The sequence below is a fragment of the Oreochromis niloticus genome, linkage group LG14 (assembly GCF_001858045.2).
Source record: "Oreochromis niloticus isolate F11D_XX linkage group LG14, O_niloticus_UMD_NMBU, whole genome shotgun sequence".
NCBI classification, from domain to species: domain Eukaryota; kingdom Metazoa; phylum Chordata; class Actinopteri; order Cichliformes; family Cichlidae; genus Oreochromis; species Oreochromis niloticus.
Window position 1 is genome coordinate 1,880,519 of NC_031979.2, and position 72,089 is coordinate 1,952,607.

The window sequence follows — 72,089 nt, forward strand, 5'->3', positions numbered from 1 at the left end:
CTTAATTTTGTGCTAAGTTTATGTTAATTTTGTTATTTTGGGGGTTTTTTTTGTTTGATTTAATTAAAATCTGATTTTATTTGATCTTGAAGGAGAGGTCAGAGGTTCAGTGCAATGGGATATCTAGAATCCCGATATATCATTCACTGAGTACCTATATGTTGTCAGTACAAACAATGACAGTAGGAAACATAGATTTAAATAGCTCTATATAGCATTAATATCACGTTGAACTTCAGATCTATCTATTGACCTTGTAGGAGAGGTGAGATGTCAAATGTGACATGATATTTTAAATCTTTATGTTGTACTTCATATGGTTGACAATACACACAATACCTTTAAGAACCATAATTTTACAAATTGAAAAGGTGTTTTTTCAGTTTTCATCCAATAAATAATTTAGTTGACCTAAATATCCTGATGGATGCAAGGCAAATTTTGATGGATTGTTAACGTGTCCCCTCTTTAAGACCCAACAAAGTTTTGTCAGAATTAATTCAAAACTTTTCCCGCTATCGTGTTCACAGACTGAATGACATGAAGTTAGCAGTCAAGTAGCATTAAAAGAATGTGGAGACATTGGTTGGAGAGGTAGGAGCAACAATCAACAAGCCTGCCGTTAGCTCTTGAAGAAAAAAATCCATTTTGCCTCTGTACATCATCAAAGTGGATTTTAAATCAAAACAAAGATGCGACTGAAGTGCAGACTTTCAGCCATTCAAGTCTTTTAAGAGTAAGGCCTTAAGTGTTGGAAGTGCACCCATTTTAATTGTTTAAATAGTCTCCCAAAATTTAAGAACTAAAACATCTAAGATAAACATAAATCTAAGGATTTTTAAAATACTTGAATAAGATCCTTTGCAGTCGAGACTGACAGTCTGAAGTCTAGAACGCATGGATGTGGTGAGATGCTGTTTATACAAACTTGCTATGCTTTGCCAGGCAGGTTTCTTTGCCTTGAGATATGTTTTGGTTTCATTTGCAGGATGCTTTTAATCCCTATCCATTTGTACTTCATCTAATCAGGGAGTATACCCCTGTACAATCTTGACACATACCCAATAATCCAGGTAAGACATACTCAGAAAGTTGAATCTGTTTATTTGGACATTTTCAGTGGAAGAAGCATTTCAACATTTTTGTCTCTGATACATGAGTGTGTGGAGATTCAAACATTTATTTAATGATTTTTTTCTCCTCCCATTTGAGGACAGCTGGAGTCTCAGCCTGAACAGTTCTCCTTTGCAGTCAGTGCTCAGATACCTTGTCACCATCGCCCTCTGCAACATAAGAATATATAAATAGGGTCCAGTCTCCTCAAAAACCACATCAGACCTCTGCTGTTATTAATATATGCAGAATACCAGCTCGTTATGTTGCAATTTCAATAACGTATTTTTTCCTCATTTCTATAAGACCTATCAAGACCTAATATTTGCATAATATGGATTTTCAGTGTGATTAATAAGCACAGACATAGAGAAACATAACAAAAGAAACAAACTAATTTGCTAAGCAGCTCAATGGTGAAAATGTTCAGTGCTCTACGTAGCTTACACTGACCTTCATTCATTATGGTGCCAATGGTTTGGGAATGTTTATGAAAAACCATTAAAGGATCATTATATTAACCAATCATTAGATTATGTAGTTTTTTACTACCATTTCCATAATAAAAAAAATGACACTATCAACATGTACTACACATTGTTTTACTACCTCACCAACCATTATTGCTGCCTTGGATAGATGTGTCTGTAACACATCCACATCAGATTACGTTAGATGCCTTATGGGTAGACAATTGGGTGGGTGGGAGACAGTCTGTGTTGGGTCCATGGGGTTTGGAGGACAGCAGGGTGAACAGATGGATGGTGAAGAATATCAGACCTGCAGAGGGTCAGCTGGTCAAATGCCCTACTGTTCCGCTATGCCACGTCCCCACAATCCTGCTAAATCACACCACAAAACATTAACTTCACATGCCACATTCATCCTTCCTTCACACTGTGCTACCTTGAAGGACACATCCTCTTAACGAGTGGCTCGGGTGGTAGAGTGGGTCACATGCACAACTTGAGTAGAAAGGTGCTTCATAAGTATATTTATCAGAAATGTGTATTTTTTTGCAACTTTTATTTTTTGGTAATACTCAATTAATACTATGTTTTGATGAAGTTACCAAACATTCTTTGTTGGTCAAAATACTTCCAGAAAATCTTCTTGATGTGAGTTTTTGACATTAATCTCTTAACAGCACATATCTTTTACAAGCTTTGAATTTTAGGATAATTCAGAATTAAAGTTTAAATGTCAAAGAAAATGTGCCAGTCAGTATTTTGATGTGCTTCAGTGTGTATTGTATGTCTGAGAGCATGTTGTAATACTCAAGGGTACAGAGAGGCCCAACACACAGAGACACTGTTTTAGTTGTTCAGACAGACTTTAATCTTTTCTCTTTGTTGGTTGCACACACACTGCTTCTGCAGATCTAAACAATCTTATGCTGTTGAAACTTGGTTACTGCTTCCCCTCTGTCAGCTGCAGCTCTGCTCCTCTCCACTCACGCCTGGCCCAGTCTAACCCTACTTACATTTTATTAATAAGAATAACAAAAATCTCACTAGGCCAATATCAGAGGATCTAAGATCGGCAGGAACCCAAGGTATAAACATGAATAATGAAGAACCACACCAGAGGAACAGTTCACAAAATGGTATATTTGACAATATATTAATTGTTTGTCCTACCACACTCCAGTGAAGAAGGAAACTTCGAAGTCTTGCAGGTATCTGTTTCAACGATGCGATGGAAATGGAGCTCTGGCTTCAATAAAGCCTCAGCAATCTTACAGACTCTTGGGTTGGCTCGCCATCCAGTTAACTGGAACTGTGGAATCGCTACTCCTCTTGCTTCAGACTGGGTTCATCCCTCAAGTCATCATTTTACCAGATGAAAAATACCACACCTATGAACAGGTCACAGGAGCCATATAGTCACATACACAGTTGTGAAACAGCCACACTTATTCAGAATGAACAATAAGGAACAGTGTAACTTTTATCTCAATTCAACTAGCTCTGTTGTACAACAAAATAAATCACTGCAGCATCATACACTGTAAGAAGTCATCTATAGAATTTACCCAATAAATCTGAGGTGACAATTTGCATTGACTTTTTTGGGGTAGATTTAGTTCAATATATTGTGTATAAAATAGCTTCAATAAAAAGCTATGAAATACTTAATTAAATTGGGTAAAATTTACCCCATATTTATGTATACATTCAACAGCTACTTACTCATTGAAATTAGGTAAAATTATCTCTTGTTTGCTAGTTGGTAATATCTGATAATGAGTAATAAAATTTAATTATTATCAGTTGATAAACATTACCTATTCATATAAGGTAAAATGTACCCCCCCCCAAAAAAAGATATTCAAATGGTTCCTCATCTCAATGTTTTTATTCCATAAAAATACAGAATAAAGTGCAACACAACGGCTAATGCAGACAACACTTTCAAAGGCTCATTTTAAAAGCTAACAGCACATACAGAAACTCTACAAGGTTGTTTCTGTGCATGTATGTTATCAAACATATGGATAGATAGAACAGAACACTAACACCAACATTCAATAGTTTCTGTGCTTGTTGTCAGAAGAAAAATTACAGCTCCATCAAGCTATGTCCTCTGGGAACAAGAGGGGGAAAGTGTGTGCATTGCATAAGCTTATTTTTGAGGCCGTGGACCCTTTTCAGTAGTTTGGCCCCGTCAAGTTCCAAAAACAGTTTTTGAAAAGTGTCAAATGTGTTCTTCAGCTCCTTCGGATATTCGAGGTTGAGGGCATATATCAGTCCCATCAGCAGTACACATGCCTTTGTTTGGCTTCCACATCCCTCCATCACTTGGTTTCCCTCAATCACAATGGACACATCTGATGGATCCTCCTCAGCCATGATGTTGTGGATCACGATCACCTTCATCATATTGTCTGTGTAATCCTCACATTCCTACGTGTTAAAAAGAAAGAAAGAAAAAGCATGCACATGTTTTATTTTATTTAAGATGCTTTTTCAATACATTTCAGTTGATCTAAAGAGGGGAGTGGACAGAAGATGAATGGAGAAGGGGAGAACAGGGGATAGGAGAGGACAGGAGAGAAGAACATTAGGATCCCTTGAGTTAATAAGTAAACTGTTATCAATATGACATACCTGGCAGTCATGAAAAAGATCTTCTTGTCTTTCCCCGAGGTAGCTAATGAGGCAGCAGATAATGACATCCCTTTTCTTCTCAATGCTCTGTGCCTGTAGGGAGATACAATTTAGTGAAAAGACTAAGTCGAGTGATTTACTTACATTAAGACTGAATTACTTAAAAACAAAAACATGGCTGATGCCTATCTCCAGCTTTCAACAGGTGAGAGCCTGGGTACACCCTGGACAGTCAATCACAAGGAAACATAGAGACAGACAGGATAAACAACCATGCACGCACACACTCAAACCTAAGGACAATTTGGAGAGACCAATTAACCTAACAGCCATGCTTTCTGACTGTGGGAGGAAGCTGGAGTACCCGGGGGGAACCCACACATGCACAGGGAGAACATGCAAACTCCATGCATAAAGACCCTGGGCCGGGATTTGAACCCAGGACCTTCTTGCTACCCACTGCAGCCCTCCATAATTACATATTTGTGAAAAAAGTCAAATAACATACGTCATTCAAAGTGTCCAGCAGAGGTCTCATCTTGGAACCAGCAGCTCCTCCTTTGGCACGCATAAGCTGCAAAAGACCTGGTGTGTACTCATCAAGTTTCAGCATGAATGTCTCCACCAAAGAAACTGTGGTGATGCGTCTGAACTCTTCGATGAGCTAAGAAGTAAGGGGACAAAAAAAATGACATTTCAAATGACAGACCAGATCTCATAGTTATAACATGAATGTTTTTTGGTGGATAGGAATAGTTATCACACATACTCACCTGAGCCTCAGTGAATAATGGTGGCCACCTTTCTTTTAACTCACCCACAGAGGGGCAGAGGCTGACCACTTCAACTCTTCGGCTAGAGAACGTTTTATTCATTTTTTCTGCAATTATCTTTGCATTGTTTTTCTTTGTTATTTCATAAATTAATTCAAGCCTCTCTTTCTCCAGTGTCTCTTGGGTTTCTCCAGTAGGATGCGGAGGGAGATAATTAACCTCTGCTTTTTTTTGGCTTTTTTACATTCTTTGATGGCACTGGATCAGCTGGATGCTTCCTTTTTAAGGCATTAATTTCAATTTCCGGGTAAGAAAATTTTCGAGATCTTAGCTTGGCACGGTAATTGTGCATCTTGTTTTTTATGCGCTGCTGCCAGCCATATAAGCCGGCAAATGATCCTGGCTCCTTAAGACACGGAAACTTTGAAACCAAGGCTTCAGCCACTGAGAGGATCTGCCGATTGGTTGGGTAAGCAGTGTACGAAAAAATTACTTTTGCAAGGTCTTGCATTATTGCTGATTTAACACTGGCATCCATGAAAGGTCTTCCAGTGTTGTGATATGAGTTGTTTGCCTCAGCGAGTATTAGTTGTATGTCTCGGGAAAACTCTGGTACTTGAGACGGCACTGGCCATGCAGCAGGGCGACATGAATCAGGGAGAATAATGGTGTCACTGGAACTTGACGATGCGCAGTCGGACACCTGTGAGGGTGCATCATGATTGGCAGGGCAGATGTCCATTTCAGTAGTACTTGCAGGATGGGTGCTCACTGAAGTCGAAGAGTTCAATGTAGACGATGATCCTGATTCACATACTGGTTGTAAGTCAAGGGTGATTACTGGCTCTTTAAGGATCACTTTAACAGTGGCCTTGTCATACAAGTCAGCAGTTGAGATGACACTGAAAAACTGATTGTCAAAGTCTTTGTCTTGGTATAGCAGTCCAAATTCCCCATGCAACTGGAAAGTTTCAGTAATTATGGAAACAAGATCTTCCACTGTATTAGGAATTCCTGTTGGAAGTGTCAACTTTTGAATGCTGTGTTCTTCTAAAATGACTCTTAACTGGATTGCCATTGTTGTTTGGTTTGTGTTTCCTCAGCTGTAGAGACAGAGAAAGAAAAGAAATTGAGACAGGTTATTAATAGTTGATAAGCTTACATGCATATATTTTCTTCATTATCTTCTGCCAGAGAAATAAAAGCAGAGATTTAGTTCAGTAGAATTTTGAATAAATAATTTTTGATGGTCATTTTAAGAAGAGGGAGATAAGGGAAATAGACTAGAGGAGGGTTAAGTATGCATCACATGTTTCCATTTTCTTTTTCAATGTTATATGTATTGTTCCTGTTAAATAAACATTACAATAAACAAATAAGACAGGATGCCTGCCCATATAGTTGTTGGTAAAATAATATATTTTTTCAATAATTTCAATAAGTGCATAAATATTTGATATAACAGAAATAATCAACCCATTACACTTACTCTGATGTGCAAATGAAGTGTTTAAGGGACACCATACGGCCATCTGCTGTATTGTATGCAGCCATGGGGTATGTTTCTTTCAGTTCAGAATGTTTAAGGATTTCTGTCCCTCCTGTGGGCTCTACTTTGAAACTCCTCAGGTGTTCACAGTACCAGCCTCTAAGCAACTTCAGAACAAAGACAGGAGTTCCGTGCACAATGATTATTTGATGGATTTCTGCAAAGTCAGGTAGACCTCCTGTTGAGCCAAACGGCAGCATCATGCCAATATTATAGTCTGTGCCTAAAATGGTTGCTTTATTTGTCATGTTCACAAAGTCTTCCCTGGGGAACTTCCTTGCAAAGGACTCCTTAATGCTGTCTTTTAGAACATCGACTGCCACTTGAGTCTTCTGGGACACTGACAGTGCTGGCCTTTGGTGGTTGTAATCGTGGGTATGATACGCAATCATCGATTGGTGTTTTCTTGCCATTGTCATGAGGATGTTTCTAAAACACCCAGTCTGCCTCACAATCCTTTTAAAGAATCGATGTTTGGCTTCAAATCGCATAGTCCAGAAATGTACAAGTGGCCCGTAAACAGTTGTAAGCAAAGGATAGTGCTCGAGAAAGTGATGTTTTGGTCTCAGTTTCTCCTCTGGGAACACTTCTAAATATCTGTAACGGTGTTCTGAGATCTTACTTTGCATGTATCCTATTGTGTGATCTGTGTGGAGAGGAGCCATGACAAGCTCAACAACATCTTTCAGGGTCATCAAAACCTCCCAAGCAGGCTCATCTTCTGGTACTTTGTCACCAATCATGAGTGGTATCATTCTCAACAAACACCAGTTTTCGTGTGCATTACCTCCTACACTTTTTCGTGCTGTGAAATTTGGGGCAATGGGTTGTGGACAGTTTGTTTTGTCACTCCATTTGTAAGGAAAGCAACGGATGGTATTTCTTCCTGATTAACACATCAAGACAGAGTGAAATTTCAACAGGTACAATCCCTTCAAGCAAATCATGCAAAGCATCTGGGGGATAACCTGATGTAGCATGAAAGTGACTGAGTCTGTCTGAGATTGGACACTGTCTTTTAACTCCACAGTGGTGAGCTTCTGCAGGATCAGACAGTGCTGCTTTGACATGGATGGCATAGTTGGACTTAGTCCGTAGAGGAAACAGTCCTTCTCCTACTTCATGCTCCTGGATCTGTGACCTTTCGCCAATGCAAAAGCGACAGAAATGTGAAGCTGAAAAGCTTTCAACAAACCCGCCTATTGAGTGAGCGCCAAGACTGTCAGCGACTACAGCAAGTACAGTGCCCTTGACCACTTTGCCCAGACTTGAAACAAAAATACCATTATCTTCAAAGGACTTCAAATCTTTGAGCAGTGGGTCCAAAACTTTTGCATAGCCAAACTGGTTGACATCATTTGCCTTGCATAAAATGGTTAAGTAAATGGAAGTCAGTGTAGATCTCAATGTGGCAGGTATGTCTGCAAACACCCAATACACAGCTGTGACTTTATGCTTCTTGCGGGATGTTCCCAGAGGGTTGCATATCTCAAAGTCATCTATATAAAGGATGAGTGGGAGTTTAAGTTCGTCTTCACATAAAAAGCTGTTTTCTCTTAGTAAAGATCCATCATTAAATGATTTGTATTCCGAAGAGACATCAGATGGCCTTTTGTTTTGTAATATTGTGTTTTGAATGTCTCTGTTGTCCACAAGTTGAGATAATAATGGGAGGATTGGAATATACTGAAATGTTTTATTATCTGTACTATCAAGTATGTACTCAACAGGTTCTGTCAATGAGAGATTTGAGAGATTGCTCTCTCCTGAACTGACTGCTTAAAGGCCCTTCCACTCTTAAAGCAGCACAGACAGGGCTTAGTCGGCAAAGGTCTTTGACCAGTTCTGAAATCACTGAGTCTTCCAATGTACAGCCATGTTTTCTCAAAGTGCTCAGAATTATTTCTTTAATGACGGGACCAATGCAGATGCTGTAAGGAAATGAAGTTCCTCTACTAGTTCGTCAGTGCATGAATTGGAGACATTGAAAATGCTCTCCATTTTCAGGAGTAGCCCCACTTTCTTAGTAATAATTTTGTTTAAGTCCTCATCCTCCTCAAGGACTGAGCCACATTCATTGTCATCATCAACAATGTCACATTCTTCATCCGGGTTCTTTTGGTATTGATGAAGAACATTAGTCTTGAAATCTTCCAAGGAATGTGGGTTGTTTTCTCTACTTTTGTGGCTGTGGAATGTTGTATATTTGTTAACCTTATAATCACAATCCTCAAAAACACATGGCACAGTTTCAAACTTTTTTAGATGGCCACCAAGATGTTCAAAAAACTGCCTCTCACTGTCAAAAGAGCATGAATTACAGACAATGCACGTGAATGAAAGGATGTTGCCTGGCTGGGATGACTGTGAATGATGCCTTGACAAATGTGTCCTTAATGCACCCCATGTCTTGACAGTGCAAGGGCAATCTGCATGAAGGCAGGGTATGGAGTGGACTTGATCAAAATGCCCATGTATTAGCCTGACGTGTTTCAGCAGGTCTAATCTTTTTGTGGTTGTGAAGTTGCACAACTTGCATTTCCAGTTCATTTTCCCATAACTGAGGACTTTGGTTAAGATTAACCACATTTTTAAGGTCAATGTGATTTATTTCATTTAGAAACTTGCATACCTGTAAAGGATACATCGGGGGTGGGGACGTGGGTGGGTGCATCAGCCCTAGAACTGGTAACAGAGTCGTCTATCAGTGAGTCTCTGCTTGTAAAGGACACACGTGAGGACCTGAAAAAGAGGGCAAATAGTGAGTGTCCACATACACAGATTCTTCATGCAACAAAAATAAGAAAATACATTACATAAAAGAAATTTTCAGATATGTACCTGGTTACAAGTTATTTATCTAACCTCAAAATTTCTCTGAGTCTCTTTAATGAAGGTAGAAATTAAACATAAGGTGAATATTGTTCTTCCGTTTTTCTTTGCTCCTCTTATCTGAGAAGTCTGTCTGTCTGTTATACTTAACAAGGGTCTGTTATGCAGAAATAACAGATTGTGTACTTACCTCACGAAAATAAAGGCATTTGCAATTGCATAGATTAGTATTCATGCTTCATGGAAGTAGCTTCATAGATCATATTCATAGATGTAATATGCTTCATAGAACATGCCATATTTCTCCAAATTATAGCCCAGACATATAATATGCAAAATTAATTTGGACCCCAGGTGTTTAAAAGAACCAGGTTGCTATATGTGGCCCGCTGAATAATTGGGGAAGTATGATTATGAAAACAATTATTAAGCACTGACGTTCTAACACTACCCAATACAATATTAAATCAATTCAAAAATATTTTACTTGATCCCACAATTCCAAAAAAACAAAAACAAAAACGTAGGTGCAGCAACAGTGGGCATTTTCACACATACTAGTGGGATACAGTAGTACTTTGTTTTATTTTTTAACATCTGCCATTTCAATATTTTAGAAGAAGCTAGCATTGACTAATTTTTAAACTTAAAACAAGCAGTTAGACAGTCATGCACAGGCCTGGACTGGGACAACATTTCAGGCTGAGAGCTTTACCCCCCCTGCTTTTATTTTGGTGTGACACCCTGGGGAACTTCAGCTACTTTCTGTCAGAGACCGTTGGCAATGGTGATGCGCGAATCATGAATGAATCGTTCAATACTCGAGAATCACTTTACTGACTCATGAATCATGATTCACAAGCCCAACTGACTCACTGACTCATCCCTGTTGCTGTTAGCAGCAATATATCTAGCTTATAATTAAAATCGTGGAGAAAAACACAACATCCAGTATCTTAACAAAAAAATTTCTGCTCTGAACTGGAAGAAAAAACCCTGAGTAGAAGCTCACATCAAGACAATAGCTCCTCAGTTCACAGTAGCATCGCTCTGCTAACATGCTAACAGGACATTTGACCTACTTACCCCCTCCCTTCCTGTGCTGAAACGTAGGGTAAGCGAATCACTCAGGGCTCGCTCACCCCCTCCCTCCTGTGCTGAATCGTAAGTGTAAGCGAATCACTCAGGGCTCGCTCACCCTCTCCCTCCTGTGCTGAATCGTAAGCGTAAGCGAATCACTCAGGACTCGCTCACCCCCTCCCTCCTGTGCTGAATCATAGAGCGAACGAATCACTCACTCACTCACTCACCCCCTCCCTGCTGGCTCACAGCTTCTTCTTGGTTGGCAACCAATGTTAAGGCGCATTACCGCCCCCTGGCTCACAGCTCAGTGGACATTTAGATGAGAAAATATATATTTGACACATTTAAGGAAAATACTAATAAAATAAAATAAACAAAATAAATGTTCCCTTTAGACATTTTTTTTACTCTTTTTTGCTCTATAAAATAGTTGTTTTCTTTTAGAATCACTCATCTTAGCAGTAGGATATACATGAAAAGAGAAACAAATTAAGTTTGAGTGAAAATGTACATTTTTTGCACTCTCTGGTCAACTGACTCAGTGGATCAAATGACTCAAAAAACCCGATTCACTTTGGTGAGTGACTCATTAAAACTCAATTCAGTAAAAAGAATCAAATTTACCATCACTAGTTGGCAACACTGATGGTCTCATGAGACGCCGTCCCTCTCTCAGACATACTTGTCCCGCCCCGTGAGCGAGTATCTTAATCATCAGTAAGTAGGAGAGACTTTCTATCCAATCAGAGGTGAGGAAGGTGGGACCTGCCCCTACTTACTGATGAGTAAGATACTCTTTAACCACACATCAATAAATACAGTTAATAATTCAAACTCTCAGAGCAGTCTTTGTTTTTTACTGATCGTTTCGCGTTGGCTTTATTTGTTTTGCTGCTGAAAAATCTCCCTATCGCTGGAGTTCATGATGCTGCTCTGCTGCAGTGTTTCCCTGCAGTGCGAACAGCTGAGCGGATTATGAAGCAGATACGGGAGCAAAGCTGTATCTGCATGACAGAACAAGCGACTACTGCCGCACACATTTTTAAATACAAGCAAGCATGCTTCAGAGCTTTTTCAGAAAGCTCTGGTGCTGCTAAAACAAAGCCGCCAGTTACAGCTGGAAGAAAGCTTTCAGTGAGCTCTCCGGGATGATGAGCTACAGTGAAGATCAATGGGAAGACGCAGACGGATGCAACAGCTGTTTTTTAAGAGTTTTAAAACACAACTGTTGGGAATAATCTGCCCAGTGTTCATAGAATCTCAAAGACATACAGGATTTAAGTTTGTTTATCTGCTTTATGGGTACAACTTAAGGATTGCCGCTCTCATTTCTCAAAAAAAATAAAATAATTAAAAATCGTCTGACGTCCATTTTCTTTTCCATCAAGGCAGGAAAGTAGTTTGCAAAGACCGCGATTGTAATTATTGGGGGTGTCCAAATTCATGGGCTGCATCCTCCCGGGGATGCATTTGTAGACCGATTACGTCACAGCGACGCGCCGAAGGCTGACCAATGCGTCCTCCTTTTCCCCGAATTTGAAGGATGGGTCGGGTGTGTCCTTCGTGGCCCATCATATCCCAGAATTCATAGCGCGGCTCAGCCAAACTCCAGTTTCCGGCAATGGCAGCCGCTACTAAGTTTTAAAATTACTCTTATTATTCTTTCTGGGTCATATAATAAACTTTTAACATATTTTCAGGCGAGAATGTGGGTGTGTAAACTTCAAATATCTGCTCGGTTTATCAAAATATCGCATATTTGCATAAGTGCTTCGACGTTTTCGGAGACGTCTGTTACCCAACAGCTCGATAGCTAGCCGAGAGCTCGAGGGTCACTAGAGCCACCGAGAACGGCACAACTCCCGGCACATCATTTTCAGATCACCGCTGTCTTTCGCTACTCAGGTTAAACGTAGGTTTACATCCGGCCTACCTGACCTTCTGAGGACCCGGCCTTCGCGGGCTATGTGGGCTGGGTCCTCAGAAGGTTGGGTAGGCCGGCCCACATAGCCCGCGAAGGCCGGGTCCTCAGGAGGATTCAGCCCATGAATTTGGACACGACCTCAGTGTTCTGATTACCAGTCCGGGACTGGTCATGCATGCTGACCAGGGCTCTAGACTAACTTTTTGACATGGGCGCACCGTTACGCCTAACTTTAAAAATTTAGGTGCACCGGCACAAAAGTTAGGCGCACTCAAATTTTTCAACCGCATCACTTAACACCGCAGTTTTACATGTGCACTTTCTTTGGGGGGAAGTCCATACAGACAATATTCATTTCTAAATTATTAACTAACAAACTTGTGCTTAAATTGCTTTGTCAATATTGTAGAAAATGTTAAACTTAATCATTATCTCGGCCTCCTCTGACGACCTGTTTGCTGCTGCCTGCTGCTGAAAGGCAGTGGGGAGAGGGGACACTTGGGCAGTGCATTTATTGCAGCATATAATGTGTTTTCTGGATACACTGCTGTTTTTTCAGCATTCAAAGATTGATGGCACCGTGTCAGAGCACTGGCTATGAATTTCAGACGGATCAGTCCTTAACACAAAAGTTATCAATAGTTCTTTTCATCTTTTCTTATTACCCACAGCTACATCCACTTCTGTCAGGCCTAGGCTGCTCACTAGGGCTGGGTATCATCACTGATTTCTATAATCCATTCGATTCCGGTTCTCAAAGTCCTGATTTGATTCAATTTAGCCTCAGACAGTCAGAAATATTATAATTCTGATCATTTATCAGTATTGATACACATGAGACTTCATCAGAATTGTGAACATCACAGCAGATGCCTTTGTGTCAAAGTAACTGAGAATAAAACACAGAAAAACATGAAGGAGATTTTCCTGGTTAGGTTAACCCTAACCTTAAAAATATTCTGCAATATTCTGTAATTTTGCATAATTTTAAGAAGTTTAAATTTCTTCAGTATTGAACAGCAGAAATTAGGCTTTCTTGTCCGAGGTCATTTAAGTGAAAAAAAGAAAAAGAAAAGAAAAAGACAGCGGCCGACAGCGCTGTAAACAACGGTAGACTGGTGGGTAATAAGCGAATGAATAATGCAGAAAACAGAGATTTGAGATGGGAAACTGTTCTTGAAGTACAGAGAGAGAGAGAGAGAGAGAGAGAGCTGTGCATGAAGTGTGATTTTTATCGTGGTGGAAGCAAAACAGCAAAAGTCAGAGGGAATTCATGACGACATTGATCAAATGTGAAGCGTAGTTTGCTGCTTCTTTTGCTGCTGGCTCGGCAAATTTTGGTTGGAGAGACAAAACCTGCAGCTCAGAATCTAGCGCAAAAAAGACGGAAACACAGCGCGGACCCGACGCATCAGAATCGCTAAGCTCCGACAGCGTGTCCGTGTTCGGGCCGTGGGGTGAGAAAGCCGAGAAAGACAAAGCTGATCCTGATGCGTCTGTCCGCTCTGTGTTTACGTCTTTGTGTGGAATCCGTTAATGCAGAGGTTCCCAAAGTGTGGGGCCCGCCCCTAGGGGGGGGGGCGCAGAGCCATTGCAGGGGGGGCGCAGTATGAAAAGAAAAAAAAAAAAAAGAGCGCTTGGACACTGTGGACAGGTTTTTGACGGGGCTCCCACACAAACGCAAAGCAGGAGATGAAGCATCGCCAAATATGTTTCCAAACCAACTTCCTTCCAAGCAAAAGACAGGAAAATATGGTGAAGCATATCTTCCCTTTGGCTTCACCTGCACAAGTGCCAAGGTAGGTCTCCCACTGCAAAATTAGTTTCCCTGCGTCAGGAGCAGCGCTGGGCTCTCCAAATCACGGACAAACAGGATCCCACATTCTTGATTTTTAGTTCACAAACACTTCTTGTAATAACTAACTACTCCTGACATTTTGGACATGTTAGCTCTTTATGCAGTAAAGTTACAGTGGGATACAAATAATATCAGGCTGATCCTGTCGTAATTTGTTCCCCCTGTTCAAATCACGGACAAACAATATCCCACAGCTGTTTATGTGTTTAAACCCATTTTGCACAGAGAGGCATTTTTTGAAAAATGTATTGACAGCAATGTTGAATATTATTACACAGGGAAAAAAACAACACGTAAAATAATTACACCGTGACGCCTCTGCCTTTCTAAATGGAGGGACAGTAATGTGTATATGTAAGCGTGTAAAACCTGAAGATAGAGACAAAATACTGTTACTGTTAATCTGACTATCTGCCATTCTGCAATTCATCTCATGTAAACAATAACGTGACGTGAAAAGAGGCACATACCTTTGTCGTTGCGTGACGAACTCTGTAATCCTCGTCCACACGTAAACGCAAAAAAGGAGTTTTAAATAATCTCCGTTTTCGGTGAATCGCAACGCTGTTTACGTGTTGACGAAAAGCCCAAACGCATAGAAACAGCTGCGTTTTCAAAAATACCCGTGTAGGTGTGGACAAAGCGTAAAAGAGTTAGTAGTATATTTTATTACTACCTGTAATTTATTGCCGTTTACTTGTATTTGCTTAATTGTTTACTAAATGTTTGAGGTGTGAAATAAACCGCAATGGAGTTTGTAAACAAAATATGGGTGTGTGTGTTTGGAGGATGTGTTTGCGCGGGGGGGGGGTTAGGTGGTGGGGGGGCACGAACATTTTTCTTGTAAAAAAAAGGGGGGCCTGGCAAAAAAGTTTGGGAACCACTGCGTTAATGAATTGATATCGCTTTATTCAAGCTACTCACCTCTCTCTTCCACCTGCACTTTCAACTGGACCACGGCCAATCAGAGAGGTCCCGCCCCTGACTATCTGTGATTGGTTTAGTCCACGATAGGGGCATAATGTGTGTCTGTTGTTGACCACACGGACAGTTGCAGAGATTTTTTTTTTTTTTTTGTACCGAAAATATTTGGTCGCACCATATTTTTTTTTAGTTGCACCACTGAAAAATTGGTCGCACTCTAGAGCCCTGCTGACTGATAAAAAGCGCACCACGAACACATTTCATTGCAACTTACCGGCAGTTGTCTAGACGGTTAACAGACAGCAACAGATTCAAAGTTTCATTTCAAGTAATGGTGCATTACACAGACCTAAGCAATACAAGTAAAGTGTAACAGCTCGTCACTTCAAAAATTACCATTTGCATGCGCTATTATATATTATTCGCCCTATGTAAATAGCTTACCTTCACTTCTGTGGTTCGATCGGGTTCGATGGAAGCCGAAGAAAAGACCCAGAATTTGCTTGCAGTCCCGCTCAGTCAAAAAGCGCGGTCTGACTCACGGTTTGGGGGTATATTTTACTGCATTTTTTAATGTAATGTTGTTACTCTTAAGAAAAGGGTATAATAAACCCATTACTTTATAATTCCTTGGCTGAGTGCAATAATAGAGTAAATTTTATATGATTTGCATAGATTATATATACCTCTCTCCAAAATAGCTTTTATCAGTGTATCCTTCCATGTGAGCCATAATTCTATCAACTTGAAGAGTTGACAATGTTCACAAAAAACCCAACTCCTAGATTTAACACTTTAGCTGCATTTGGCAACTCACAGTAGCTCACCGGACTTACACACACACACACACACACACACACACACACACACACTAATGCTGCTAGCACGAGTCGATAGCTTTTTCCTCTGCAGTAGCTGTTAGTCCACTAGCCAATAAGCTATCTGCCCAGCTACATCAATTTACACAGCAACAAATCATCTAATTTGTCCACGTCTTTATTTAAACCCAAAATACATGACTAAATTTTTTACATCATAGTGTCATGTGTAGGCTACATGCTGGCAGGAATGGTGGACCCAAAGTGCAGACTCCGGGCAGACGGGTGGGCGGGCAGGCAGCGTGAGATGATGGTAGATCACAACACAGACTAAAGAAAACGCAGGGCTAAAATACACAGAGGGAGCAATCAGGGAATGAGCAATCAGGAGGGAAACACAGCTGGGACAAATCAGGCCTAATGAGACAGGGGAAGCAAAACCAGACACATTAACATAAGACATGGACCTTCAAAGTAAAACAGGAAACATAACACAGAGACGCGGACTTCACACGGGGATACAGCAGACAGGGGAGACAGCAACTATGGATCACAGACAGAAAACCAGAAGACTACAGCTCTAACAGACACACAGGGAACCTACACTTAGAATAATCCAATAACCCATAAGACAAAGAAAGCTAGAATCTAAAGAAATAAACAAAATCAAAGAACCAAAAACACAAAACACTGGGTCGATGACCCAGGCACCCTAACACATAGACACCAAAAATTACTTTCCATTGCTCTTTGTTTCTAGCCGGGCTACACCAGCGTGTTATTTTGTAAAATAGGAGAGGCATAATTAGGGGATGGCTGGTGGCTGTACCAGCCTGAGGGAATAGCACTGTGGGCACCTGCTGCACATGCCCAGGTGTTGCTATAGATGATAACATCATCCAGGTAGGCAGTAGCATATGCAGCATGCAGTCTCAGCACCTGGTCCATGAGGTGCTGGAAAATGTTGTGAAAAAATGAGCAGTGCCAGTCCCATTTAGCTGAGGAGCTTGTTAAACAAGGCAGTGATTCTTGAGATAAGGGACAAAACATGTCCGCCAGATAAAACACAGTTTTGGGGTTAAAATATGCATACAAGTGTTAACCCAACTGACTAATAGACAAATCAAGGCAATGATTGTACAACAAAAGTATGACTTTCTGTTTTTTATACATATATTTTTATTTTAAATGGTACAGTCCATTACTAGTACCTTAAAAATCCATTGTCCAGAAGCAGGTGTGATGATATTAAAATACAAAAAAAAATAAATAAAAGTAATGTAAAATTAAACATTATGGCTCTTGTCAAGAAGTATTTAAGACAATACCTTATATAATATCAAAATATGCAATCAAAAATGTATTTTTACATATTTATTAGGTGATTAAAATCGTGTCCAGAGGTTTTGTCAACACCATCAGATTTTTGAAAAAGTACAAAAAAATCAGGAATTATTGTGGGCAGCTTACTCTCTGAGGACCCCTTTACCACTTCCTGTTTGATACACATGCCATGAGGTCACTGCTCTGGTAAGTTTTTTATTTTTATTTCATTTATTGTATACCTTTCTAAAAAAAAAATCTGTGTTACAACCATAGTGCGTCAACACCACAGTCGATGAAATGCAAGATTTAATTCTTTTTTTTTGTAAACAGAGCTTCATTTAGGTAGATTGTAGAGGCCATAAGCAGCTGATGAAAAACAATGAATGCTTCTATCAGAAAAACATGTGTTATGAGAGAAAGTAGGGTATTTTGTCAGCACCATCAGATGTCAACACAGGATTTTTGCCTGACGGTGTTGACCCTTTTTCTAGTGGTGTTGACAAATGCCACAAAAGTGTGTCATTTACCAATTATATTAATTTAAAAAAAAAAAAATATTTCAGTTATATTACTTCCTGTGTATTTTACTGATATTTCTGCTTTACAGATGTGTTGAATATTATTGAATTTGCCTTATCTTGAATCTCATTGTTATCCGGTCTTTAAGTGATGATGTATAAACATTGCTTTTCGGTCCAAACAACTCTGTGTTTATTAAGACTGTTGTATTTTTAACATGTTTTAATGTTTTCTCTCTTGTTCTTTTTAATCTGAACAAGCCCCTAAAAACCCCTAAAAAGTTACCGTTCATCTTCCAGCTTCAGTGTACAAATGTGTTTATGTTATGCTAACATAGCTGTGTCGCTATTGATCATGTAGCACATCATTATATACCAGCTAGCCCAACTTCAGTAACCCTACAAACGTCACTGCTATTTAGTTTTCTGTCTTCATTTATGTTGGAAGAGATAGCAGAGCTGTACGTTTAAATTTTTTTAATCATCTCTCAGTCAGAACAATGTACAGTGGCTTGCAAAAGTATTCGGCCCCCTTGAACTTTTCCACATTTTGTCACATTACAGCCACAAACATGAATCAATGTTATTGGAAAGACCAATACAAAGTGGTGTACACGTGAGAAGTGGAACGGAAATCATACATGATTAGAAACATTTTTTACAAATAAATAACTGAAAAGTGGGGTGTGCGTAATTATTCAGCCCCCTGAGTCAATACTTTGTAGAACCACCTTTTGCTGCAATTACAGCTGCCAGTCTTTTAGGGTATGTCTCTACCAGCTTTGCACATCTAGAGACTGATTCTTGCCCATTCTTCTTTGCAAAACAGCTCCAGCTCAGTCAGATTAGATGGACAGCGTTTGTGAACAGCAGTTTTCAGATCTTGCCACAGATTCTTGATTGGATTTAGATCTGGACTTTGACTGGGCCATTCTAACACATGGATATGTTTTGTTTTAAACCATTCCATTGTTGCCCTGGCTTTATGTTTAGGGTCGTTGTCCTGCTGGAAGGTGAACCTCCGCCCCAGTCTCAAGTCTTTTGCAGACTCCAAGAGGTTTTCTTCCAAGATTGCCCTGTATTTGGCTCCATCCATCTTCCCATCAACTCTGACCAGCTTCCCTGTCCCTGCTGAAGAGAAGCACCCCCAGAGCATGATGCTGCCACCACCATATTTGACAGTGGGGATGGTGTGTTCAGAGTGATGTGCAGTGGTAGTTTTCTGCCACACATAGCGTTTTGCATTTTGGCCAAAAAGTTTCCATTTTGGTCTCATCTGACCAGAGCACCTTCTTCCACATGTTTGCTGTGTCCCCCACATGGCTTGTGGCAAACTGCAAACAGGACTTCTTATGGTTTTCTGTTAACAATGGCTTTCTTCTTGCCACTCTTCCATAAAGGCCAACTTTGTGCAGTGCACGACTAATAGTTGTGCTATGGACAGATTCCCCCACCTGAGCTGTAGATCTCTGCAGCTCGTCCAGAGTCACCATGGGCCTCTTGGCTGCATTTCTGATCAGCGCTCTCCTTGTTCGGCCTGTGAGTTTAGGTGGACGGCCTTGTCTTGGTAGGTTTACAGTTGTGCCATACTCCTTCCATTTCTGAATGATGGCTTGAACAGTGCTCCGTGGGATGTTCAAGGCTTGGGAAATCTTTTTGTAGCCTAAGCCTGCTTTAAATTTCTCAATAACTTTATCTCTGACCTGTCTGGTGTGTTCTTTGGACTTCATGGTGTTGTTGCTCCCAATATTCTCTGAGACAACCTCTGAGGCCGTCACAGGGCAGTTGTGGAGCTGTTTTGCAAAGAAGAATGGGCAAGAATTTCAGTCTCTAGATGTGCAAAGCTGGTAGAGACATACCCTAAAAGACTGGCAGCTGTAATTGCAGCAAAAGGTGGTTCTACAAAGTATTGACTCAGGGGGCTGAATAATTACGCACACCCCACTTTTCAGTTATTTATTTGTAAAAAATGTTTGGAATCATGTATGATTTTCGTTCCACTTCTCACGTGTACACCACTTTGTATTGGTCTTTCACGTGGAATTCCAATAAAATTGATTCATGTTTGTGGCTGTAATGTGACAAAATGTGGAAAAGTTCAAGGGGGCCGAATACTTTTGCAAGCCACTGTATATTATGGTTGGGTGGAAACAAGCGAGCCAACTTCCTGCTAACTTCTAACTCTGTTAAAGTTCATAAATTCTTTTTTCATGGACTCCTGGATATTAGACTTAAATGGTACACCTGGTAGAGTAGCAACACTGATCATTTTATTAAAGATGAAAGAATTTAGACTGTTTTTTAACTCTCAGTGATGCCACAGTGTTCGTTTGACGCAGACTACTTTAGGCCCGGAAGGATTCGTCACGTCATCACTTAAAGACCGGATTGCTTAATACATAATTGTTTTGTGAATATTCATCCTTAACTTGTATAAATGCATATGCTTCAGAAAAATTATAGTAATTACAAAATGGTACATTTCAGGCTAGAATGGCAAAGGGGAACCTGTCAGGAGAGGAACGAAAGAGAAGGAACAGGGAGTATCAAAAAAGAAGGAGAGAAAAAATTAACACCCAGCCAGAGTTGAAGAAAGAGTTTCTCATAAAGGAAAGGGAAAGATGGAGAAACAGTGAAAGAGGGAAAAATAAAGAATATCAGTAATCTGAAAGAAAGAGAAAAAAGGCAGAAGAGAAGCTTTTGGAGACAAGAGAGCAGCAGAGAACGTCCAGCAAGGTCTGAACACACAGCCACAGAGTACTTTAGACCTTAATTTTGAGGAATCAAGCAGTAGTAGGCAGCTACTTGCTGGTGAACTATTAAGATGCAGAAATAGAAAAAGGCATTCCAGAGATGTTAAAGCACTCAGAGACAAACTTGACAAGTTACAAAAAGAGAAAGATAAGCTTAGAAAGCAACTTGAACGGAGAAGGCCCATTCTTTGTGAGATGACGGAAGACTCACCTCGGACTCAAACGCAGAAAATGATTCAAGGGAGTGAACTCAGAAACCCTTTAATCAAACGAGCACTGCTTTTCCAACATGCATTGAATTCTGAGCTGAAAAAAAATGCTCATCATGTTCACAAACGAGGTAAACATACATCACAGTAACCAAAGTTGTCTTTATCTGGCAGAATACTCAAGAAATATCCCATGATGCACAGGGTTCGGGAGTTACAAAACACTGAGAGAAAACATACCAAAGCAAAGAAAGCCTAATTTCCTCCAGACCATTTCTTCAAGTGTCCACAGTTTTTTTTGAAAACAATGCAAGAATAACAACAGATAAGCAAGACACCATCACCAGAAGAAAAGTAAAACGTCAAAGAATGATTATGACAGACACTATGCAAAACCTTCACAATGCATTTATTGAGCAAAACCCAAACATTCAACTTAGTTATTCATCCTTCTGTGCATTGAGTCCATTCTACATCACATCGCCTAGAGCATCAGATCGAAAAACATGCCAATGCCAGTACCACGAGAATGCAAAATTGATGCTTGAGGTTCTGAAGTCATTTCAAAGCTGTGTCAACCAGCAAACTTGAAGAGTCATTCCAGCTTGTGTGTTGTCCTCCAGCTAGTGAATCTTGTCTTCTACGTACTTGTTCAAGATGTTTAAACAAATGTTCAAGTCTTCCTTCAGAGCAACGGAAAACACAAGTGGAGTGGAAGCAGTGGAAACATATCAAAGAGCAAACGGAAGATGGAGCTCATTTTCACACCAAACTTCAGAAACACACTGGCACTCTGTCAGAGCTTATGGTTCTCTACCAAGACAAATTAAGAAGTGAAACAACCACCCATTTCCACCTAGTTCAAAATCAAAACAGGGAGTACAAGAACATGACAAGAAATTGCAATGAAACAACAGTTATTGTGCATGTTGACTTCTCTGAGGCCTGGAAATGTAAATTCAACTCGGAAGTACAATCCTGCCGTTATGGACAAAACCTCCCACAGATAACACTTCACATAGGCATGTTTTACACCAAACATGAAAAGGCAGGGTTTTGCACCATTTCAGAGTCGAAGCGCCAGGATGCAGCAGCCATATGGACCTACATGGATCAAGTCCTGAAAGATATTCATACCAGACTGCCGTACATTGACACTGTTCATTTCTGGTCTGATAGTCCAAGCAAACAGTATAAAAATAAAAAGAACTTTCTCCTCCTTTCTGCCATCCCTCCCCAACTGGGATTCAAGAATGCAACATGGAATTTCTTCCCTACATCCCATGGAAAGGGTGCCCCAGATGGCATTGGGGCAACAGTGAAGAGATGTGCAGACCACACTGTACTAAGAGGTCAGGACATTGTGGATGGCAGAGCATTTTATGAGATGGTGTCCAGCAGACTAAGTGGTGTTAAGCTACACTATGTCACCACTGATGATTTCCAGTCTTACGACACTATACTCACGAAACACTTGAAATCCATCACCGGAACAAGAAAGATTCATCAAGTATTAGCTCAGGGAAATATCATCCATTGCAGACATGTTTCATGTTTTTGCAGTGTGCCAAAGATTTGCCAGTGTTTCAGTCCAGTTGCTTACACTTTTGACGGCATCTCACAGCACCCAGATGAGCATCAGAATTCTAAGGCTGTTGCAAAACAAAGTCCTCTGGCCATCTTGATGGAAGCAATGGAGAAAGAGCCCAGTAGAGCACCTGATGGTACTACAACTACAGTAGGGTGCAGTGATGTTTACACAGGAGACTGACTTATTGTCATGGATGACCAGAACTGGTGGCTGGCTAAAGCTTTAACAGTCGATGAAGAGCATCAAGATGTTCAAGTAGAATTTTTTTCATCCTCATGGGCCAAATGTCAGATTTCAACGAAAAAAAGGATGCCAAGATGTCTGCTTTGTTCCATTTGCTGATGTTTTAGTTAAGCTTGATGAACCATCATCACCAGTCCGCACAAGCAGAACCCGGAACATATACCAAATATCTCCAGAGGTCATGGACTTAGATGAGGAAGTCGTTAATCGACTGTTGCCTGGTGTTTAAAATCCAGGCATCCAGATTTAGTGTTATATTCAAGTTTATCCAGATTTTCTGAGATTGCTCATTTGAAAGTTTTAAGAGCTAAATGTTCTGAATTATTTTCTGCATGACCAACATATGATGATTTTCTGAACTACAAACTGATTATATGTGCTATCTTACTGCCTTGTTCCTTATTTTAAAGTCCTTGACATGTGCAAAAATAGAACTGTTATGAAGTGTCTTGCGATATTACATATGTAGTTAAAGTTTAATGGTCATTTTAAAAGAAATAATTTCTTGTTTTCTACTAGTGTGTCACCACCGTCAGATTTGTGTCACCACCGTCAACACCTTGTCAACTCCATAATATGGATTTTTTGTTTATTTTTCTCTTTTGAAGAACAAAATGTTTTGCTCCCTCATGATCTTCCAATAAAAATACTTAATTTTCTGAACAAATGTGTCATTTGCATGCTTGTAAAAATGATTGTTTCTAATGGAGATTAAATACAAGCTTCTGAAAATATGTATGACTGTAACTCTAAAAATAAAAAGACAAAAAATCTTACTTTTAAACATGGTATAATTAGTTTGAAAACATATGTGCATAAACATTGGAACAGAGAAGTTGCTAATAGTCAAAATAGCTGAAACAACTTAATTTAAAATATATATTTTTACATTTCTGTGTGTCTCATGGTGTTGACAAAAACCTTGCACTTCTCCAGCAAAAACATAAATTATTAAAAGATGTCACACCTGGGAGATTGTACCAAAACATGGTGAGACGGCCAAAACTTTGTGTAACAATTATATGTAAATATGTTTTTGAAAAATCAAGAAATATTTTTTAGAAAATTAAAGCCTTTTTTGTCCCTAATCTCAGGAATCACTGAAGGGCATGAGATGAGCATCAAACACCTCATTCACCTTGCAATAATCTATACAGAACTGTATAGACCCATCTTTTTCTACTAAAAGAGCTATAGGTCAACATCATGCACTGTGCATCTCTTCTCTCACTCCCATCTCCACAATTACAGCCAATGGTATGACAGGGCAGTGGGAAGAACAGATCTGCAAAATGCAGTTGTAATGCAGCAATGACTGTTCTATGGGTCAGCGTGAGATGGTTATCTCAATGTGTGGCTATGTGGCTGAATTTGGCACCTCAGACTTCACCTCATCTCCATTTTCACCAAGCTCACCAGAGAAAAACATTCTGTCTCTCTCAATGATTTGAGAAGGTAGAATGGTATACAGTATTTATATGGCTCCACCCCTGAGTGAATGCACTGCTTCATAGTAATTGTCCTCCACTTGCCAAGTGACCAAGAAGGGTCCTTGCCACTTGGCAAGTAACTTTGAACTGGATAAAGAGAGCAATACAAGTGCTTTTTCACCCAGTGTAAACTGCATTAGTCTCGCCCCTCTGTTGTGTGTGTGTGCGTGTGTGTGTGTGTGTCTGTGTGTAGCTTTGGTCTCAGGTCCAGGATGTATTGAATTTTATTTTTACTTGGTCATGATCCTTCCTTCCAGTTTTCCTTAAAGCAGGTCCAACACCCCATGCAGTTTACTACTTTTAAGTCCTCATACTGTGAGGACTTAAAAAAAAGATGGGCGAAATAATAGTCAAGGCATCAGGTATTTCATAAAATGAGACATGCTAGTCAGAGAAAAATTTTACAAAAAAAATATCAATTAAACAAAGTTTATTTATGATGTGCATCATAAATAGTTTCGTTGTAGCCTATCTACAACTGTATTTTCTAATCTCAGATACAACAGTGCTCATAAAGTTCTTTCTTTTTAAATTTAAGGCCACTTTTAATTAAATTCACAGCATAATGTAATGTGACAAGAGCTTGGACCAATTTTTTATTCCACACAGAAACAGTGAAGGGCAGAAAGTTTGATCATCTCCGGCAACTCTCTTCTGTTCAGTGTTGTCTGTCAACTGCAAGGACTTGTTACTGGTTGTTGTTGGTAATACTGTTGAAAGTGCAGCAGCAGCAACAACAGCCCTGCCAGCTAACATGAAGGTAATTTCACACATTTGGGTGCATTTTTTAAATTTTATTTTATTGTCTCACTTTTCAGGCTCTCCTTTTCGCCACTTTTTCCAAAGTAAACTTTGTTCTACAAGTTGCATAAATGCACAATGAAGGTAGAGGAGGGCCGAGATACTTTAAGAGATTTGATTGGACAATACAGTGTCAGTAATGAAAATGACTTGAAAGGGCTGCTGTCAGTGCTTGTACTTGGACAGCAGCCCTTCAATTTACCCATCAGCCTAAAAGTGCTTCGGCCCACCGGGCAAATGCCCAGATTGCAAGCCCAGCTCTGCTGACAGACCTAAGTGCAGCATTCACAAACATCAGTCACAACATGTTAGTATAGAGACAAAAATGTGTTTCAGATCTTAATTCTGATTGCCAAAAAATCCCAATAACATAATCAGTTAGTTTTATTGTGATATCACCACAACCAAAGTTGCAAGTCCAGCTTTCATGTACTCTTTATTGAGAAAATTCAAGTTATTTTTAGCAGACAAAAAACTAAAAATTCTTTTTGCAAGGTTGTCATTTTTTAGGCTAGAAGCCACAAAGTACAAGAGAGAAGGCAGAAAAATCCATGGTTCTTCCCTCCTATATATACTTTGATATGTGTTCAAATCAATGCAGATGGAAATATTTGTTTAAAATATACATGTTCATATGTGTAGTCCTCATTTGCATTGTCTGTTTGAGGGCAAAGCTCCATTTTCCACTTTTCTAGGTTGCTAGGGATATGAAATAAGACAGACATCTCAAAGTGTCGCAGTTTTTATTGTGAAACTGACACATGCTGCTCATTGAATTCACACAAGCACATTGTCTGCAGTTTATCAGTAACATGTTTAGTCACTACTGCATTCATGTTTTCTTTTTCATATTTGCTGTCTTGAAATAAACCAGACAAGCCTTCCAGTGACTCTCCATAGCTCCACAGAGAGGTAAAATGTAGTGTACTGTCAGTGTATCTTTTATACACTGTAAAGACAGATAGATTTATAAAAAAAAAAAAAAAAAAAAAAAAAAAAAGCAAAAAACCCTTTTATTATCCTGGGAGCTGCGGCTCCAGAAACATACCGTAAAATAACAGAAATTTGCCATCTTGTAAGAATCCTGAAATTCTATGATTAAAATAAATTTATTGTTATATCTAAGATAATTATTTAGATACTTTGATACAAATAATCAGACTTACAAATTACAAAAAAGTGCTGTTGTTTGTTGGATCTTATGTAACTTCATGTGAAATATCTTGTACATTTAATTCATACTTAATTTAATAAAATAATATACCACCCATAATAAAGCACCGTTGTAAAGTTAATAAATGGGTTTATAAACTGGTGTATTTCAGTACTGGTGTACTTCATGGAAATAGTCAATTATTAAAAATTACAGCAAAATATTTGACCTCTAGCATTGTGGTTGAAATACATAAATTATAGATTGATGAGGTTTAGGTTTACAATGACAGCTCTTAAAAACTTAGGACACACTTACTTCCTGTTTTCAACATTTTCGTCATTTAACCAATAGAAGGCAACATAAAAACAACATTCCTGAAAAGCAGAAAAATGCTTCTGACAAGACAAAACTTGAAATGATGTGCATTCTGTTTATTGTGCTAATTGAATGCTTAGTGCCAAGTGGCTTTTAAAGGTCATGTAAACAAAGAGAGACCAACAATTAAAAAACTAAAAACTAAACTTACAATCACACTGAACGTGGGAACTACCCCCGGTGCTGTACACACCTTAAGAAGTTTCAGTCCACATGTAGCTGACAGGTCAGAGCAGCTCAGTTTCACAGTGAAACATTTCCATATCTTCAGGTGAAGGTGACCAAAAATCATTGCTCTCCTCTTATCCATGCAGATTTTTCTCTAGTTCTACTTTTTGTTACGGTCCTCACCACAAATGGTAGCATGAGGCAGTGGATTGAGGAAATACTAAGAGAAAAGGTAAGACAGGATTGTAGAAGGGTATCATCCACTTGGTTTACCATTAAAATGTTGTGACCTTCTGAAAGGTTTTTCTGTCTCCATAGACCACGTCTTACTGTTTTGTTACATTTTTGGTAACCAATTTGACCAAAGGTTATCCCACTAAATTATTTTTTTAAATTTCACAATTGCTGTGGGCACTGGACCCCTGAGAACACCAAAGATTTAGATGATTTTCTATCTCTGTTTTTTCTGGGCCTCACAACACGTTTATCTAGAAGACAGTTCCCTGGATTTCATAACTCAGTGTTTTTCCTGACTTCCAGTTTGTATTTTGGGTGTTTTTTTTATATATGCATGTGCATTTCTAAACTATTTCAAATTCATCAAATTTTCCAAATTTCCCACAGATTAATGGACACATCTCAAAGGCATAAAACAGGATGCACATGACCATTATTTGGAACCTCAGCAAAAGTTGTGAATGCTTTTCTATTTTTGCCATGTGTTTGTGTGTATAGATTTTCTGCATAAAGTCCAACCCAGTGAAAAAAACTTCATTTGAGAAAAGGTAAAAAAAGACAGCACTCACCGAGACTCAAATATTACTCTACTGCTGTTTATCTGCCATTTACTACTGGACATGTTTAAATATCAAGGACCTCATGTAAATATTCATGATGATTGTCCATACTAACATGACAAGAATATGCTCCGGAACATTTAATGAATAACTGAAGGCTTATGAATAATCAACAGCTTTCGTACTGTGCTTTGGTTTAAGGCAGAAACCAGCGGCCTTTCCCTCTTTACTGCCATGATACATGTTTCTAGTACTTGGAGCAGTAAAGTGCTTCTAGCTATGTTCTCTTTGCCTTGTTAATCACTCTGTTTGACTGCTCTCCATGAATTGCTTGAGGATTAACTGTTTTATTCTCCTTTGATAAGCTCCTGTTGCTAACTTTAATTGATGCACTTTGTTTGTCAGACGTAGGCTTACTGAGGGGAAACTTTTATTCAGGAGTGTGGTTATGGATTGCAGTTCAGACTACTTACTTCACTCTCTTTATCTGAATGTACAGTAGATGCTGAGATAAGAATACATTTCTCTGGCTTTAAAATTATGACTACCTAGTCATCCTTTTTCCTGTGCTATGCACATTGTTTAACAATTATTTTTAATGCTTTGACTCTAAATAAGAAGACATTTAAAATTCTTCCACTAGCTTTCCTGGAAAAAAACACTCTTATTCTTTATTCTGTATTCTTTAGCATGTCGCAAACTGCAGTCCCTACCAGGGTGTGATGAGACAGCTGTCGCCTGCACTCCCTCTGGAGCTGGCAGAAAGAGAAAGTCTGTAATGAACAAGACATAGCAGGTAACTACTCTGCCTGCAAATGGCTTTGTTATAACTCATATACAGCTTCTCTCTTTTGTTCGTGGTGGAAAACACGTAAATTTAATGACATTCGAATTGTGGTATAGCATGATTTGAGCTGTACAGTAGAACATTAAAGTATGAGTTCACAGACTGTTTCTTGCATACAGCATGCCCCATTCTCCCATTCTTACAATCATTTTTTTCTGCACCTTAGTGCTTTTTATCGGACAATGACAAAGAAGGCGGTACTGCCCTTGGAAACAGTTACTGTTGAAAACAAAGGGGGAAGTAACAAATTATGAAAACTTATGTACTTAAGTAGTATTTTCAGGTACCTGTACTCTACTTGAGTATTTATTTTTATGACAACTTTTTACTTTTTATGGAGATGAATTTGAGTTTAAGCTGATGGTGCTTTGATCCATTCACTGAATTCAACATTGAATTGTATGCTGTCTAGTATAAAGACAATATAAATGGTATATTGTCAGTGCAGGAATGGAAATTATCCAGTACAGCTTGAGAAATATTTGCATCTGACCTAACTCAGTTATGTAAATCCACAAAGAACAGTAAATCTCAGAGCGGCAGCACAGATCAGCTGGTCACTACAGTTGTTTTTCCTCATGCTAAGCGACTACAACAGGTCTTGGTTTCTCCCACCTGCCGAATCAGTTATTTAGTACAAAGACCTACTTTTTACTTTCTTACCTTGAATACATTTTAGAGTCTGTACTTTTTCACTTTTACTCAAGTAAAGAAGTTGAATCAGTGCTTCAACTTTTACCAGAGCAACCAAAGTATCTGTACTTATACTTAAGTAAAGAATGTCTTTACTTTTGCTGTCACTCCGTATAAGGTAAGAGTACTATGTTAACGTTATGGTTAGGCTTAGGCATAAAAGAAGTTAGGTTACTGAAAAATTACAGTTAAAACTGGAGGATTTTCATTGTCTAACCGTCAACATTTGTTAACATTATGAACAGTCCGGGCTAAAAGAAACAGCACTGAACTTAACTTTTGAAACTAAAAATGACATGTAAATTGTGTGATATTTTGTTGAACGATCTACAGAACTGACCTCCTTTGTATGTGTAATCAGTGGATGTAAAACTTGACATAGATCATTTAAAAATACTGCTGGAGTGTTTTAAGTTCAGACCCAACCACAGAGCCAGCCTTCATGATAAGATTATCTACTCTGTTTATGTCTGCTATACAAACATCTTCTTCTCCAGCAGGCCACAGCAAAAAATAGAGCACTGGCCAACACCGCATGGTAGGAACAGCAGAATGGAATTGACCATTTTCTATTGCAGGTAAGGACACTTTGTGGCTTTCTTTTCGTGGGTTTGTCATCCTGCCTGTGACTTTATGTTGAAGTGCACATTGCTGCCCTCTAAAGCTGTGGTAGGCAAAACTATTTCACTTCTCTTTGTTAATCTGGTACTTGGCTTCCTAACCAGCTACACTGACTGATGTAGGTGTGTGAGTTGGCTGGAGGTTCCACTTGCATTCTGTGACTGTTACAGTTTTCAGGTGAGGTAACCAGCTACAGGAGCTGTTTAGCTTAACAAAGTTAACTAGTACAAAGCTTGGTTAGGTCACCTAGCTAGCCTGTTAAGATTGTTGGCTATCACCTCTCCAGTTTTTCACATAAACCATCAGGGTTGGACCAGATCGCTCGGGTCCTCGAGGGAAGCCTAGACGTTGCTAACAGGGACATATTCTCATTTTGCTTACCTGAAAGCCATGCATCTCCCAGGCAGAACTAATTCTATGGCTGCATCCACAGGTGGTGCAAATGGAATTAGTGCTTCATAGCCCAGGTGGACCTCTTTGCATCAGAGCACACGAGCTCTGTGGGTTCCTTGGCAGAGGCCAGCTTCACACTCAGGGTGAACGCTCTCGCCAATGCTGGGCAGGAGGTCTTCTTTAAGTTATCCCTTGGATGCCACTGACACTGCACAGAAACTGTGTCACCCAGAAATGTGCACCAACTGTAATGCCCCTGTTTCACAGGGTGAGGCATTCGGATCACAGGGTCCTTTTGGTGGCACTCAGGTGGCTGCCAAGGATCTGGTTTCCCTGGTAAGCAGGGACCCGTGAGAGTTTCCAAGGAGACCAGACCTTTTGCCATCTGTCCCCAGGCCTCCTCGAGCTTTGGGTGTGACCACTGAAGGAGATCAGTAATTCTTGACCGACCTTGAATTGACTGAACCCTTGATTCGCGATACCTTGCAGAATGCAAGGGCAGGAGTTTGGACTCACTCACCTGTCCATTGTATTAGCAGCATCTTTTTGAAGCTGCGTCACCTCTAAAGAGTCGCATTGCAGCTATATGGGCTTATTATGACTGTATTGAGGGCAGGACAGTTCCCACATAGCAGACAGGTCTGGCCCAGATCTGGTGTCAAGCCGGCATTGCTGGCTGACTTCTGGCATGGTAAGTGGTATGTCATCCAGATATGGGCCAGGCCTGGCGTAGATGGCACTGTTTATGTGATGGGATGCCACATCTGGCCCAATTATGGTTTGGTTTATGTGGCCCAGGCTCATAGAAAACAGGTCTGGCCTGGATCCGGCATTGAGCTGGCACTTCTGACTGACTGGTGTCATGGCAGGGTGTATGTCAACCAGATGTGGGCCAGGTCTGGCAATGATGCCACTGTTTATGCTCCTATTTTAGAAGACCCAAATGCCATGCTCCAGTACTATACTGCTATGGTAGCCAACGTTTCAAATGCAGGTTTGACAGGTTTGTGAGTGTACACTTTATCCAAAACCTAGTGAGGATTTACTCATATTTGCCACCAGGTGGCTGTAACTCAGGAGGTAGAGCAGGTCACCTACTGATCAGAAGGTTAGTGGTTCGATCCCTGGCTCCTCCAGTCTGCATGTCAAAAGTGTGAATGATGAATGTAGTTAGGAAGCACTCAGTTTAGTGTGATTGGGTGAATGTGCCATGTTGTATAGAAAACTTTGATTAATTTGGGAGAGTAGAAAACTGCTATGTAACAATCAGTCCATTCACTGTCTGAACAGAGTTTTGTCATGTTACTTTATGTTCTGGTGCATGTTGTTATTACATGGCTTGATTAAGGTACACATTAGGCTGACATCTGGGGCCAGAGCTGAAACTGTTCTGGGCCAGCACAGGACCAGCAGTGTGTCTGCAACTGGCCTGTGGCTGCACACAACTTACACATGGCCCACATATCGCAAAGAATGACGGCCCTTTGGTGGCCCAGACCAGGTTTGCCAGAGGTAATCCACACATGGGCCAGCACAGGACCACCAGTGTGTCTGCAACTGGCCTTGTGCTGGCCCATGTGTGTGGGCCAGATCCGGGCCATACCAATTTTCCTGTGTGGGAATTGGTGCACATTTCTGGGTGACGCAGTTTCTGTGTGGTGTCAGGGGGTTACGGCCTTGCAGAGTAAAACGAATGGCAGCATGGGACCTGCCATTGGTTTTCCAGGCCCTGGGCAGGTCACCATTCAAACCCATGGGAGAAAGTGAAGATTTCTTTTGGCGAGTGAGCTCTGCGCACTCTCTGGTGCTTAAGTTCTAAGTCATATGGCCGGGGTAATGGTGTGGCCAAATGTGGCCATTCTACCCAAGGTGATCAGACTGACACTGAACTGAAACTATACACTATAATATTTGGTGATATGTCCTGAAGTTATTATCTTGTTTTGAGCCAAACTGGATTTTCTCTACAGGAACTTTGTGTTATAGGTTAATACACCAGAAATGGGTTTTGATAAAATTTGAAGAAACAGATTCTCAAAACTGAATTTGTTTATAATTGTGACTCAGTTTTTGTTTTATTCACTGTGTATGTTTGTTCTACTTTAAAAAAAATTTTTTTAATTATTTTTACTGTGTACAACACTTTGGTCAACCTGTGTTGTTTTTAAATGTGCTTGGATGAGTTTACAGACACTGTCACCTCCTATATCCACTTCTGCGAGGACAGCATTGTGCCATCACGCACCTGGGTGAGTTATATTAATGACAAAGCCTGGTTTAATCCTAAACTCAAACAGCTGTGGCTAGAGAAGAGAAAGGCGTTCAGAAGACAGAAGACAGGGACTGCTACAGAGAGGCCAAGTACAGGTTCGGTAAAGAAGTGGACATTGCTAAACATCATCAATCTGAGAAGATGCAGCAGCAGATCTCTTGATTAAATTTGGAAAAAAAGCTGGAGTAACTAGACTACTAAACTATTTTGAACTTTGGAAGGTTAAGTGTGACCTACTTAACAGCAACTCTGATTATTTATTTTTTTTGTTTTATTTCACTTGCTGGGGCCACGTCCTCATTTTAGGTTTGACAGTGTTTTTTAGTAGCTAAAGACAAATGACTCAAAGATGAATTGAGCTGCCGTTTGGGGAAGGCCAATAAATAAAAAAAAAAAAAAAAAATTTTAAAAATAAAAATAAAAACAAAAAACTGTACAGTTCATATGTCAGATTCTGATCACCATAAGTAACAAATCACCTTTCTGTTTCATGCTTGTGATCTTTATCATGGCAGCCGAAACCTTTTTCACTCAATCTTATTGCAACTCATGTTCTAGTTTGATTCTATACGATTCCTTCCCCTCCTTAATCTTCACCCTCAGTTCTCTGTGAAGCTTTTGATTTATTCCTGTCACCCTCCCTGAAAGCATTTTCCTTCCCATTCAGCAGTTCCTTCTGGCTGGTTATAACCCATGCATTGTTATTAGGAAACAGCAAATTTCTTTAGAGGGCAAGATATCGCCATAACAGAATTTAATGTATGGGCAATCATTCTGTTAATTAATATTGTCCACATACAGCTCACAGAAAAGATCTCTTGCTCTGTTGTATAAAAACAGCTTTTCAGGACTTCATCAGCTTGAGGATACCAGCATTTTGATGTTTTGGTGGTGACTGAAAGGCTCTCATATGTAGGAGGAAGATAGGTGTACCATGCCATGATCTGACAGTTGAAGAAGGGAAAATGTGGCCCATTTGTACAGTATGTACTTTTCCTAGTTGTACAGACAAAAAATTGGGTAGGTATATGAGGGTGCAAGTGAGGTTGATACAAGGAGTGTAAGTAGGGCAAGACACTGGTGAGGTGTGGTAGGAGTAACAGATTGGTTGAAGGTAAATATGGGATTACATCAGGGTTCTTATTTGCAGTTGTGATGGATAGACTGACAGATTAGGTCAGAATGATGACTTTAATAGATGACACTGTGACTGGGGCGATCGTGGCTCAAGAGTTGGGAGTTCGCCTTGTAATTGGAAGGTTGCCGGTTCGAGCCCCGGCTTGGGCAGTCTCGGTCGTTGTATCCTTGGGCAAGACACTTCACCTGTTGACTACTGGTGGTGGTCAGAGGGCCTGGTGGCGCCAGTGTCCGGCAGCCTCGCCTCTGTCAGTGTGCCCCAGGGTGGCTGTGGCTACAATGTAGCTTGACATCACCAGTGTGTGAATGGGTGGATGACTGGATGTGTAAAGCGCTTTAGGGTCCTTATGCATGGGTTATAACCAGCCAGAAGGACTAGTAAAGCGCTATACAAATACAGGCCATTTACCATTTATCTGTAGTGACAGTAGGGAGTTGGTGGAATAAAGCATGGAATTGGAGAGAGGAGGAATTAAAATTAGTAGAAGCAAGACAACATTTGTGTAAGAGGGAGACAGGTGACAGATGTGAAGATGCAGTGGCCAGAGGTAGTGAAGGTGGACCAGTTTAAATACCAGCGTCCAACCAAAGCAATATAGTGCACAAAATATACAACGACGAAAGTATAGGCAAAGTGGGGTGGACATGAGTGTCGGGGATGATTTATGACTGTAGGATAGCTGTAAGAATGAACATGAAGATTTACAAGATAGTATTGAGACCTTTTATGAAGTTTGTTTTGGTGATTGTACCATAAAAAGACAGAAGGCAGAGCTGGAAGTTGAACATTTTAAGATACTAAGATTTTTGTTGGGAGTGACAAGAATGGCAAGAGTGACAAGATTACAAATGTGTCTATCAGAGGGACAGCAGTTTGAGTGGTTTGGAGACAAAGTTAGAGATGAAAGGATGAAGGGGTTTGGACCTATACAGAGGAAGGATAGTGGCTATATTAAGCAAACGGTGTTAAATATGAAGCCGCGAGCCAGGAGAGAAAGAAGAAGACCACAGACAGGGTTCATGGATGTAGTGAAGGATGTCATGCAGAGGATTACTGTGACAAAGGAGGATATTAGGGAGAGAGTGAGAAGGAGTCCTTCTCACTCTCTCCCTAACATTAACTATGAATAAATAGAACAGACAGCAGATTATTATTTTAACACTGATCAAAATAACTGATTATATGAATTCACTCAATATTATAGTATGTCTATCATTAGTTGTAGGTCTCTCAAGTTGTTGTTGGCTTTTACATTTTAAGCTCATGGCTTATTGAGTTCAACAGAATGTAGATTTAACAGCTACATCCCATATTCTTTACAAAAACTACATCCAAAAATTGCCCTAAGACATTTCTAGTATAAAGATCTTGGGACATATGTACCTGTTATATTACAATTTGAGGAAGAATATGCTGTATTAAATGTGCTATGAATCAAGAATGGATTTAATGTAAAGTGCTTTGGGCTTCTTGAAAACCGCTATTTAATCCATCATTATTAATATTATGTGAAATTAATACAAAAATCACAAAGTCATATTACAGCATGTATCCATTACCAGCACAACCATGCTTACATTCAGCAATTAAAACCTGTATTTTTTTCAATAAATAAATGTAAAAAACATTGTGTTTGCCTGTTCTAAACTTTATTGGAATCTTCCATTAAAAAAACTATGCAAGAGTGATTTACAGTAGGTTTATGTATTTTTTTCAGAGAAAAAATGTACATATTACGGTTTTTCCACATTCATTTATTTACAGAAATTTCACATCAAATCAACAGTTTTAAACTGTTTTATAGTTAACAGGTTTTTCCTGTTGTATTTTTACTGTCTTTCACTGTTAAATATACGGATATTTTTTACAGTGCAGATGACCTGCTGGTGACACCCTAAAGGAAGCAGCCAAAAGAAGACTGCACACCAAGTGTCTATGATGAGTCACAATGTAAAGATGAATGTAGTAGAAAACCATAATGGGTTAAAAATGCATTAAAATGACATATTCCAGTAAGTTTTCATTAAGTTGTATTCACAACAGAAAAAAAATCATGTATCTTTAATACTTTTCACATATTCTGTTACAGCAGAAAGCCGCCTCCCTTAGTTTACACCCTTGTTTTTGAGTCCTGCATTTGGGTCCAACCACTGCCTGCCACACGACCGTACATGACAACAACAGAAATTGTGAGTTAAATAAAAAGGCCCTAGCTGAAGTGAGCTGTATGATCTGACACATTTTATCACAGGATGCATTTGCTATAAACCTATAATAGGTTTGTTGTCACAAACCCTGTGTTCTATATAACAAGATGACCATGCCTGCTGAGGCCAAGTAAAAAAGTAAAGTAGCAATCTAGCTTCTTTTTACCAAGGGTCAAGGTTCAGGGTTTTTTATTTGGCACTTATGCATAAACCAACAGTCAAGGCACATTGGAATTCTTGTGCAGAGCTCTCTGTCATAGTAAGCGTGTTAGAAAAAATAGACATAAATAAACAAGACAATACAATGCTAATACAAATTTGTAAATTATAAATCATAAATAATAAATTCTACCCCCTTTACAAGAGGAGTGGCAGTATATACACAGGAGCCTGAATATATTGCAGATATTTCACAGTTAGGATATACACATTTCTGACAAGTGAAGTGATGTAGTGTGGGGTTATTATTGCATATTGTTCAGTGGTTTTTGTTTGCCATCAGTCTGACTGTGACAGGGAAGAAGTTATTCAAAAACCTTGTTCTGTGAGTGATGATGCTGTCTGCTCTGCTGTGTCTTAGGTTGTATTTGCAGTTCTTGTGTCAGAGCAGAGAGTGAGCTGGATGGAGTGAGTCCCTGATAATTCCCTTTCTTCTTTTCTGGCAGTGCTCTGAGTATATAGAGTCCATGGATGGACGTTTTTTCCCTATGATGCTCTCCACAGTCTTTATGACTCTTTGCAGAGCCTTCCTCTCTGCCTGTGTGGTGTTCCCATACCAGACAGTGATGCCTGTGGTGACAATGCTCTCTACCAGTCCTCTGTAGGTCTTGGGTGAGAGGGCAATGGTTCAGGCTGGCTTTCATGAGCAGCCTAATGAATTAGAGCCTTTGCTGGCCTTTTTTCACTGTGGCTGTGGTGTTAAGAGTCTAGTTCAGGTCTGGTGTAACCTGCAATCCTGAGGGGATCAGTTCCTTTGATGATAAGAGGCTGCAGAGGGGGAGGATTTTTCCTGAAGTCCAGTATAATTTCTTTGTTCTTGGCTGTGTTGATGATGAGGTCATTCTCTCCGTAGACAAGACTGTTGTTTACCAGGGTCCTGTATCCTGACTCATTTCCCCCTTTATGAGTCCTAGGATGGTGGTGTCATCAGTGTATTTAATGACGAGGGTGTCATCCAGGATGGAGACACAGTCACAAGTGTACAGGGTGAACAGTTTGGTGCTGAGGCAACAGCCCTGTGTGGATCCTGTGCTGACTGTGAGCTCGGCAGACACCCATCCTTCCATTCTCACCACCTGTGGTCTATCAGTCAGGAAGTCCAGAATCCAGTTGCAAGTGGGAGTGGGGACGCCGAGGTCTGTCAGCTTTTTGATCAGCTTGCCGAGATGGATAGTATTGAAGTCAGAACTGTATTCCAGGAAAAGCATCCTGACATAAGTTCTGCTACTTACCAGCAGTGTTGGGAAGATTACTTTTAAAATGTATTCCACTACAGATTACAGAATTCATGCCCCAAAATGTATTTTGTAACGTATTCCTTTACGTTACTCAATGAGAGTAATGTATTCTGAATACTTTGGATTACTTAATATATTATCATGCTTTTTACAACATGAATGTACTATTGCTGTGTGATTTATTACTATTACTGAAGGTTACTCGCCATACCAATACCAACTGGATTTTTAAATCTTAATATAAATGAGTAACAGTAGGGTGGACATTTGGTAAGGCTGCACTTTTTGCAGCGATCTCTTATAGAAAACTATTCCGCGCGTATATAAAACAGGTCCGCGGCTCCGAACCGTAGTAAAGGGACCTCTGGCTAATACGTCGGGCTCTGTGTTGGGCTCTTAGCCGAAAACTAGCTTTACTTTGTTGTCTGGGTCAACTTTGCTAGTGAGAGACAGAGAGAGGCGTTGAAAGGCTGCTCCAATGAAACTTATTGTTTTGGAGGAAAACACGAACACAGTGTACAGTCGAGTCTTAATAGCTTACTTACAACTGGGCCACACTGCCCATGAGGCTACAATTCTTTAGGGCTATGCCTGTAACACTCTGTCTATTGTCTTCATATTAAATATTTTTTTGAACAATAATTAAAAAAAAAATTTCTTCACATCATTATGCGGGCCGCAAGTAGAGGTGACATGGGCCGCAAGATTGAGATACAATAGAGCCTCTTAATGCGTGTTTTGTTTGGGCTTCCGCCAGCGTGGAATTACCAAAAATAGAGAGAGCATAGCCTAACATGTGAAACAGGAAAAGACCGCCATGTAATCCATTTATTTCAACAAAGTAACTGCATTCTGAATACCACTTTTTTTAAACGGTAACTATAACAGAATACAGTTACTCATATTTTGTATTTTAAATACGTAACATCGGTACATGTATTCCGTTACTCCCCAACACTGCTTACCAGATGTTGCAGAGTGTGGTGTAGGGCTATTGCTACCGCTCCATTCCAGTGATAGCAAACTGGAGGCGATCGGCAGTGTCTGGGACCATGTGGTAGATGTGCATGAGAACCAGTTGTTCTAGGCACTTCATGGCAACTGGTATGAGTGCCACTGGCCTGAAGTCGTTTAGGGTGGATATGTCTGGTCTTTTGGGGACTGGTATAATGGTGGAGGATTTGAAAATACGTGAGACTACTGCCCCAGCATCAATTGAAGCTCAGCTACTCTCCTAAATAGTGGCTCCTGACGAGATCATCAAAGGTAGGTGTGTGCAGCCCAGAATGGGGAAAAACCTCAAAGTCCAGATGCAGCACAAAGACGAGAACACCAGAACACACACAGATAGCAAAGGGAAAAAGAGCTTGAGGAGGTCAGACCAGTGAGAACAGAGGGACCATGACAGGTACAGACATGGCAATAAATCTGTTGAGGACATTCAGCACTGTGTTCTTGAGTCATCTTTCAGTGAGGTAAGCAGCAGCTGCCAGGCTAGACATAACCCTGAAAATGTGAAGCACCTAGGCTGCAAAATCCTGAGAATTCAAAGCTGAGAACAGCTGCCCAAAGGCCTTAGGCCTGCCAGAGGTGCAGCAGTAAGTTTGGTATTGAACTAACAGACGCGACAGCAGTATGTAGATTTTCAAGACAAACCTTATGATAAGACACAAGCTCACATATCATCATTTTGCAGATATAGCACAGCCAAACACAGCACTGTAATACATTCAACAGTTCTGCATTAATTCCCAAGTGGCCGATGTCTATCCTCATGTATGATTCATAAGTGTTGCTCTTTTTAAAATGCAGATTTAGCTATTTCCAGACAGCAAACGCGATGATGAGCAGGTCATTGTATGGCTAATCTCTATAAAAGATTGGTTTAAGCACTTCATTTCCATTCTGCTGCCTGCTGTTTTTCTTTTGACAGGAATTCAAGCCAAAACACCATAAATGTGAAGAACCATTGATAAACAACAGTGGGCATCAGTGGTGTGCCCTAACCTCTTAATAATGCCAATTTTAATGGGGGTGTTAATGACATTCTACTGGATTATTCATGGCTCGTCACATTTCAGACATTATTATCATCACACACTTTATACATCATTTGCATTTTAGAATAATTTTTAATTCATTCAAACCCTTAAAGCACAGAAAAGGAAGCTGGATACAGTCATTAAGATATATAATTTCTAACAATTCAACACAAGATAAAAACCACTGAAAAGTGATGTGAATAACTCATTATTTTATTACCAGAGCACCTATAGGATATAATATATGGAGGACCACAAGAGCCACGCGCATCGAAATAAAAATTTCTGTGCTTTAATAATGAATTGTAGAATAAATTCTGCAATTGTAAATTCATTTTTGAATTCCAATTTAATAAACTGCATTTCAAAATCCTTTTTCCAATTGCATTTCAAAATCCTTTTTCCAATTGCACTTTAATAAACTGCATTTTAAAATCCTTTTTTCAGTTGCAATTTAATAAACTGCAGTTCAAAATCCTTTTTCCACTTGCAATTTAATAAACTGCAGTTCAAAATCCTTTTTCCACCTGCAATTTAATAAACTGCAGTTCTAAATCCTTTTCCACTTGCAATTTAATAAACTGCAGTTCAAAATCCTTTTTCCACCTGCAATTTAATAAACTGCAGTTCAAAATCCTTTTTCCACTTGCACTTTAATAAACTGCAGTTCAAAATCCTTTTTCCACCTGCAATTTAATAAACTGCAGTTCAAAATCCTTTTTCCACTTGCAATTTAATAAACTGCAGTTCAAAATCCCTTTTCCACCTGCAATTTAATAAACTGCAGTTCAAAATCCATTTCCCTTTCCTGTTCGCTCCGGGATTAGCTGCTGGATTAGCTCCTGGATTAGCTGCTGGATTAGCTCTTCGATTAACAACTTGCTGGAGGCTATTCAAATTAGCCACACCGTGGGATGTAAGGAGCTCTCTGATTGGTTGGTCAGACACAGGCTGTCTGCCAGCCTGGATTTTTCTAGCTCATAGCTTCTCCCTGCTAAGAAGCCTGTGTGCTTGTACAAAGGCCGTTCAGCCTCGGGATTTACACTCGGCTCGACACGGATATGTGAAGAATGAAGGGACCCTGCAGCGAAACGGAGAGCCAACCTCTGGCTGAGTACTTGTTTACGCAGTCTGACCACCTGTTGAAGGTAAGGTGCTAACGTGGCTAACGCTAGCATCACCGCACGTAGCCCCATTATTTTAAGGTCATCTTAGCTAATGAAAGTTTTACGTCGCAGCTGTACGAGCTCGCTACGTGTTTTGTAAGCTGCTGTGCTCTTCACAAATAAAGCTGGAAGCAGCTCAGACTGTTAGAACCAGCACTGAGGCCTGTTACATTTATACAGTGTTAGAGCAATGGCTGCAACCTACAGCCTTTAAACTAGCGATTACAATGCTGACAGTAAACTCGTCAGTCCAGATGTTACCACATTACTTTGTGATACTTGGAGTTAAAACAACTGAGACAGGCTGATTAAAATAACAGCTGTCAGTTCTCTCATTCCTTATATCAAGACTGGAGATCACACTACTGATTTCAGTTCATTTAATATGTGAGTGCACAGATTCATTCTCAACTGGACATAAATGATGATCAAAGGTTGTATATATGATGAATTCATCCAATCCCAGCCTCTAACACAGTGCGCTGAATCTTAGCTTTGAATGTCCAGTATATTCTAATCAGTGCAATGTAAGCATTCACTGAACCTACAGTATCTACACCTGTGTGGCAAATGTGTGGTAAAGATACAGATAATGAAATTTTATTATTAATACAATATACATCATGAAAAATGAAAGCTGAAATTGATTCAGTTTAGTACTTTTCTCTGTATGCTCTGTGATTATAAAGGCCTTAAATTCTGTGATATATACTGTAAATGATTTTCACAGAGGTCTTAAAGTAGTTAAATCACTGCTGATAGTCTGGTTGTTTGTATTTTCACATGTTTTTGTGTCTATAGGGCTATTTGATGACGATATGAACTCCTCTGGGAGATGAGGACACACCCACATCTGTTCCATACTGCAGCCATTGATGGTGTTACAGCTCTGAGGCAGCTTTGGGCCATCAGACGCACACACTGGAAAACCAGCACCTGGACTTCATGCAGGAGAGACGGCCTCAGTGATGATGGACTCTGCATCCTCTACTTTACCTCTAATCTCTTTCTTCTTTAACACACCATTAAAATCACTCCAAAAGAGTGTAAACTTACTGAGGAAGTCTCTAACTTGTACACATTTGTACTTTTACTTGTTTTATGAGTTATTTTTAAGAAGAGTAAAGTTATTCACATAAAGTTGTTATTCTTCTGTATTTATTCTTTTGTATCATGTACCACAGTCATACTGAACTTTACAGACCTGGTGAATTGGAGAAAACAAAGCTCGCTCTCTCTCGCTCTCTCTCTCTCTCTCTCTCGCGCTCTCTCTCTCACACACACACACACACACACACACACACACACACACATATCATTCAGCTTCAGCAGTATTTCTATTCATCTTATGAATTCCAGTCTAATGTCATTTCACTGAGTTCAGTTTTGGTCTTAAACTCCAGAGAATACCACCTGGTTCAACAATCTTTTTATCTGATTATTGGCAAAATGTTTTCTTCTGAGAGATGCTCCTAGAGCTGAAATTGAGCCCAGAGAAACAACAAAGTTTAGTTCCTCTGGATTTTCCATGGGAAATTGTTTTATCACTCATCCAGGTGACTTCTCCAGTGTCACGGATGAGTGATGAATGTATCTCCCACTGGAAACCATTGTGTCCAGTTAAAGTCATTCGTTTTCTTTTAAGGAGAGTTGTTAGATGCTGTGCTCATGAGGACAATAGGTTTTAACTTGCAGCACAATACAAAGCTGCCATACTGGATCAACGATCAAAACACTTAATTGAGCAGAATTAAGGCAAAATGTAATATCCTCATATGATGACACATCACACATGACCCAGCATTGTTCTAAGAATGCAAACTTTCTTATTGGAAGTTTCCACAGCTGCCAGAAAGGGACAGATTTCTGGCTGGTCTTAATGAGTGGTCGTTGCTCTCTCGTTTTCTCTGGAATCGCGGCACAGAGGATGTAACACCCATGATAAGCGCTGAGGTGTGTGTCCCTGTCAGAAATCAGCCATCCTCAGCTTCCAGGTTAGGAAAAGTGGAACCAGAAGGTATTCAAATGCATCTCTCCACAGCTGCTGATTAATTCTACAAAAAACAAAGTTTGTTAAAAACATTTGCAGGTGAATCACCACTGATTTATCAGTGACATCCATTTACTCAAAAATTACTGACAAGTGGACAACTAGAATATATAGTTTATAATTTCAAAAATGTCCTGTACAAAATGAACTATATATGACAAATGTGGTGCTTGTGGAATTTTTAACAAGGACCCTACAAAACTTTACTCATGCTGCCAAACTTTTGACAGCTAGGTGTGCAGTTCCTGCTTTAAATGCATTCACTTTTGAGATTAAAAAACCTAAGTGATAAGAGGCCAGAAATGTTTGAACTTGCTTATGAACCTAAATCACTGAGGCCGTCTCTCCTGCATGAAGTCCAGGTGCTGGTTTTCCAGTGTGTGCGTCTGATGGCCCAAAGCTGCCTCAGAGCTGTAACACCATCAATGGCTGCAGTATGGAACAGATGTGGGTGTGTCCTCATCTCCCAGAGGAGTTCATATCGTCATCAAATAGCCCTATAGACACAAAAACGTGAAAATACAAACAACCAGACTATCAGCAGTGATTTAACTACTTTAAGACCTCTGTGAAAATCATTTACAGTATATATCACAGAATTTAAGGCCTTTATAATCACAGAGCATACAGAGAAAAGTACTAAACTGAATCAATTTCAGCTTTCATTTTTCATGATGTATATTGTATTAATAATAAAATTTCATTATCTGTATCTTTACCACACATTTGCCACACAGGTGTAGATACTGTAGGTTCAGTGAATGCTTACATTGCACTGATTAGAATATACTGGACATTCAAAGCTAAGATTCAGCGCACTGTGTTAGAGGCTGGGACTGGATGAATTCATCATATATACAACCTTTGATCATCATTTATGTCCAGTTGAGAATGAATCTGTGCACTCACATATTAAATGAACTGAAATCAGTAGTGTGATCTCCAGTCTTGATATAAGGAATGAGAGAACTGACAGCTGTTATTTTAATCAGCCTGTCTCAGTTGTTTTAACTCCAAGTATCACAAAGTAATGTGGTAACATCTGGACTGACGAGTTTACTGTCAGCATTGTAATCGCTAGTTTAAAGGCTGTAGGTTGCAGCCATTGCTCTAACACTGTATAAATGTAACAGGCCTCAGTGCTGGTTCTAACAGTCTGAGCTGCTTCCAGCTTTATTTGTGAAGAGCACAGCAGCTTACAAAACACGTAGCGAGCTCGTACAGCTGCGACGTAAAACTTTCATTAGCTAAGATGACCTTAAAATAATGGGGCTACGTGCGGTGATGCTAGCGTTAGCCACGTTAGCACCTTACCTTCAACAGGTGGTCAGACTGCGTAAACAAGTACTCAGTCAGAGGTTGGGCTCTCCGTTTCGCTGCAGGGTCCCTTCATTCTTCACATATCCGTGTCGAGCCGAGTGTAAATCCCGAGGCTGAACGGCCTTTGTACAAGCACACACGCTTCTTAGCAGGGAGAAGCTATGAGCTAGAAAAATCCAGGCTGGCAGACAGCCTGTGTCTGACCAACCAATCAGAGAGCTCCTTACATCCCACGGTGTGGCTAATTTGAATAGCCTCCAGCAAGTTGCTAATCGAAGAGCTAATCCAGCAGCTAATCCAGGAGCTAATCCAGCAGCTAATCCCGGAGCGAACAGGAAAGGGAAATGGATTTTGAACTGCAGTTTATTAAATTGCAGGTGGAAAAGGGATTTTGAACTGCAGTTTATTAAATTGCAAGTGGAAAAAGGATTTTGAACTGCAGTTTATTAAATTGCAGGTGGAAAAAGGATTTTGAACTGCAGTTTATTAAAGTGCAAGTGGAAAAAGGATTTTGAACTGCAGTTTATTAAATTGCAGGTGGAAAAAGGATTTTGAACTGCAGTTTATTAAATTGCAAGTGGAAAAAGGATTTAGAACTGCAGTTTATTAAATTGCAGGTGGAAAAAGGATTTTGAACTGCAGTTTATTAAATTGCAAGTGGAAAAAGGATTTTGAACTGCAGTTTATTAAATTGCAACTGAAAAAAGGATTTTAAAATGCAGTTTATTAAAGTGCAATTGGAAAAAGGATTTTGAAATGCAATTGGAAAAAGGATTTTGAAATGCAGTTTATTAAATTGGAATTCAAAAATGAATTTACAATTGCAGAATTTATTCTACAATTCATTATTAAAGCACAGAAATTTTTATTTCGATGCGCGTGGCTCTTGTGGTCCTCCATAATAATAGACAGCAAAAAAATATACTAAAAGTAAGAAAAATGGCACCAGACTCCAGCACACTCCTGCCTGCACTCATTTGTTACTTCCCACAAACTGGTTGCCTTCCTCCAGGTTGGACCCACCACTCTCATAAGCTGGAAGATTCCCTCACAATGCCTGCTCCATATTCACACCAAAAACTTTGCTTCTCAGAGCAATAACTCGACTGTTCTGACCGTGGTTTAGACTTTTGTCTCCATTCCCATGATCTGCTCTGTTAATTCCTCTGGTGTTTAATAAAGACTCTAAAAACATACTCTAAAATTTCTTTCGATGTTCAGTCCTCTGGATTTGAGTCCACATTTCTGCTTGGCAACGGGGTTTTTTTGCTTCCAGAGTTTCCTTCTATTCTTTGTTGTGTAATAATTTGAAATCTGAGAGGACCAAATAAACCATTACAATGAGTGTCACAGTTTGGTACTGATTATTAAACTGTGCAAAAACAAAACTTGTCTCAAAATGTTTTTCATGAAAATAAAAGTTCAGTGGATTTTAGTTTCTTCTCCTTTGGGATGTGTTGGAAGCAGCCTGTATAATGTTCATTATTTATGTGTCTTTGAACCCTGCTTAGGTGTTTTTGGGGTGTTTATCTTTATTGTTCATTCTTTCAATCAATATATTTAACTTTTATAAGAAGACTGCAGGATTGGCAGTGGTGGACTGCTATGTGGACATTCTGTCAAAATGTAGACATCTGTCATGACGGAGACTGGGTCACTAGCCTACAATAAATTAGCTTAGATCACAATCCAGATGGGTGTCGTTTCACTGAGTTAAATGTCAATCATCTTATGTAAGTTACAAAGAAGAAAAAGGAAGAAGAAAGCAGAGAATTTGACAAATAAATTGTAACTAAACATTGAGTTTTCTGACATGATATCCACACACTCTTTACACAGGTTAATAACTGCCTAAATATTTCCAGCAGTAAAGTGATTGCTGGGCCACATGTGATTGTTATTGCTCTGTTGACAGTGAGGTCTGGCGCCCACTCCAGAATTTAGGTTTAGTACTCTGAGTATGTTAACTTTTGGAAGATGGTGGAAATATAGTTTTATTTGTATCACTCCAACTCCACTTTAAATTGCAAGGCAAAATCTATCCCACTTTGAATAGAGCAGCAGTCATTTCAAAACCATGTGCCAAAACAGTACAGAGCAGCTTTCTAAACTCTATTCCCCTAGAAGTCGATTATCTAGTTAATATTGTTGCGTCCTCACTGGGTTCCGCTCTGGACACTGAAAAAGACAGCCTGAAATCAGAAGAACTTGACGCCCTGGTATAACACTCAAAAGCCCACCATAAAACAGATAACCCATAAGCTTGGGAGGAAATAATGTTTTACTAATTTAGAAGATCTTCATACAGCCTGGAAAAAGAGTTGCTCTTTAAAAAACAAGACCTCTATAAAATTAACACCAGGTTTCTCTTCATCACACTGTTGAACTGAGGATTCCTTTATGCTTAACTAGTAATGACTTCATGAATTTCTTCACAAATAAAATTGAACCATTAGAGAATAAATTAGTCATAATTTACATACAACCACTTTTAATATCATTACATTTATTTAGTCTTTTTCTCTGATTGATCCTTCAATAATTACTTCCTCCAAACCATCAACTTGTCTATTAGATCCTAATGCTTCAAGACAACTCAAATAAGTCACACCATTAATTAATGCTTCAGTCTTAAATATTAAGACTCTATCTCTATTAATAGGCTATATACCACGACCGTTAAGGTTGCAGCAATTAAATTACTAATTAAACTACTGCTGTTGGCTCTGTTTGTGGTTGAATTACACTTCCTGTTACAATACACACTGGCATTTTTGTGTAGTTTATCTGTGTAGCCAGTTTAATTAAAAACTCAGAGATAATGTCTTATTTCATCCTGTAATCTTGGTTTGTCCAAAACACATTCTGTGTTGATTCACCTGCTAATTACATTATTCCCTGTGTCTTTAGGAATTCACTAGCTTTGCTTGGCTTTTACCTGCTTGATAGCAAGGTAGCCTCTTCACCTATCCCTCCTGCACCTTCCTGCTCAGTGTGGCAGATGTTTAGTTACTCCTTCTTTAATGTTATTCATACTTGTAATAAATGTAGCATGTTTACAGCTCTGGAGTCTGTCACTGAATTGGAGACCTGTTAGTGCATGAATTAATAATTGATCAACAAACTGATTTACTCAGCCTTATAGAAACCCAGTTGCAACAGGATGATTGTCAGTTTAAATGAATCAACACATCTGAGTCATACTAATTGTCAGAATCGCTGAAGCACAGGCCAAGCATGGCAACAATCTGTGGAAGCAATCTTCCACTTATTAATCAACCAAAGACCCAAACAAAGTTTTAATTCATCTCAGTGATTTTAACATTCAGTTCAATTTAATTTAATTCAATTAATGTTTAGTTATGTAGCACCAAATCACAACAACGGCTGCCTCAAAGTGTTTTATATTGTAAGGTACAGATCCTAGAATAATACAAAGAAAATTGAGAAAAACCCCAACAATCATATCATATGAGCAAGCATTTTGTTGACAGTGGGAATGAAAAACTCCATTTTAATAGGAAACATCCAGCAGAACCAGGCTCAGAGAGGGGTGGCCATCAGCTGTGACCAGTTGGGGAGAAGGACAATGAATTGAATTGAAACGATAACTTGTAAGCTGGAGAGGAAACTGAGTCTCACAAATTTAGAAGATCATCATTTAGTCTGGAAAATTATTTTACTGCAATATAAAAATACCCTAGGAAAACCAACTCTTTCAAAATGTAAAAGAACCCACCTACCACTTTAATCACACTCTGGATCTTATTCTGACATGTGGCATAGAAACTGAGAATTTAACAGTATTCCCTGAAAACTCTCCTGTGTCTGGTCATTTCCTAATAACATTTACATTTGCTATAATGCATTAAACAGCAGTGGGGAATACATTTCATCACAGTAGATGCCTTTCTGAAAATAATGTAACTAAATTTAAGGATATAATTCATCCACTGTTGTCATCTTCAGTGCCTTACACCAACCCAGTACAGAGGAGCTACCTGAACGCTACTCTCACAGTGGTTGATTATAATAATTTTACTTCTTCACTGTGTATGACTCTGGTTAAAGTAGTTCCTCTGAAAAAGAAAGCCTCAAAACAGAAGTACTTGATTCCCTGGTATAACTTTCAAATGTGCAGAAAACTTGTAAGCTGGAGAGAAAACGGCATCTCAATAATTTAGATGATCATTATTTAGTCTGGAAAAATTTTTGCTGCTTTATAAAAAATCTCTCCCTAAGGATTAAACATCTTATTCATTACTTCAGTAGTTAGTGCAGAATTATTAGGCAAGTTGTATTTTTGAGGAATAATTTTATTATTGAACAACAACCATGTTCTCAGTGAACCCAAAAAACTCATTAATATCAAAGCTGAAAGTTTTTGGAAGTAGTTTTTAGTTTGTTTTTAGTTTTAGCTATTTTAGGGGGATATCTGTGTGTGCAGGTGACTATTACTGTGCATAATTATTAGGCAACTTAACAAAAAACAAATATATACCCATTTCAATTATTTATTTTTACCAGTGAAACCAATATAACATCTCCACATTCACAAATATACATTTCTGACATTCAAAAACAAAACAAAAACAAATCAGCGACCAATATAGCCACCTTTCTTTGCAAGGACACTCAAAAGCCTGCCATCCATGGATTCTGTCAGTGTTTTGATCTGTTCACCATCAACATTGCGTGCAGCAGCAACCACAGCCTCCCAGACACTGTTCAGAGAGGTGTACTGTTTTCCCTCCTTGTAAATCTCACATTTGATGATGGACCACAGGTTCTCAATGGGGTTCAGATCAGGTGAACAAGGAGGCCATGTCATTAGTTTTTCTTCTTTTATACCCTTTCTTGCCAGCCACGCTGTGGAGTGCTTGGACGCGTGTGATGGAGCATTGTCCTGCATGAAAATCATGTTTTGCTTGAAGGATGCAGACTTCTTCCTGTACCACTGCTTGAAGAAGGTGTCTTCCAGAAACTGGCAGTAGGACTGGGAGTTGAGCTTGACTCCATCCTCAACCCGAAAAGGCCCCACAAGCTCATCTTTGATGATACCAGCCCAAACCAGTACTCCACCTCCACCTTGCTGGCGTCTGAGTCGGACTGGAGCTCTCTGCCCTTTACCAATCCAGCCACGGGCCCATCCATCTGGCCCATCAAGACTCACTCTCATTTCATCAGTCCATAAAACCTTAGAAAAATCAGTCTTGACATATTTCTTGGCCCAGTCTTGACGTTTCAGCTTGTGTGTCTTGTTCAGTGGTAGTCGTCTTTCAGCCTTTCTTACCTTGGCCATGTCTCTGAGTATTGCACACCTTGTGCTTTTGGGCACTCCAGTGATGTTGCAGCTCTGAAATATGGCCAAACTGGTGGCAAGTGGCATCTTGGCAGCTGCACGCTTGATTTTTCTCAGTTCATGGGCAGTTATTTTGCACCTTGGTTTTTCCACACGCTTCTTGCGACCCTGTTGACTATTTTGAATGAAACGCTTGATTGTTCGATGATCACGCTTCAGAAGCTTTGCAATTTTAAGACTGCTGCATCCCTCTGCAAGATATCTCACTATTTTTGACTTTTCTGAGCCTGTCAAGTCCTTCTTTTGACCCATTTTGCCAAAGGAAAGGAAGTTGCCTAATAATTATGCACACCTGATATAGGGTGTTGATGTCATTAGACCACACCCCTTCTCATTACAGAGATGCACATCACCTAATATGCTTAATTGGTAGTAGGCTTTCGAGCCTATACAGCTTGGAGTAAGACAACATGCATGAAGAGGATGATGTGGACAAAATACTCATTTGCCTAATAATTCTGCACTCCCTGTACTTCTTCCAAGCCATCAACAGACCCCATTCCTATGTGATATGAACAATCAATAATTGGCTATGTACCACAGACCTTCAAGTTGGCAGTATTTAAACCACTGATTAAAAAGCCATCACTTGACACAGCTGTCTTCACTAATTTTAGGCCAATCTATTTTACAGCCATACTTTTATCGCAAACATTCTTGAAAGAGTAGTTGTCAAACAGCTAACTGATCATCTGCAGAGAAATGGTCTATATGAAGATTTTCAGTCAGGTTTCAGAGCTCATCACAGCACAGAAACAGCTTTAATGAAAGTTACAAAATGATGTTCTAATGGCCTCTCTGTGCTTGTCCTGCTAGACCTCAGTGCAGCGTTGGATACTGTTGACCATAATATCCTATTACAGCTATGCATGCTGTAGATGTTTAGGGTACGGCGCTTTAATCATATCTATCTAATAGACTCAAATTTGTTGATGTAAATAGAAAGACCCCTTCAGGTACTTAGATTAATTATGGATTTCCACACCTTTCCATACTAGGAGCAGTTCTGTTTACATTATACAATGCAAAGGATATCTTGTTGGAGGAAGCATTACAAACGATGGAGTAGGCGAGGTGGGCGTATAGTGAAACTAAAGGCCTGTTTGGCCCACTTTCCTGGCCCAAAAGGAATCAGCTCCTCACCTATTTGCTTCTTGGCACTCTCTGAATGCCGTGGACTCCTGGCTGGTATGTGTTGTTGGCTTTGATCAAGTGATTCCATCTCCGTGCCCCTGCCCACTTGACTTGTGCTGGCAAGGAGCAAATTTCCTGAACTTGAAGCCTTTGGTGCGGGCTCCCCTCACCACTGCTGTTTTGGACCAGGCCTGGTCAATGCCAGATCAGTCACAAACAAAACTTTTTCCTAAAAGATGTATCGATCTTGCATGGACTGAATTTACTATGTATCATACAAACCTGGATATCTCCCGATGAGTCCAGCGCCTATGTTGAGCTGTTGCTGTGAGACTGCTTGTATTTTAATGCCCCGCAATCCTCAGGTGATGGTGGAGAGTTAGCACCTGTTTTAAATTTTAATTGTAATTTAAAAAATATTTTAAATACAGATGTTTGCTGTCCCAAGAAGCCACTCTGTAATATGGCCACACTTTGTATCATTTGGTTTCAAAAGATCAAAATATGTTCTTAATTTGGAACTTGATGAATCAGTGGTTTCAGACCATACACCTCTCTTAAATGGTTTTGTTCATCTCTGTCAACCTGCTAAACTGTGCACTCCTGCATGGCACTGCATGGCCATGCTCTTAAGCCTTCCACTGCTGTTCAGTTCTGTGCTACCTTTAACTATGAAGTGACTTCCTCCACTACTCAAGAGCTAACACTTCAATTGCGTTCTTTTAGTCTAACTGTTCTGGCGTCTGTGGCTCTATTAAAAATCAGGCAACCAAAACCCAGGTCAGAGCCATGGTTAAATGGCAGTACAAGGCCCATTTGAAGGGGGTGTAGGAGGGCTGAACAGAGGTGGAAATAGGACAGGTTGCAGGTTTCTTTTGAAATGTTGAGAAAAAATTTGTGACGGTATAGATGTGAAACTGCTTCTGATGGGGTGTGGTCTCAGCTGCAGAGGAAGGGTGGTGCAGTGGGTTCAGAGGGCAGAGCAAGGGGAGGCTGGCAGTTGGAGGCCATCATGGGATCATACCTCCCCTATTTGATGAACACACGACTGAGAAGGGGAGGAGAGCTGAGAGCAGACAGCTGCGAATGAGCAGTCACCCTCATAGTGAGAGAAACACCTTGGAAATCTAACCTATAAATAAGGAGTGTTTGTGTGTGTGTGTGTGTGTGTGTGTGTGTGTGTGTGTGTGTGTGTCCTGCTGGAGAGAACCAACACCGGCTTGTGTTACACTGCTAGGTCAAAATTTTTCTCTGATGTCATTGTCTCTAACCCTCACAACCCCCCTGTTCTTTCTAACACATTGAGCTCTAGCTCACTTTTTTTTTTGAAAATTAAGCGCCAGGGCTCTCTTTTTACCACCCTCTTATGATCTGTCAATCTCAACTTCCTGTTTGGCTTTCTTTGAACACTTTGAGCCTGTCTCTCTCTGCTTTTGTCATGAGCTGGCTGTGTGCAGGCAGGATAGGACCCAAACACAAACTCACTTAGGCGAAACGTGAACTCAAAATACAGCTTTATTGCTGAGAACGAAAAAAGCGATACAAAGCCAAAACTGGGAAAATAACTCGAACTATATTGGGAGCACTAAATAGAGGGGGCGGGGAAGATACAAGGTGTAGTTTTTGTTCAAGGGATTGTACAGAACAATCCAGACTGACACAGTGGACTTAAACATGAATAATAATACAAAATTACAAAAAATGCAAGAAAACACAAAACACTGGGTCAAATGACCCAGGACAAGGACATGTTTTTAAAGCAGTTTGTTTCCAGTATGAACAAAAATTATTAAATATACTGTTGTACAATCGTCTGTGACAAAAATGAACCAAAGAGTTTAATGCAGGCATGAGTTAAAAGGTCTAATGAAACCACAAAGCGCAATGAATGTGAGGGATGGCCTCGCCTGCTGAGGTGGGATCTTGGGCCATGAGCTGTTAATAAAGTGCTTAGGGGTTCATATGATTGTTGGGGTTTTCTTTGATTTCTTTGTATTATTCTAGGGTCTTTCCCTTACAATATAAAGCACATTGAGGCAACTGTTGTGATTTGGTGTTATATAAATAAAATTGAATTGAATTGAACTGACTTCTCAGCCTAAAGGCTGAGTAAGTCAGAGCCTTTATATCACTCGTCATAGGGTTTTGCTTAGGACAATCCAGATGGTTTGGTCACCGTCACATTCTTTACATAGCACTTAATCTACTGTAACTGAGTGAAAATCTCCAGGTCCTGCTGTTCGAAGATGGACCAGTCTGTCAGATCAAAATGAATATAGTTGTGTTGGTGTCCCATACAACAAAATCCCTGCTTGGGTCTTCTGAAAGAGAAAGCCAGAAAGGCCAGTCACCAACTGTCATCATAGCTTCAGATATATCCGTGTGGACTTTGTATCCCGACACACCACTGTAATAGTTAAGGATTCACCACTTGGGGGTTTTTGTAAATAGACTGGTTCTTATATAGCGCTTTTCTACTCCAACATTATGCAACTTGCCTCATTCTCCCATTTATTTTTTTCTATGCTTTTCACATATAAGTGCTTTCTATTTAACATTCACACTCCAATGGATGCATCAGAGAGCAATTTGGGGTTAATATCTTGCCCAAGAACATTTCTCACACATTCTGGGATTGAACCACCAACCTTCTGATTAGCAGGTCTCTAATCTCTTAACTTGTCTCTCTGATTTATGTTGTTGAGGTAGCCTTTGTTTTTTCAATCTGAGGAAGTGACAATAATATTACCCCTCATCATTATTTTGGCCCTCGCATAGGATAGATAGAGAAACATTGTCATTATCATTTGACACAATACAGTTGATTAAATCTTTCTGTGTTTCTTGTTTAATTACCTCATCATTTAACAGTGATAGATTTAATCTCCATCATTTAACTTGTTTACTCAGTCAGATCTTTAAAGTTACGGGTGGATGATGCGATATGGTGATGTATTCTATATTACATTGACCCTATAGATAAATGTAATATAGAATACAGTTCAATTCAATTCAATTCATTTATATAGCGCTAAATCACGAGAACAGTTTCCTCAAGGAACTTTATATTGTAAGACAAGGACCACAAAATAATAGAGAGAAAACAAAGAAAACCCCAACAATCATGAATCATCAGAATCACAATACTTTATTATTGCCAGAGGAAATTATGTGGTCACAGTTGCTCCAAGACAATAAGAACAGTAATTCATTAAACTAAATTAAATAATACAGCATATTACAATATTGCGAGAGGAATCAGGGTCATCTGAGACAGCTTTAACTATATGCTTTATCAAAAAGGAAGGTTTTAAGCCTAATCTTAAAAGTAGAGAGGGTGACTGTCTCACTAGTCCAAACTGGGAGGTAGTTCCACAGAAGAGGGGCCTGAAGTACCCTTGGAACCCCAAGTAAGCACATACATTTGCATAGTTGGGGGTGGCTGTAGCTCAGGAGGTAGAGCAGGTCACCTACTGATCGGAAGGTTGGTGGTTTGATCCTTGGCTCCTCCAGTGGGCAAGATACTAACCCCAAGTTGCTCTCCGATGCATCCATCGGAGTATGAATGTGTGTGAATGTAGTTAGATTGCACTAAGTATAGATAAAGTGCTTGTGAGAATGGGTGTGATTGGGTGAATGTGGCATGTTGTATAGAGCGCTTTGAGTACTCCGAGAGAGTAGAAAAGCGCTATATAAGAATCAGTCCATAGTTTTTTCCAGACATTTACTATGCTTTTTTAAAAGTATATAACAACAATTAATGTTCATAAGATGTTTTAAATCTCATCCAAATGATAAAGTTTAAATTGATCATGCACATAGTGTATAATATAAAGCTTAAAATTATACTCTTAAAATTATTCCTGCGATCCCAGGGGCTATGATGTCAGGGTCACCCAGGGCAACCTGGTCCTGGATGAGGGACCAGACAAAAAGTGATTCAGGTGACCATTATGAGTCAAAAATCAAGGGATAGGGTTACCGAAGCCCTCCCTGGAGGCAAGCCTGGGGAGGGAGTCCGAGGGAGAATGCCTGGTGGCCAAGCCTTAACCAATGGGGCTTGGGCAGGTGCAGCCCAAAGAAGGGACATGGGTTCACCCCCCTGTAGGCTCACCACCCACAGGAGGCAATGTAGGGTTCGGGTGACAGCCAAGGGTAGAGACCCTGGGGACCAATCCCCAGCTACTGAGACTAGTGATTGGGGCATGGAACATCACCACTCTGGTGGTAAAGAAGCCTGAGCTAGTGTGTGACATTATGAGCTACCGGCTAGATATAGTCGGGCTCACCTCAACACAGCTTGTATTTTGGAACCAGTCTCTTGGAGAGGGGCTGGACTCTGTCCCAGTCTGGAGTTGCCCTTGGTGAGAGGCACCGGGCTTGGGTGGGTATCTTGTTATCCCTTTGGCTTGCTGCCTGTACATTGACATTTTTCATGGTGGATGAGAGGGTTTGTTCCCTGCACCTTTGGTTCAGGGAACAGGTTGAGGGTGCTCTACCTAGGGACTCTGTTGTCCCACTGGGGGCTTACATCGCTCATGTGGGCAACAACAGTGAAACATAGAGGGGCATGATTGAGAGCAGCCCTGCCAGATCTCAACCTGAGTGGTGTTCTGTTACTGGACTTCTGTTTAAACCACTGTTTGCCCATAATGAACACCATGTTTGGACATAAAGGTGCCCATAAAGACATATGCCACCAGTAAACCCTATTGTATCATCAGATCTGCAGCTGTATGATCTGGACACTCAGGTGAAGACTAGGGATGAACTGTCAACTGATCACCAATCAGCAGTGAGTTGGATCAGGTGGCGGGGGAGGATGCTGGACAGACGTGGGATGCCTAAATGTATTGTGAAGTTATGTTAGGAATGTCTGGCAGCGGCCCTGGTCCACGAGATCTTTCAACCAAGAAATTCAACAGCAATTTGAGGGAGACATTGAGTTCTGTCACCTCCATCACTGAAGCTGGTTAGCTGAGCTGCAGCCGCAAAGTGTTTGGAGCCTATTTGAATGACATGGCTTCTGTGAACGTGCTCCCGACTCCTGCTCCCTGCTCTTGGTCCATGACAGGCAAACAACTCCAACACTCGATTTCACAATCGCTCCGCTCCTGTAGCACACTCCTCTCCAAAACCTGCTAAGACAAGACGGGAAGGTCAGTGGCCTATTCATGAAATGCATGAAAGCAATATTTCTGGTCAGACCCGAGGTTTCACTAACTCAATATCTCAGCGATCCAGCGTCGACTGAAACTCATCCACCCAGTTAAGTAGTGGCCACTGACGAAGGTGATCAGCGGCAGCTGGTGAAGTAGATGGGCAACAGGTGTGGCTGGCTTCAGCGCGGGAAACTCCTCCGCCTGATGACGCCCACAAACTGGCATGGTGGAACACACACAAACACATAGGAGAGGAGGCGGGGGGGAGGGAAGTCAGAAACAAAACACAAAGAAAAACATGCACATGGGCAGGTTGACCAGTAGAAACTGCCAGACCATGACAACAAGAAAGCCAAGACCCTCTAAACAAAATGAAGTCCATAGACTTTGTATAGGTGCAAGAAAATTGTAGTAATGTAAGGCTTGTGTATTTTTTTTAAAAGAAAATGAAAAAAACAAAACAGAAACTAGAAAAACTAGAAAACAGAGCCAACACCCAGACTATAGTGACACTTCTGCACTGATACATTTAGCTAACCTCAGTACTCACACTTTGAACTTCTTTGAACACACAAAAGTTTAGACGCTTCTTGAGGGGTTTAGAAAAAAATGAATCAATAGAAGATGAAAATAATGTTTACAGAAGCTATCAAATTCCAATGATTTTCTTTCTTTTGATCATCATTGTTTCTCTAGGCATTATTTCAATTTAGAATGCAATATATTACCTTTTTACTATACTAGGGTTCCAAATGCAGGACTTAATGCAAATATCAGATAGCATATAAATGAACTGTTTTCATTAATTGCAACAAAACTAAAAACAAAATATTAAAAAATGTAGAAATTGTATGCATAATCATCAGTGATCTGACCTCAAACGTTCACAATTCATTTTTAGCCTTTAAAAAATCACTGTCTTTAGACCAAACTTTGAGCTCCAACTGCTTTTCTTGTGTTCCACTGGATGACGCTAGGAGCTGTTCACAGTGCTGAATGCTCGGCGGCAGTGCTGCCCTGAAGAGGAGTCTCCTAGCAAGTAGAACACAGAGCGCTGCAACGGCAACAGCACCTCTCTACCACCTCCAGTCATCGCATAGAGTACAGTCTGTAGTCTGTAGTCGTGTTGGTGGAGCGAAAATAACAGCCCGTCGTCTGCTTCAATGAGTACGTTCAGACAGCAAAACCGGACTGAAGTCACCCAAAGGAGCAGGCAGTGTGTGTAGTCGTTGTTCGGCGAAGCTCTCAGTGCTTCAGTCCGTCGGAGGGAAAGTGCTGATTCCAAGGCTCAGGAAGCGCTAAACGGGAAAACATGATGAATGGGATGAGATATTATTTTCCTGTCCTGCTTGTTCTGGTGGCGGTGGTGAAAGACACGGGCGCCAGAGGTAAGAACTGTTTAAATTATATTTATTTCGAAAAAGCTGTTCCCGTGTTTATCCAGAGTGCTTACATGGTTTTTCAGCCTTCGACTTCGCTTTCCAGAATTAAATGCTTGGGTGGTGGATTTTGTCTTATTTTCGTAATGGACGCTTTCCGTTTCCACCGTTTTCCAGCTCCTCCATGTGCTCACACGGCTTACGAAAAAAAAACAAAAAAAAACGCACTGGTTATTGTGAGGAACACACGAGTGCTTATAGAGGTTGTGGTTAAATTTCAGGTTTGATTGTTTTCATTGCAGTCCGATAAAAACATGAGCAGCACAAATCTTAAAAGCCTATTAAAGTTGTCAATCAAGGCGCATTTTACGTACCAGAAAGCAAACTTTAATAACCGTTACAACTTAGTATATGATTCATTCATATGTCTGTAGGCAAGCGGGCGGATAAAAATGCAATTTTCCATCCTCAACATCACTAACTAATTACAATAAATACATTAAAAATAAAATGTATACATTAATAAATAACAAATAAAGATCGCATCTTTCTCAGTGCTCTTATCATAACAAGGGAATGGCTTTACAGCTTTCCTACATTTTTCATATTTCCCGACAAAACACAGAGGGCAACAAAGCATGGGTGATGTTAGACGTCTCCCCGGATAGAGGCTAGGCGACATTTCGCCTAATATTTTCTGAATCCCTAGCCCGATACCTAAGAATTGACTTATCAACACTGCCCAGTCTAAGCATTAAAACAGTTATCATATCATAGATATCATACATGCCTCTTTGACAGATGACAAGAATTCTATGAAGTAAAGAAGTTATCTGGGGAGAAGCTCCTGCTTTGTCACTCATCTTTTAATTGGATGTGTCTGTGTAGGTGCAGCCGACACCGGCAGAATCCACAGTTTTGATTAGTCAGGTGATGACTGATACTTATGCATTTCGGATGATCGGACTTAGATGCCTGTTTTTAGATCTATATTGTTATATGTTAGTAAGTGTAACTTATAAATAAGTAAGTAGAGTAGATGATTCATCATGACATAGCTAGAATGAACTGCTCAGTGTGCCATTTGGTTTGAGTTTCATCTAGGAATTTGATGTCACAAAGTTAAACTGTTCCCTGTTAGACTGCTGCTACTGTCACCATACACACTTCCATTAGCAGAGCCGTGTACTAATTTCACACTACATAATTACTCTTAGTATGTTTGTGTTTCCACAGCAAAATGAAATATAGACCAAGTGTGTTTTAGACTGTACTGTACTGCTAGTGTACACTAAAAATTCACAGTTCTAAGGGTAAAAAGGTAAGCTATTAAGTTGCTAAAAATATAAATATGTTTCAGAAAATGTTGGTGGATATCTTCACACAGATTAAAGGCTCAAATAAATCTTTTTCTCCGTCTATGTCAAATGTCAAAACTCATAAAATTCTTAATTTTTGTAGACTTACTTCAAGATAGAAGATTAATAACTTCTGTAGTGCTGTATACACTTTTGGGCTGACATGAAGGAGAAGACACTTACGTTACAATTTTTTGTTGTCTTTCGTTTTGTTTTGTTGTTTTTTTCCCCACAATACGTCATGAACATGGGACCTATTGAGGTGCTATTTCTTTGGAGTTTTTGTTCTGTGGCTGTAAGATGTCGCCGATGATTGCGAATGCTACTGGAGTGGAGGACGTGCAACAAGATGATTGATCTAAGTCATTAGTGATTTTAATGTTTTGATTGTCTGACATACATCCGAGGTCAAAAAGAAGTAGGCAGAGAAAATTCAGTTCCACCTTCTCTTAAGTATGTCCATTAGAGAAAACTTTAGAGAAGCTGTTAGAATTAGTTAGAATTAGTTTGGGATTTGAAAAACTTTCTGACCCGAGTCATTAGTATTGAAGTTTTAATAGGTTCGAATCTCATAACAAAAGACACAGTAAATTATCTGTGTAAAGTTAGTCACCCATCAAAGATGTGTGACTTATTCATATTGGAGTGTACCCAAGCAATGGAGTTTCATGGAATAAATAATGTATGGCCTGTTGTTGGCATGACTGACTGGTCTGACCCAGGATCCAGAACTGGATTGAGTTGGTTGAATGACATATGAATCTAATTTGTCCCCAGAGCTTTTCATCCCAGGAACTTGTTCTGGGGCTAAAGAGTCCCTAAAGGGACCATTATTATGTTTAAATGTTCTTGAAAAATAATCTAGCTGATAATTATGCTCATATATCTGATATTGACTAATCAAAAATCTCTTTATTGAATTACATTGCTGGCAGCCATGTTGACTGTTTTTCAGCTAATCAAAAGCTGTGCAAGTTGACAGTGAAAAACTGGATAAAAACAAAGTTTTATTCTGAGTGTGTAAAAATTTACTATAACATGAAGTGTCCCATGCAATGTATCTGAACTTGGTTGTTTTTGTGTCTAAATTAGGAACAATGAGTAGGAATTTGGGGGCTTTTAGTTTGTAAACAGAAGCCTTTTATATATATATAGCAGTATTTGGTAATGGTCAAGCTTAAATTTGCTCCTTTTTTGGTGTAGCGCTCAATCTTGTGTCCTGAGGTAGCTTGTGACCAAAAAGATATAAAAGTGGAGATGCTGTTTGATATCCCAGTAGGTTTGAAGAATGCTTAGTTTAATGCATAATTTGTAACAATCTAGCTGCTAGTGGTCTTAAAAAAGTTGTAAAGCTTAAGATTCAAAGAGATGTGGCACTTGCGTGTTTCAGTATTAACATTTTTTTAACCAACCGATCGGCCTGCTTTTGTAATATACATAATATTCAAACATGTAATTAAACTTTCATGTTTTGTGCTTGTATAGTACTGTCCATTTTACTTCCCTCTTCACCACTAAATTAATGAATCGGCTTTATGAAACGCTACTCTTGATCTAATAGACAAGTGTCATCCAAGGGAGGTGATACTTTATGTTAGAAATTGCTATCCTTGACCCTGGCTTCTGATTAGCCTATAATCGGAAGTGCCAGGACCCTGCAGACACATTGTTTGGCTGCCACTTCTTACTATTCAAAGCTCCTCACTGTCACTGATGGACAAAACGGTGCGCTCTCAGCAAGCTTTAATGGCATAAAATAAGCCTTGCATGAAATAAACCTAGTGTCTTTTTGGAAAGCAGAATAGCAGAGGTTATAAAGTCTGTCTTTTTTTGGTTCACTGCTGGCTTCAGGGATCATGCTTGTAGTTGACCTTGACCTTTGATTTTTCTGGAAGGCAGGCATTTTCTTTGTAGGAATGTGTTAGCACCAAGTTCTGTTTAAAAAACAAAATCCAGTGGTGTGTGTTACATTCCTTTTATTACAAATCCGAAATACTTCAAAATCAGTATGACCAAAGCACAAGATACATTTTTAGTGTCTTTTTCAGGTACATAGAAAGCTATTTGTTTCTGTTTATGTCTCTATTGTCTGGAAATCAATTTTTTTACGCTGTTAACTTCTTAGGGATGCTCGTGTTTCCATTATTAATACAGCACAAGTGTTTCAAATTAATCTGCATTTACAACTACAAAACAGTGTCAACAGGCATGAAGGCAGACACGATGTTCACTGTGATGTACAGAATGACTCAACAAAATCCCAATTTTATCTGCTCTGTATTGTTCCTTTTTTATATACTAAACCAAAATGCAATCAAACTCTGAGCCAAAAATAAGCTGACAGTTATATTCTGATGACATCTGCACACACAACGTTTTATATTTTCTTGTTCTTGTTCTTCTTCATTTTCGTCCAGCTGTGACGGTTCACCACAGCTAATCATCTCCCACCATCTCACCCTGTCCCAAGCATCCTCTTTTGTCAGCACCACACTTTATGATTTGGATTGAACAAGTGAATTTGAACTGTTTGAACCATAACTTTACAATGACTATCCAGGGGATTGTTAGTAATTGTTATTTAACAGTAAATGACTATTATTTCAAGTTTAACTCAATTTACTACTTATTAATAATGCTCATTGTAAAGTGATAACTATAACTTTAATCTTGCCTAATGATAATTATTCCAATTTTAAGTAATCCAGTACAAATAGGAACAACCAATAAAGAATAAAAAACATAGTTAATGTGAACTATAACAAGTGGCAAAAAAGGTGCAACCCATAACCTACTAAAAGGCTCCATTCCAATCCTTTTCAACATCAGTTTATTCTGCACGCACCAATTCATTCACTTTCCTTGTTTTGTCCTTGAAATACAGATTTGGCATAAACCACTTCATCTGAAGCAGTTTATTTGTTATCATAGAGAAGAGTCTCATAGCCTTTACCAGCAATAGATTGCTCGGTTGTCATAATGATCATCTCAAAGTTATTTTTAATATGACCTAAGTCCTGTGGCTTTTTTTGGCAAAAAAATTATGGCATGACTTGCTAAAATAGGTTTGAGATCTTGAATTTAAAAGTAAAGTGCAGCTACACATTGTACCCACAGTTTCAATTAGTCAACATATTTTGTTAAAAATTCAAAAGGATGTTGGGTCTCAGTAAAATATTGTATCTTTTGGTAATGATACAGAACATGCAGGAAGACGATACAGTAGTACATAATAAATAATTTTCAAAAGAAATTTGCAGTTATATAAGTTACCATAATATCTAGTTAACTTAGGAAAATGTGGTAAAAGGAGATACTTTGCAGATGTCAGGGCTCTGTGTGCAGGCAGGCGGAGAGGAGGATCCAAGCGCAGGACTCAGACACTGAATTGTAACTCAAAACCTCAGCTTTATTGCTGGCATGAAAACAAAACATAAGCTGAGCAATGGTACTGAACACTGAAACGAAAACACACAGGCATAATCTGATGGTACGACACAACACCAAGCATGGGAAAAGGGCTTATATACACAGGGTAGTAATGAGGGAATCGGCAACAGGAGGGAGACACAGCTGGGAGAGATCAGGGCTAACGAGACAGGGGGAACACACTAACATAAGACAAAGACTTTCACAATAAAACAGGAAACAAGAAACCACTAAACAAAGACGCAGACATGACACTGAGAGACAGACTAGACACTGAACTGAAACTGCAATAAACATGAGAACCCAAAACCTAAGAACTAATCCCTAAACCAGAATAACTGAAACATAGATTCATAATCATTATCATCATCATCATAAGCACTACAAGAGAATAAGAAAACAATCAAACACACCAAAATAACTGAAACACAGATTCATCATAAACCCCAACAAAGCACCAGAGAAACATAAAGAACAATCCATCATTCAAAATTAAACCAAACCATAACAACTCAAAATACTGGGTCCAACGGACCCAGAACCGTAACAGCAGTACAGGGGCACTTGTTAACACATCTATACTAAGGGAAAATTACAATGTGAAACAACTCAACCTCTACACAATTAACACTGCCGCACATGTCAACAGTGTGGATGTACTATCTGTCAGAAAGAAGAAGTATCTCCATGACAAGTACAAGAACCAGTATTGAGATGACAATGTTGCATTTTCAAGCTTTGGGCCAGTTTTATCCTGAAGCTTAGACCTGAGCGATCAGTCCCGTTTCGCCTTAATGTTTTGCCATTGCTATTACACTCACTGCTGATTGCTGCTCTGTTATTCTGTCACACTGTCTCTTTTCATGTAGCATTCTGTGCAGTTCAAGCACAATAATGGAAATATAACTGCAAGTAGTTGTAGACCTGAAATAGAACCTGTTTTGATGATGTCTCAGAGGTTTTGGGGTCAGACAGTCTGTCCTTTTTCCTTCAGATTACTACCCAGATAAATATGTTGGCCCTGGCTGACCCAGAGCAAGTGATGCCCTCAGTCCCACCCCTAGGGCCTGCTTGCATTGCCACTGCCTGTCATCATTGTCAGCACTCTGCTGGGAGAACTGCCTGACACTAATGGCTGCTGCAAGGCTGACTGGGCTAAAGGGGCTTTATTGTAGGCCAACAACAACACAGTGCAACAAACACATATACATCACAGCTTTCAGGGTCTTAAGGAATGGGCTGCATAGTGCCCTTGGCTAATAGAAGTGATCCAAATTTTAAACAGCACAGACACATTTATGATTTAGCATTGGAAGTCATGTGTTACCACACCCCAAAAGTTTCCAAACCCACAATTGTTATGTTATATTTTTTCTCAGACTTAAATTAGTATATTTTGAGTTCTTACATAAGTCTTCAACGTGTGGAAGAGGACTGTACCTACACAAATAATACATAAAAAAACATATAATATGTAAGTGGCGGATGCAGTAGTGTAAAGCACACTGCCATGGCCTCTACAGCAGTGGAGATGTGTTCTATTGAGTGATGAATTGTGCTTCTCTGTTTGGCAATCCGATTGATTAGTCTGGTTTTGGTGGTTGCCAGGAGAATGGTACTGGTCTGACTGCATTGTACAAGTGTAAAGTTTGGTGGAGGAGGGAATATGGTGTGGGGTTGTTTCTCAGGAGCTGGGCTCAGCCGCTGAGTGCCAGTCAAAGGAACTCTTAATGCTTCAGCAATGGACAATGGACAATTTCATGCTCCCAACTTTGTGGGAACAGTTTGGGAATGGCCCTATTCTGTTCCAGCATGACAGTGCACCAGTGCACAAAGTAAGGTTCATGAAGACGTGGATAAGTGAGTTTGGTGTGGGAGAACTTGACTGGCCTGCACATTTTCTGTGTGAGCACCTGTGCTCAATTTCAATGTACTTTTTTATATTTCACTGTGGTGATATCAACAAATTCACAGTCACGAGGGAATCCGTCAAGCTGATGCAGTTATTTGAAGAGTACTATGAGGAACTGCTTAGTGTTTTAAGTTACATTTATTCAGTGTGTCATTGTTAAGCTTTTCTTAATACCTTGTAAAAAAAAAAAGTAATTTCCCCACGGGGATCAATAAAGTATACATCATTATTATTATTATTATTATTATTATTATTATTATTATTATTATTATCATACATTATTATAATTATTATTGTCCAGGAATTTTATATAAGAGACAGACAAGAGCACTCAAAACTCCTTGCTTTCTATCTAACATTCACGCATTCGTATTCTGATGAATTCATCGGGGAGCGACTTGGGGTTAGTATCTTGCCCAAGGATACGATGCAGACTGGAGAAACCAGCAACAGTCCGATCAGTAGATGACCAACTATACTTCCTGAGGTACAGCCATCCACACAGTCACTGTGATGTCACTCTTTTGCCTTGAATTTTGAAACCTCAGTGTTAGCAATTTAGCTCCTACCACACTACTTTTAGAAGATAGAAGTTTCTATTTTTGAATTATCGGGTGACAGTACCAAGCTTTGGTCACAAGTGTCATTCGTAACATTCATACATGGCTGTCTAAAACTTTTGCTGAATAAAACAGTTTCTTTCTTTCAGAACCTGTCCTCATTTAATTCATATAACTCCTTCAAATGTTTATAGGAACTATTTTCAGAAGTGATAAGAGACCCTTTCTTCCTTCTCTCTCTGTATCTCTCTCTCTCTCGCACACACACACACATACACACCCTTTCCCCACCCCCTTCATCATCCCTGCCACAGCAGAAAAGCAATTTGTTCTTGGTGTCACTGATCTGATGCAATCAGCGCTGCTTCACGCTTTTGAATAAGGAAAAGACAGCGAGAAAGGACACTGTGTTTAATTAAAAGACACACTTTTGTGAATGTGATGATCATATAATTTAAGGTGGAGGACGTAAGGGTTACTTGTTCAACACCTGCGTAACAATTACGACTGATTAACCTATCCAAACTCACCCGTTGCACTCATCAAGAGCTATTCAGAGTGTTGAGACTACGATCTCCTTCTAATTGTCTCCCAGCCTTTTCCTCTTTAAAGCACTCACTTGGAAATGAGAGTTATCAAAATTCACTGCTCTTCCCTCTCACAGGAAATAGGGGCTTTGGTTCTTTACATACAACTGCTGACACCTTCTGAGAGGAGCTGAGGGGGTGGAGAGGTGGAGCACTCTCATTTTCCCTTTTCTCCATCTCTCTTCTCTCTTTGGATAGCAGTCCCTGTGAAATGAACAGTGCTCTTGTGAAGTATTTACCCTCATCTCTGTCAATCAAAGCTGGTTTCCTAATCATCATCTGCTTTACAATATCTTTGTGTCCTCTCCAGTTTGCTATTTCCCATGACAGTCTCTGAGTTAAATTAATTATGATGCAAATGGCAGATGATGCATTTTGAATTGCATCTGCTTTATATGTCACCATCACATCCCACATCCTGACATCTTTGAATGCTGCTTCATGTGGTGTATTAGCTTTTACAGAACATTCTATGACACAAGGAGTCGCACATTGAGCTGAGAGTGTCTCTTTTGACTTTAAATCTGACAATAAAGAATTCTCTGAATCCAGTTTTGCACACAGACGCAATTAAGTCCACCCTAACTGTCTGTATTTCCAACTGGTACATTAATCCTTAGCATGGCCTAATTGATAGCTGTCACTTAACATCCATCCAAGGGCACCTTCGGGTATTTCTTGCAAATCAATAGTCAGTGTCAGTCATATTTGGTTTGTTGCTTTGCCTCAGCTTAAACAAGCAATCTATTTTGGATCTTGCACCATTTATTTTAGGTAAAAGCTACTTTTGGCTTCTCCCCTGTGTTTGACCTTCCAAAGTTTTTCACCGATGATGAACAAATTATTTACTTTATTTTAAACTATACGCTCTACTTGCTTAGTGACACCTTGTCACTGAGTTAATAGACTCAACAATGGGCATGAACATAGAACAGAAATCCTGCTCCTTGTTCACGTGTTAGCATCAAACAGTTATTGTCGGTTTGCAGGCAGCACCTTCTTGATTCCAGTTTCCCGTTTCCCAAATTGAAGTCTGGTGACTGTGGATCACTGCACTCTGCTCGTCCATGTTTAAAAAACGTGATGATAGAAGATTTTCAACATGTTGCATAATCCTGTCTAAGCCGTTAAAAGATGGTGCACTATGGTCATAAATAAATGAATGTGATCAGCAAATGGTTGTGGTTTCCACTAAGAGGTTCACAACTAAAAAAAAAAAGCAAACAAAAAACACACAGAGAAAAACAACATGCAATGCTTTCATCATACCTTACCATGAGGGAGGGCTCGTTTTAGTTACTGTTGATTTTCCATGATTATGAACCAATGTTTTCATTCTTCTAAACTTTTCCATCATCATGGATGCTTTAGTTCTTTGCGACTATCCTGTCTAAACTCAACAGATGGGTTTGTGTGTAAATCCGATTAGATAAGCAGTTAAACCAGCATTAGTGGCATTAACACGTAGCCATATTTAAATTTCACCTAAATCCCTTTTCTTCTTGTCATTCTCGGCTTTGTGATGGCTTATGGAAGTGGAACAACGAGTCGTGCAAGAAAGTGGGTTATTTACAAGCTTCAACAGTGATGAAAAAACACAGAATTAAGGTGTGGCATATATACCTTTATGTGGCTTTCAGGGAGTCTGTAAAAGGGGAGAGGGAGAATTAGTAGAGGCAGGAGTGCAGGCAGAGCCAAATAACTGAATATTTGACTGAAACATTCCTTGAGATCCGGGGAGTGTGTTTCTAAGGGAGGTTAGTCGCAGGGCTGACTGGAGCTGAGGTTACCAGAGGAGTGTGGTTTAGATTGGGCAGGCAGATGAGTTTCTGTCAGAGGCTGGCTTTGTGGGAGAAGCTGCAGGCTAGAAGGCTAGAGATGCTTTGCCTATGATCTGGAGTTCCACAGAGCAAGATGCACAAACAGGAGTCCATGAATATCACAGCTGAGCCTAAATACATTCATTGCTTTCAGATGAGTATAAGGCCAGCTTAGCAGGAATGGCTTCACTCAAAGGTGGAGGGCCTGTAGCCTGACAGGTTTGATGCTGTGCAGTAAGTGACCAGAGGTGGCAAAAGTATATACATTCTTTATTTAAGTACAAGTGCAGATACTAGTATTAAAAATACTCTGGTAAAAGTTGAAGTACATATTCAACTTCTTTACTCAAGTAAAAGTGAAAAAGTACAGGCTCTGAAATGTGTTGTAAGTAAGAAAGTAAAAAGTAGCTCTTTAGATGATATTTCTAAAGGCTATTTTTGAGTAAAGCTAACTGGACCTTGTGCTATATTAGTGTAATAATAAAATAATATGAGTAGATGGAAATACAAACTTTACTTTAGTCTAAATTTTAAATCTAATAAATACACTCAGCTTGAATCAGTTAAGTAGAACATGACCAGAGAAAACGAAGGAAAAGAAAGCTCTTTTCCCTGTTGCCTACATCATAGAGGGGACTTTGCCTCTAAACAGGAAAATGAGTAGTAAAAGTGTTAAAGTGGGATTCAGCACATGGGGGAACCCTAAAATCCATTGTAGTGGCTCAGTGAGGAAAAGATAAGCTGATCTAGGCTAATGCTGCTCTGAGGTTTACTGCTCTTTGTGGATTTGCACAACTGAATTAAACAAGATGCAAGCAGATGTTACACTGCTGAAATGATGGCCCAACTCATCTCCCGTGCAACATATTTATTTTTACAGAAAACCGTAAAAACAGAAAAATATGACATTAATCAGATCTTTCGGTGCGCGGGCCTACGCTGCCTCTTCACCACTGACACTACTTGTTCTAGTGTAGCGTCAGCTACCGATGCGTACGAGACTGAGCGCCCTCTGCTTGCGGAACTTATATAACAGTAAAACTGACATTACAGTGGCCTTACTAAAAGAAAGTATCTTTGAACATAAAATAAAATGGGGCGCTACTAGTTTCATGTCTCTGATTTTAACATAGTGCCACACAGATATTTGGGTTTTCCTGAGTTTCATCCTCTACACTGAAACTATGCTGTTTATCCTGTCTTTATACTAGACAGTATAATGTTAGTGTGAAGGTGGAATTCAGTAAATGAACCTAAGCATGATCAGCTTAACTTCAAATTCATCTCTGTTACACTCAATGTAACCTAACTCTGAGCAAGAGCACGACAGCTACTGTGCACCGTTGACACGCTATTCTTTATTTTAAATTAGTCTCAGTAGAGCAAACTGACCTGTTTATGTATTCAGTTCAATTCAATTCATTTTTGCTCAATATTTGGTCAAGATGGCGCCTGTGTGTGTGGTTCGCTGTTTGTCTCTGCTGTGTTTGTTTGTGCTATTTTTCAGTACTAGGGTCAACTCTCTTTCAATGTATAATTACCAAACTCTGATGGACCTTCCACTCTTTGCCAGTAATCTTACCAATGCAACTCATGCTGGGCATAAGACCTTGTCTCCACTCCAGTCTGGGATCCCTGCTCACCTTTGTCGCACCTTGGCCTCAGTCTCACGGCGAAAGCGCTTCAGAAGCTGGGGCAAGCGCAGCGGTCTGCTTGTGAAGCTTAAGGCTTTCTTGGTGCGCTCTTCCTGGCTCCTTGAAATGAACATGGATCTGTGCCTTGTCACGTCTATTCTCCATGGTCTCTGGATCCCATTGACGCCTGGCTGGAGGCCGTTGTTGGCTTGGATCAGATGGATCAGCCATTTAGGATCTTCACTCCTCATCTTTGTCAGTGTGGGGTGAACCTACAGAACCTACAGCTGCTGTGTGGGGTCTCACAGTCAGCCACAAATGCGCTGATTGGATTAGTGTTTGGATTTGTGAGCACTAGATTGTTGAGTAATACAACTTTTATTTATCACCCATGGACTAAATTTCCTCTGTATAGCTGAGACATGGTTGAGGGCTGGCAAGTCCAGCGCATTCACAGAACCTGTAGCGGATGCCTGCTGCTTTTTAAACTCTGCTCAAATATGGGGCAGAGGACTAGCAGTCGTTGTCAAGAAGCAGTATAAATGTAAACCACTGTCCTTATCAACATCACCTAGTAGCTTTGAACTGCGTGTGTTTGAGCTGAGTCACTCTCACACAGTGTTCTGTGCTGTGGTTTACAGACCCCCCAAATACAATAAGGACTTCTTAACTGTTTTTTCTGATCTGCTGGCTGAAATTATGCCAAAATACGATCATATCCTTATTTTTGGGGACTTCAACATTCAGGTGCCCTGCCCTGACAAGCCAATGGCAAAAGAGTTTTTAAATCATATTTATTCTTTTAATTTTATGTGATCTGCGTCTGAGCTAAACAAAAACTGGATCTTGTTTTAACTCACACTTTACCTATTTCTAACTTAGAGCCTTGTGATGTTGTATGGTCTGATCATAAGCCTGTCTTGTTTGAGGTTTCTCTTCCTTGTACCAAGGTTAATCCTGCTGCTGTTGTTCGGTGCGGTCATGTTTTTAACCCTTCCACTGCTGGTCAGTTGTTTTTAATCAGAACTGCAGTAATTCCAGTAATTCTGGAATTCTGATATGATGCTAAGAGAAAACATCCATCCATCCATCCATCTTCGTCCGCTTTATCCGGGGCCGGGTCGCGGGGGCAGTAGCCTAAGCAGGGAAGCCCAGACCTCCCTCTCCCCAGCCACCTCCTCCAGCTTATCCGGGGGAACACCAAGGCACTCCCAGGCCAGCCGAGAGATGTAATCTCTCCAGCGTGTCCTGGGTCTGCCCCGGGGCCTCCTTCCGGTGGGACATGCCCGGAACACCTCACCCAGGAGGCGCCCAGGAGGCATCCTTGTCAGATGCCCGAACCACCTCAACTGGCTCCTTTCGATGTGGAGGAGCAGCGGCTCTACTCTGAGCCCCTCCCGGATGGCTGAACTTCTCACCCTATCTCTAAGGGAGAGGCCAGCCACCCTTCGGAGGAAGCTCATTTCTGCCGCTTGTATCCGCGATCTCGTTCTTTCGGTCACTACCCACAGCTCGTGGCCATAGGTGAGGGTAGGGACGTAGATCGACCGGTAAATTGAGAGCTTCGCTTTTACACTTAGCTCCCTCTTCACCACGGCGGACCGGTGCAGCGTCCGCAATCACTGCAGCCGCAGCACCAATCCGTCTGTCGATCTCCGGCTCCCTTCTCCCATCACTCGCGAACAAGACCCCGAGATACTTGAACTCCTCCACTTTGCTGCTATTATTCAGGCAAATTGCTGTAAGCCTCACGCTTTATTCAAAACTATTGAGATGGTCCTTCATGCGCCCCAGACTGTTGGTGTTGAGTCCTCTCAGGAAATTTGTGAAAAATTTCTACACTTTTTTTTATTGATAAAGTATCATGTGTGAAAGCACAGATTTCCCACTCTGCTCTTGACCCTTCTATCCGTGTCCTTTGATCTGCTACCACTTTCTGCCAGTTTCTTTGTTCTGCCTGCAGTAGTTAGTTTCTCACTTGAAGCTCCCGGGGTCTCTATATGATGCTTTCCCTCCTTGATTTTTCAAAGAGGTTTTTCTCACTATAGCACCATTTTTACATTCCATTGTAAATAGTAATTTGTCCTCTGGTGTTGTACCTGTGACTCTTAAAAGTGCAGTAATTCAGCCTCTACTCAAGAAACCTGCTCTTGATCCTGATATTATTGCAAATTATAGGCCTATTTCCAAACTGCCTTTTATCTCAAAAATTCTTTAAAAGGTAGTTTACAAGCAATTAATGTCCTTTTTTAGAAGAACATGGTATTTTAGAGGGTTTCCAGTCTGGTTTTAAAGCTTTATACAGTACTGAATCTGCCCTTTTAAGAATTTTTAATTATGTGTTTTTCTGACTCAGTTATGTGACTGTTATTGTGCTTTTAGGTTTAACTGCTGCCTTTGACTTACTGGATCATAAAATTTTAGTTTCTTGGTTAGAGCAGTTGGTGAGTGTTAGGAGTACTGCACTGCAGTGGTTCAGACCTTATTTGGCAGAGTGAACTTTCTCTGTGAAACTTGGTGAGTTTGTATCCTCTGCTGCTTTTCTCCAATGTGGGGTCCCACAGGGTTCAGTTTTAGGTCCCCTTCTTTTCTCGCTATATCTGCTACCCCTTGGCTCTATTTTCAGGAAATATGGGTTTCCTTTCTATTGTTATGCCGATGACTCCCAGATTTATTTCCTTCTTAAAAAGATAAATGGTTTCTCAGCAGTTCAGATGTCTTAATGAAATAAGGGCCTTGATGGCTTTGAACTTTTTACATTTTAATGAGCAAAAAACCGAAGTGATGGTTTTTGGTGGCACTTTTTAGACCACTACTATGGATCATAGTTCTTTGGCACAGTATGTTTAACCGATCATTACTAATCTGGCAGTTAAAATGGACACAGATCTTAAACTTGAAAGCCAGGTCAGAGCTGTTTCAAGATCTAGCTTTTTTCATTTGAGGCAATTAGCCAAAATAAACCCTATTTTATCAAGGAGTCCATGCCTTTGTTAGATCTAGAGTGGATTACTGTAACACACTTTATTGTGGGGTTATAGATGTGTCCATTAGGTGTCTGCAGGTTGTGCAAAATGCTGCAGCATGTCTTTTAACTGGCACAAAAAAGTTCTTTTATTTGTTTTTAAATCTTTTAATGACCTACAATAATAGAGAGAAAACAGAAAAAAAACTCCAACAATCATATTACCCCCCCTCCCAATCCACATGATCAACCGCTTTGGCGACAGTGGGAAGGAAAAACTCCCTTTTAATAGGAAGAAACCTTTCAGCAGAACCAGGCTCAGGGAGGGGCGGGGCCATCTGCCATGACCGGTTGGGGTTGAGGGGAGGAAGACAGGACAAAGGCATGCTGTGGAAGAGAGCCAGAGATGAATAATAACTAATGTTTAAATGCAGAGTGGTGTATAAAGACACAGTGAATGAAAAAGGTGACTGAAGAAGAAATACTCAATGCATCATGGGAAACCCCCAGCAGCCTAGACCGGAGGGAGGATTTAGGGTCACCTGATCCAGCCCTAACTATATGCTTTAGCAAAAAGGAACGTTTTAAGCCTAATCTTAAAAGTAGAGATAGTGTCTGTCTCGCAAATTCCAAACTGGAACTCTGATGGGGTGATATGGTACTATTGGTACCATTAAGACAAGATGGTGCCTGATTATTAACGACCTCGTATGTGAGGAGCAGGATTTTGAATTTGATTCTGGATTTACCAGGGAGCCAATGATAAGAAGCCAGGATGGGAGAAATATGCTCTCTCTTTCTTGTCCTTGTCAGTACTCCTGCTGCATCATTTTGGATTAACTGAAGGCTTTTCAGAGAGTTTTTAGGACATCCTGATAATAATGAATTAGTAGTCCAGCCTAGAAGTAATAAATGCGCGAACTAGTTTTTCAGCATCACTTTGCGATAGGATGCTTCTAATTTTAGTGATATTGCACAAATGGAAGAAAACAGTTATGAACTAAACTGCAGAGTAGTTTCATGCAACCTTTAAATAGCACACTTAATTTACCTTAGTTTGTTTAAATTTAAATATAACCACTCTTCTTCCTCTCCTCTCCTGTCTTGTCTTTCTTATCTTTCTCCATCTCTGAGTAAAGTTAGCTCTCATTCTTTTCTTCCAAGAGCAGC

The 72,089-nt window shown here is 39.9% G+C and overlaps 2 protein-coding genes and 1 long non-coding RNA gene across 6 annotated transcripts; 1 reads left to right on the forward strand and 2 right to left on the reverse strand.

Annotated features, from left to right (window-relative positions):
* Nucleotides 1–3,480: 3,480 nt before the first annotated feature.
* LOC106096951 (uncharacterized) lies at nucleotides 3,481–16,285 on the reverse strand. 3 transcript variants are annotated; one of them, XR_002064427.2, is made up of 5 exons: nucleotides 15,611–16,285; nucleotides 9,178–9,287; nucleotides 4,732–6,099; nucleotides 4,224–4,316; nucleotides 3,481–4,019 (listed from the first exon to the last, which is right to left on the reverse strand). XR_002064427.2 is itself a non-coding variant. In XM_019367162.2 (5 exons), the coding sequence occupies exons 2-5, from the start codon at nucleotides 5,096–5,098 to the stop codon at nucleotides 3,675–3,677; spliced, it is 696 nt and encodes a 231-aa protein (XP_019222707.1). In that variant the 5' UTR covers nucleotides 5,099–6,099; nucleotides 9,178–9,948; the 3' UTR covers nucleotides 3,486–3,674. The 3 variants fall into 3 exon arrangements, 1 of the variants encoding a protein (XP_019222707.1); XM_019367162.2 differs by lacking the exon at nucleotides 15,611–16,285 and having other exon boundaries at nucleotides 3,486–4,019; nucleotides 4,732–4,887; nucleotides 4,997–6,099; nucleotides 9,178–9,948; XR_003213668.1 differs by lacking the exons at nucleotides 9,178–9,287; nucleotides 15,611–16,285 and adding an exon at nucleotides 6,486–7,764 and having other exon boundaries at nucleotides 3,482–4,019.
* A 1,121-nt stretch (nucleotides 16,286–17,406) lies between these two features.
* LOC102081822 (uncharacterized) lies at nucleotides 17,407–23,257 on the forward strand. 2 transcript variants are annotated; one of them, XM_005463287.3, is made up of 2 exons: nucleotides 17,407–17,514; nucleotides 20,965–23,257. In XM_005463287.3, the coding sequence occupies exon 2, from the start codon at nucleotides 21,596–21,598 to the stop codon at nucleotides 22,559–22,561; it is 966 nt and encodes a 321-aa protein (XP_005463344.1). In that variant the 5' UTR covers nucleotides 17,407–17,514; nucleotides 20,965–21,595; the 3' UTR covers nucleotides 22,562–23,257. The 2 variants fall into 2 exon arrangements, with proteins under 2 accessions (XP_005463344.1, XP_013121633.1); XM_013266179.1 differs by having other exon boundaries at nucleotides 17,466–17,514; nucleotides 20,316–23,257.
* An 18,375-nt stretch (nucleotides 23,258–41,632) lies between these two features.
* Nucleotides 41,633–43,668, reverse strand: LOC112842066 (uncharacterized). Its single transcript, XR_003213662.1, has 3 exons — nucleotides 43,612–43,668; nucleotides 42,622–42,794; nucleotides 41,633–42,301 (listed from the first exon to the last, which is right to left on the reverse strand). It is a non-coding gene; the product is annotated as an uncharacterized LOC112842066 (long non-coding RNA).
* Between the last annotated feature and the right edge of the window lie 28,421 nt (nucleotides 43,669–72,089).

Excerpts from the sequence above, each read along its gene's own strand:
- LOC106096951 (XM_019367162.2), bottom strand. The coding sequence starts at position 5,098 with ATGAATAAAACGTTCTCTAGCCGAAGAGTTGAAGTGGTCAGCCTCTGC. Across the intron at positions 4,317-4,731 it reads TGCTGGACACTTTGAATGAC|GCACAGAGCATTGAGAAGAA; the intron begins GTATGTTATTTG and ends ATCTCCCTACAG. Across the intron at positions 4,020-4,223 it reads ATCTTTTTCATGACTGCCAG|GAATGTGAGGATTACACAGA; the intron begins GTATGTCATATT and ends TTTAACACGTAG.
- LOC102081822 (XM_005463287.3), top strand. The coding sequence starts at position 21,596 with ATGGTTCTCTACCAAGACAAATTAAGAAGTGAAACAACCACCCATTTC.